The sequence below is a fragment of the Metopolophium dirhodum genome, chromosome 8 (assembly GCF_019925205.1).
Source record: "Metopolophium dirhodum isolate CAU chromosome 8, ASM1992520v1, whole genome shotgun sequence".
NCBI lineage: Eukaryota > Metazoa > Arthropoda > Insecta > Hemiptera > Aphididae > Metopolophium > Metopolophium dirhodum.
Window position 1 is genome coordinate 13051207 of NC_083567.1, and position 72089 is coordinate 13123295.

A 72089-nucleotide genomic window follows, 5' to 3' on the forward strand; every position below is an offset into this window, starting at 1 on the left:
AGACTATAATATCATCATCATCATCATCATCATCATCATCACCACTACTATCATCGCCGTATAGTTATTGCTACATATGAGAATAATATGATATAAAATATGTATGCACAGGTATACATGTTTTATCAGCCATCATTAACGATCCGGTTAGGGCCGCAAACGTGCTCGCAATATTATGTATAGGTACTTTACAAATAATAATAATAATATTATTATATAGGTATTATATACTTACGCCACGCGTGTCGGCTCGCGCGTCGCATTACCTTTAGTGCCGACGAGACTATGCGTTTGACGGCCTACATCCTCCCACGTCGACAGGGACTTTGACAATGTACGAGGAACTTGGCTTTTATACCAAGGCGACCGCATTGTACGCACGCGATATCCGACTATAGGTATAAGGTACGTGCTTTATTGTCGGAACAAATTAAACTTACTTGGCTACGCGCCTACGTGCGGTTTTCGAAATAATCATATAATATGTGTATAGGTACTGGGTAGGTATATAATATTATGTATAATAATTTTATTTATATTATATTATATTGTAATAATGTACCTATATAATGCATTATACTATATATAGGTGTATTGATGTGTGAACACATAAAAGCTTCAGTTGGTCGCTTCTGTTAAAATATATTCGGGTATTATTCGTCTATATCGGCTGTTCTTTTTTTTTTTTTGGAACACTTTTCGTTTATTTATATAGTTTTGCAGCAGTGTCATCGTCAGTGGACGGCTTAACACCGTTTCTGTTAAACTTTCTTCTTTCATATAATTTAAGCTTATTGTACAAAATATGTAGGCATGCATTGCTTAGTTTCAAATAAAAGTAAAAAACAAATATTATTTATAGTAAAGCCATGCGCATGTTTGGGTTTCTCATGACTTTAATGATGTTGCGATGACTAAAAATATGATATTGCAGTTCTCTGGTACGTTCGAATCTGGAACATGGAATCTATCTCATATTGGTTATATATAATCCGTTTGAATAATAAACAATCTTAATTCTTAATAGACATACTTATCTTGTAATAGTTTGTGATGAACTGTCCCATAAAGGAACTGGTTCTAATGTTGGGGTTTCACTAGCTTTCCTCCAGAAGTGAGTTTAGAGATGAGTCATTTATTTTTAAAATTTTAAATGGCATTCATCCCGAAATCTTAGGAGAAATAGGTTGGTTTTTTCCAACCAGTTTTTACACCAGAATATATATTACATTTTATTAGTCATTCCACTCACAATCTTACAGATTTAATAAACCCTGAAAAAGTCGTATGCTTTGGGTTTGTAATACTCTTGATGATGTTGACTTCAACATTGAAAGTAAATCTAAACGTCGGCGTTTATGTTTAAATTTTGAATAATAAATTGTTTACACAGATAAAGGTTTTATGATATTTAAAAATATTGTTAATTTCATTATAATATACAATAATAGTTTTTATATTATTTATTACTAAGTTAAATTTATACTATATAATTTATATGCAACTTTTTGTTCACTGTATTGACCTTTTGGGCGTCAATAAACGATATACAATATACATTATACAGTATGTTATTATACGATATAGGTAAAATATAAATAATTTAAATTTTATAATATTATGATAGGACGATATAGGTAAGTACTTCAACAGTTCAACGATGTTTCCAACACCACTTTTCGTACACTTTATTTACGATACAGGAAAAAATTATTGACACTTTTTTAACCGGAATCATTTATTTATCAAATATTATATTATTATGATGATAATACACAAATAAAACGATTACAAAATAAAAATTATCACATTTTAAAAATCAAAAACATGGTTTGTCGTTTAAAAAAAAGTCAGACGGTATTTATTTTTTTTTTTTTTAATGATCTATACACTTTACAATTTATGTTAAATGGTTAGTACTTACATGGTTTAACTTAATGTTTGAACCGCTTATAGTTTTCTATGTCTTGGTACAATTGCTCACGAAGTACATAATATGTAAATATAATAATAATATATGATGTACACACAAAGGTCGTTAATTTTTTTTATGTTATGATAGGTATCATACATTATTATCGCACGACTATTATACTTGAAGTAAATACGATTTTTCTTCGTGAATTCATGTAAACACGCAGAACTTGAAGTTAGCTGTCCGGTTTAATCCATAAAAATATAGCTAGGTAAGTTTATATTAAATCATGACTATTTAGTATTTTACACACACGGACGTGGTTAAATCGATTATCTACGTAGGTACCTGAAGTACAGATTATATCAAATTTGTTTTTTTCACAGGCATGTACTACATTATTTTTAAATAAATTTCAATATTGCGGTTTTTAAAATAATATTCAACACATTAATTATTGCCAATCGTCATAATATCTTGCTTTAAATATTTTATTTCAGGTCACATTTTTTTAGTTGATCGCATATTTGGTAAAACCAAAAATAAATTATTGATCCAAATTAGTTTATACTGAATATAGTTATTACTTACAATATTATGTTAAAATTTGATTGGTTATGTAAATTACACTATAAACTATTTATATTATGTCATAGATAGCCTCCGAGGAGCAGTAATATTAATTAATAATAAAGAATTTTAAATATATATTTTGTACATATATTTATTTTTGTACCCACAATATTCAGTAAGGTCATCGAGGAGATATAAACTAGAAGAGTGTCCGTCACAGGATAATCAGTACGACTTGCCGAATGTACATTTTAATGGCGTACATCTGTATTGTGTATTGGTTAACCATAATAAACCACAACTTACAGACACAACAAATATTACCCTGAATAATGTCTTCTGACTCCTCATCTATTTTTCATATATTTTTTTAATTAAAAATATTATTAAATAAAATATATTTTGTTTAGGAATATCTTCCGCGTTTTTGTATTATATAGGATATAGTGCCATTAGTACCTACCTACCAATTGTATCTACGCCTACAAATACATACCTTTATTAACATTGAAAAATAATTTTTTACACAAAATCGTGTTTTTGTATTGATAGCATAAATCTATTATTTTAAAGTCACGTTTACTCCTTAGTCCTTATAGTCATAAACAAGGAAACAGAGTTATAAATTATAACATAATACTATACTATCAGAGGTCGACGGCCAGCAAACTCGATTTTTACTTAAAAAATAAATAATCACTTTCTGATGGTTTATTCTACACAAAAAAATCTTTACTGTGCAATCAACCAAACAATGATTTGCAAAAAAAAAAAAAATCCATTTTGTAATTACGTAATGAAGCCGCCCGACAACTAATAAGTTAAAACATGTACCTACCTATTTTCAACAATAAAGTATATAAAAAAAATTGATATTTCAACAGTTATACCTTGTATAATATGCACCTATTACTGAACATTGAATTATATTTTAATTACCTATAGTCGTTATAGAGCACTTCGTATATATTTTGAAAATATTTTATAATATTCAACTAATAAGTATTTATAGGTAATAATATAAACTAATTTTATGCAATTAATATTATTTTATTAATTGTAATCTTCAATTCTTGAAATATTAAAAATATTTATAAAGAAAAATCATGTGCGCACTAGTTAATATTTAATAGCGTATAGAGATTTCAAATAGGTAGGTAATGAAAGGCTAAGAAAAACATTGTTTCTTGGACTTATTGTATCCAATAACTAGATGAATTGGGAGTGATTGTAATATTATTAATCGCTTTCAAATTGAATATGAATATGACAATATCTGAATGATTAAAATTTAAAAGGCATTGTATTATTGACCTATTTGCCTAATTCATTTGAAAATATTGTTTGATAAATGATAATACAATGCTGCTCGTACAATAACGGATTTACTTTTTTTTTGCTTCAGGGCTTAAATGTTTTTCCGTTCCTAAAATATGTAGAGTAGAGAATAATAATATTATTATTAAAATTGAAGATTTATTTATATATCTACTGTTTTTATACTTTAAAGTATGATCGGTGGACAGTGATCATCGAAATAATATTGAATCGTATATACATATATTTTATTTTATGATATTTCTGTTCTAATAAAAAGCACTAAGCCACTAAGTATAACTTTTATAAATTGTACGTGTTTTTTATGGACGTACCTAGGACTTATGCTTTATTTCCGTAGAAAACGTTTTTAAACTTCTATATTTTAATGTTAATAGTTATAGACGTTTTGCAATTTTATAGATAATACTATTTTGGGCAAAAATAAGTAAGTATACAGTCATACAGAATTAAACTGAATTTTTAAAACAATTGCATTTATTGCTGTTTTATAAAACGCCCACGATAACATGTTCAAAATTTTTATAGTTTAACTCCTTATGGAACACAACAATACTGATTTTATTACTAATTAATTGCTGCAATTATGAAAAGTAATAGCAACGAATTTAATTATAACCGTTGGTTGTAACGAATCAGTGTAATGACTTATTATATTATGTAACTTATCAGTGCATAATGCAAGTACTATATGCATGTACAGATGGCAGTCGAAAGATGCATTTTTCATATTGCATATTATACACTATACATATAAATATATTATATTACCTAATGTATTTCTAAAATATCTAAGTATAATAATATAATCTATATGAATACTTACATTTATTTATGTCAGATTTTTTTATCGCATTAGACATCATTGATTTTTTGAACGTAATCTTAATTTGAATAGTTTGAATTACCTATACACCAATCTTGGGGTGAGACAGCCCCATATAAAAATAATATGCAATGGGGGTATAAATAGCTGATAAATATATAGCCCCGGGATAAAACACCTTTGTGAATTCGCATATTATATTATGAATTTTAAGAATGTTCTAGAAATGTAAATGTAATCGCGATTTGAATAAAATACAGTGAGCATATAATATTCTCTGCTGTAATACCTATACAAACAATTATTTACATTGCGCATACCTACAAAAGTGCATAGCATAATAGGATTTTTTGCATTTTTGCGATTTTGTATTCAAAAGATAATAATATAATATAACGTACCCAATACCTATATAATACATATTGTATGTTATATATGCGCAGCATCTGTATAAGATAATTGCAGTTGATCGTGTTATTTTAAAACGTTCCGTGCAAAATCTATAGGGGAATATATTAATTTAATTAGACACACACGCGGTGGATGGTCAATGCACTCTCTTTTCCTCTCTTTCTACGCGCCGTCCATCGTTCTTTTCTTGACCGCTGCCGACCGTTTTATTCGTATCGATCGCCGACGCCGTGTGTCTCCGGCCTAAATTTCCATACGGCATAACGATACCACAACGACCAACGTACGTGCCATTAGCAACGGCAATGGTAGTTCTCCGAAGGCACACGGTTAATGTTAGGTGGAAGGAACGCCGCATTAATGTGGAGATCGATAAAATTCCAGTCTAAAAATTGATATAATATTATTACCTACCTTTATGTGATGGCATGTACCTACCTACCTACCTACCTATAAGTATCTACCCATATGTATAATATACAAACGTTCAACATATAGTAGGTACTTACCAGCTCTATTTACCTATATAGTATACCTACGCTATACTGCACAGTGCACAGAGGTGATTAGAGATAAAGTATATATATTATAAATTATATTATACAAGGTGATTGTTAAAGAATGCCATTGCTCACCCTATTTTTATGCTTAAATTATGCACATATTGAAATTTTGATTTTTAGAATTTTTAAATACACTTGAAGACCATATTTTTGAATATTTGAAATTTTTTGTATCATTTAATAAGGACCATCCTGCGACAACACGAACTTCTGTTTTTCAAATAGGAAGCCCCGTTTTCAATTTTATTTATTCAACAGATATTAATTTTTTGAATTTGTATGTATAATATTTGATATTTGTATTTTTTACATAACCTTTTTGGGTAGTTCTTTTATATAAGTGTACTTAATTATTTTTAGAATTATTAAAAACCTATCTAATTGTCATTGTTTGTATAGAACAGTACCTATAACGTTACGTTTACATATTTTAATCAGATTGCAGTTTAATTTAATACACATACTAGAAAATAATATGAAATATGTTAATTTTTAAATTCAATATAAGAAATATATTAATTGTTAAAAAAAATGTTCATATCAAACTGTAAAAATAATAATTGATGCGTAGGCACTTTAATAATTACCCATGTTGGTACTCTAATAATTGGCACTATTATGAATTATGATGGTTTACTGGCTTAGATTATTTTCTCACAAATTTAATTTTTAGTTGTAAACATAAATACATAATGTATAATACAACAAATTGTATGTAATAAGTTCTACACCTGGTGAGAACTACAAAATACAATTATGCTTTCTGTAGGTTAAGTTAAGAATAAATAGTTAATATTATAGTTACTTCATATGGTCTATATAAAATTATGACAATGCCTTCAACCTTGTTAATAGTTGTTACTTACTTATTTCTCAACACTATTATAATATTATTACAAAATATGATAAGCTGGAGACTTGAACGCTAGCACTGAATATATAATATGTCAGACTTATAAATTTGTTCAAAACGAGGAGACCTATATTATAAATATATAATAATCATATGCACACTGTCCTACGGCCAAACTTAATATGTATAGTGTATGCTATAGTGTAGAATAAACATTTAAGTACAATCATACTATTTTAGTATTGTTTAATAGCTTACGAATTTATATAGATTAATTTTATTGTTTTAAATGTCTAAAAAATATTGCATGAATTAATAATTTACAAATTGACATAACTTGATAGTCTGCACATGATGGAATGTTGAAAATGTGTTTCTACAATACTGTAAATTATGGAGTCACGTACGCAAGGCTACAGTGGATATAATACGTTATTATTATTTTTTATTATTTTATACCGGTGAACCGCAATACTCGGATCTGCACATTGAAAATTGCTATGAAATTGTATAGGGTCAAAAATAAAACCATAATATTCTTTTCGGTCATTAGTATTGATATTCACACATCTCACGGGATTTTGGTTGTTTGTTTTATAAGTTTTACTTTTACAACGATATGTTTATTATATTTCTTACTGTCCTCACTTTGGAGCAGTTAAAATGATTCGATCTTTAACTTTGTGAGTAGTTTCTAGCAGTAGCCATTATTGGATGTAGTTGGCACTTTGATAAAGTAAAAAATCCTATTACTTCTTACTTCTCAAAATAATCGGGAAAAACTAAAATTTATGGAAAATCAAGAATATTTACGCAATATCACTTTTCAACAAGATCGATTTTGTTATATTGTTTTAATTAGAAATTGAATAACCGTATCTACTTAGTACTTATTATTTTCATCGCAGCTATTTACAGACAGTTGTAATTTCCTACTTTGTTTGTTTTTTTTATAAGTGTTGATAAAAATGTATTTTCTAGGTAAAAAGATTGAAAATATAATTTAAAGTTCCTCACAAGTCGTTATTAATGCGTTCTAAAAATATCGAAAATACACAAATAATAGCACAATATTTGTCTACAGACGCATTTGAAGTTCTTATTTTGAAAAAATTGGATATTTAATGAAAAATAACAATTTTAGTTCATATTATGTTGTAATTAAAAATAATATTAACCATGAGGACATGTCAGTATGACACTTTTCACCACAATATATATTATTGAATTTCAATTCATAATATTCAACTATTTAAACCACAAATTTATTCACATCGTCGATCGTCCTACTATCTATAGTAGTATAGTATGCCAGATTAACTTATTAGTTGATAACAAAAATGCATGCGATGTTTTGGTTGGACCTGCCGTATTAAAAATAGAAAAATTAGTAAAGGTATAGAAGTATAAATAAATTATAAACTATCCTTAGAAATAGAGGCTGACACGCCACGAACGAATTTATTAGTAGTTTAAGCTTAAAGCGTTTTAGTTCGTTAGGAGTTCCGAGTTTTTGGTATTAAACAACGTTTGATGTGATTCGGCTAAGTATAAGTTTATGAATATTCAAACATATAAAATACTAAGCACTACTTCAATCGTCTAATCTTCTAACAAGTGTATAAAATATAAATAGATAAATAATAGATAATAGATAATAGATGCATTTGGAACGATGCATTTCAATATTTAATTCATTTACATATCTTGAATTCTTCCCAAGGCTTTGACACAGTTATGAAAACTGCAGGTGCTATATATATATATATATATTACTAATAGAAGTTTAGTATTTTTTTTTACATTAAAACCAGTTTTATACGCAGACAAACAACCGACTTATAATAATAACGGTACACAGCTGTGTAGTAAAATCCGACAACTGTTTCCTCACTTGCATCGCCATTCATATTTGTAATTATCATAATAATAATATTTATTATCATTCCAGAATATTTAAATCCGCCAATTCATCATCGTAAGATAAATAATCCTTATTGGAGATAATATAGGTATACGTTATTAGGTGTACCTAATTATTTATATTTCTTATATCATGTACTTTTGTATAATTATTATCTGTATTATTATTACACATGCTATTGCATGTAATCTAATCTTCACAATATTTAAAAATAACGACTTTTAAACTTGGGTAAGTGTAACACCCACTTAGGTTAAATATATATATATATATATATATATTATATTGAATTATATTGGGCTCACTGCCCGTAATTAAATAAATAAATACGTACCATAATGTTTTTTTAAATTTTAAAGTTTTGTGTACATTGAAATCAATCAATTGATATAGGTATCCAACTTTTGTTTGATAAAAAGAAGGCACCTACGTCATACCTCATAAGTTGTGTACCGTAGGTTCGATGTCTCAATACTGCTGTTGCAGCTATTTGTTGTGCCGTCTTTTTTAATATTGGTGTTGGAGTTTGCAGGAAGATCACGAAACTATTTTTTTCTATTATAAGTTCTGGGATACTAAAAAATTCGTATCTTGAGATTGACAAGAAAATTAAATGATAATAATTTATTATATGTAACGACTTGGTAAAAAAACTTAACTTAATTTAAGTTACTTAAGTTTTATGATTTTATGTAATAAAAATATTAGAATTGAAAATGTAGAATAACTCGTAAAATAATTTTTCACAATAGTATTCACTTAACGTATTTATTTATTTTGTGCAATATAAAAATTATTGATTTTTACAATGGTGCATTTAATATTTTTTATTAGATTAAATTATTGACAGTACGTACACTATGATTTGATTTCACTTCAGTCACTAATATAATTATTGAATATTAATTGAACACTTTTATTTTTTCATACGTGTTTTGTATAGTAAATATTAGGATGTTATAGAAATGTATACATTGACAGTTGAAACACGTGTATTACCTATCTCTATATAAATATTAAAAAGTGAAGATCTTATTGGTTTTAATGTATTATCAAACAAACGTATTTTCTATTTATTTTGAAATTTACAAAATCAGTTCGATTCAATAATTAATATCATTATAACATATAAGTAAATTAGTGATAAAGTTATAATATAATATATTCAAAAACGGCCGTTGCATCGAACTACAATAGCGCTTAAAAATTGAAAAAGATTAACTGAACGTTTTTTCTTTACCTACTTATGGCTCATGAATTGGATTTTATTTTGATTAATTCGAGTAGGTACACGACGGCATGTGAATGACAAACACGCACATTTCGCATGTGTTTTGGAGTTCAAGATTATTATGCGTATGTTTTCTTATTTTATAGATTTTCCACCAAGATTAAAATTGTCTGTCCACACAGCACAGAATATAATATTATACTATCTGTAATAGGTATGTGTATTCATAAAAAGGGTTTAATTTGAATTTATGTACTTGCTCGAAATACATATCATTATAATGATAGTATGATAGTATATATAGTATATTATATATATATACTTCACGGAGATGGTTGCAGCTTATAAAAATGTTAACATACTTTATTCAGTTTATTGAAAATTCGAAAGTCTGCAATGCGAATTGTTCAAATTGAACGAATCGACAATATTCGTAAAATGTAATCGAACCATCTGATATCGATGAAATATGTAAGTAACAGTCAGTAGATAGGTAGGTAATCGAATTCAATAAATTATTTTTATTTTTATTAAAATTATGATGTTTTCTATGTAGTACCTATATAATATATTATGCTAATAAAAATATAAAATGCATATAGAAATACGGGACGCAAATATATTATACCTATATAGTTCACTTTACTTTGATAATTTTAAATAATTGTGTTTTTTAATATAGGTACAACGCGTATACATAAAAAAAAAAATGATTATTGGACAAAATAAAAACTATTTTTTTTTTCGTACCTAGTAAGTATTTACAATAATATATTATGTGATTCTACTGTTATTCTATATAGACATAATAAATAATTTAGACAACTACTTATTTATAATATATAATTAGATTCACACGTGAGGATACAGACGCATTCCTACACTGGTACAACACAAAGTGTGTGTATGCGTGTGTGTGTGTTTTTTTTATAATACACAAACAAATTTGACAATTGTTAAAATGACTTTGCCACCAGTTTTTTTTTCCGCCGCGAACGAAATTATTCATTATCGGTTTGGCCGGCCTGCCGCATACCGTTATGGCGTTGCCGGTATGACGGTATGTGCGCACACAACACTTAACATACCTATGTATGCAGCACTAAACTTATTCAACGTAGTTATTAGTAGGGAGGTACTATTAAACATAAGGCTTATAATAAGTCGGACAGCATATTCAATTTTTTAATCCACGCGCGTCGCGTCGCTCTATTAATAATTTAGGTTTTACGTTTTTTGTGCATGCGCGCGTAACGCGTGTTGGTGCCTTAATAATAATTTTGCGATTAAACAGCTATAATACCGTCGTCTTCGTGATTACAGTGACGTTTGGGTCGACGAATTGTATCACTGCAGCAGTCATGGTCCGGTCGCCGTTTGTGTATTTATCAACCGGAAAATAATAATAATAATGGCGATCGTGGTCTTCTCGGCACTCCGACATCGTAAAAAATATATACCTATACATACATGCGCGAAACGTAAATAATAAACAAATAACAAACAATATGAATGTGATATATTTAAATTTAATGTGTGTGTGTGTGTGTGTGTGCATCGGTACGCGTAGGTGTACGGATATGGCCATTGGCCGCGTGCGCAACTGCCCTTGACCCAATGCCCAAGAAATCCGTTTAACCCGTTGCGAACGCGTATAATAATATAAAGCGGTCCGTAACCCCTCGTCTTAAATCTCCGCACTAATTTCTTGGAATATTTACGTACCGGATATGCACGCACCTACAATATTGCACAGTGCACACACGGTGTGTTCTCTACCATTCGTATGTAATATACTCAATAGAGCCGAGTGGCCGGCACGAGAATAACAACTGTACAACACCATATTTTATTGTAATATCAATTATAATATATTATATCAGCCGTCAGGACCTATATAATATGTATAGTGTGCAAATGCGACGTGTAGCATGCTGTATGGATAATAATCGATATGTACAGAGTGGATCAGTAATCGTGCCCACTTCCATTTTTCTTCTTCTTCGATAGAGCAGTTATTCAAAATCTCATTTTTGGAGTTTTTAAATATATACACCGATTTAAATACGATATAGGTAATATTATTTTCATGTTCTCGAAAATTCTTGTACCGCTCAAGGAGTGCTCTGTGGCAATACATACTCTTTACGGGGGGGTTCAAGGGGATCAATCCTCCCTCCCATAGGCTGTATATAATAGGCAAATGTTTTCGGAGTCCTAACTTAAGACGTCTAGCTTTAAAAGCGAGACTACTGAATAAAATCTTATCTCCCCCCCCCTCCCATGACAAAAATCTAAATACTCCACTGCAGCAGAAGGATATTATGGCCAAGATAATGCTGGTTTGAAAGATATGGGAGCAATGGTAATTTGAACATTTTAGTGGCTTATATCAGTCTAGCAATATTTATAATTTATAAAAATGTCCAAGTGTAATGAATATTAGAATTAGATACAAAAGACAATATCACATCAATTTTTTATTTATGTAAAACCATTTTTAAGGACCATTATCCTGAATATTAACATTTTAATAATTGATAAACTACTCGTTGGAATTTAGAATGAAGTATTTACATAAACATTTTCAAAAAAATTATAATTTATCGTAAAAAGACGGAAAAGGAGATTCTTATTTGAAAAACGGAAGTTTATATCACGACAAAATATATTCTTTAAATAGTTTTTAAATAAATCTCAAGAATTTTAACATATTATGGTCTTTAAGTTGAATTTAAAAATATATAAAAAAAAGTCCAAGAAACAGAATTTGAATAAATTCATTATTATAGGTACAAAAAAAAATGGGAAAGAGACAGTGTTAAATACTGAAATACACGGGTCTCGATACACACTAGTGCATGGGTCACCAATTAATACTTTCCGCGGGCCACATTAATAATTTGGAAAATTATCGCGGGCCATACAAATTCAAAGTATATATATGTACTATATATAAATATTATAATATTTATTATCATATGCCGATTGGCCAAAACTATTTTATTCCTTAATTAAAAAAAATATACACATATTATATAACTATAACTAATGAAAATATAATTAAATTTAATAAATAAGTGAAACAAATTATGAATTAATATTTTTAATGTGATAAATGGCAGATCTTACTCTCAACTAGCTGCTTTAAGTTGAGGTTATGGTTTGTGGTCGCTATCTTCATCATTATTTTAACATGTTCGTTGGTGAGTCGGGATATGAATTTGTTTTTAATATAATTCATATTTACGCATTAAATTGCTTCTTTTCTCCTTATCTGCGGGCCGGTTAAAATTCATCCGTGGGCCGGATGCGGCCCGCGGGCCGTCATTTGGTGACCCCTGCACTAGTGTATATATGGGTCATCCATACGAACTTCCCGAGTTATCTATAAAAACCCTTTTTATTCGGGACTTAAGTCAAAATCTGCCGAATAACAAATACTATATATAGGTAGCTACACTGCAACGATCAGGGCCGTCCTTAGGATTTGCGAGGCCCAGGGCGAAAACCAATTTTTAAACCAATTTTACCACTTTTTTCAAACGCGAGGCCTCCAAATGTAAGCAAAAAGCGTGAGGGCCAGGGTCTGGGCCCTGCTCGCCTCCCCCTCCTAAGGATGGCCCTGAATATGATATTCATATCGGGCTCGTCTATACAATCCTAGTTACGCCTTCGATTAATGATTATAGTTCTCATTCAATTGACCTAAATATAAGAATCATCTAAACCGCTTCACAATATATTATAACACGCTTGACTTGAGTACATTCATATATAGTTTATGATTGACGTGATTACACACGATATTCGTATATCTTCGGAATTGCTAATGTCAACGAGTAGATTTAAATTTTAAAATAATTCTCAATTTTTAAACACAATCGTGTATATTATATTACTTGTTTTTATATTAAATACGTGTATTGTGTACTCCCGATTTTAAACATTTGATATAAATATATAATATGTGGCTACATAATTTAAATTATAATATATTCATCACGATAATCGCGTATGATGGTCTATGGTACATGGCAACTGTTGAAATATTTTGTATGTACATATTTTGTATTACGTTTATTAACATAATATCATGACAATTTGAAAAGAATTCAAAATAAAATGTACTATACATATACATATATATATATGTTAGTTGTGTTATAGAGGTAAAACTCTGTGTAGTAGCAGTCTGTTTCAATTTTATTGAAAATTACGATGGATTAATGGACAATAAATATTAAATAAAGATTTACATTTAAATATTATGTACCTAATTACAATAATGTGGGATTATGATAATGTACACTTATGTAACGTTAATGCGGGCAAGTCTTCAAAGCGAAAACAAAGATAAATTTTAAAAAAGACAGATGTGCCTACGTTTAAAACGCAGTAGTCTAGTTTTACAAAACCGAATATTTTTTTAATAACATAAACATTTATATTGCATTCATAAAGAGTGACATATTTACATTACACAAGTATAATACAAGTTATTATTACTGATATGTAATTACAGTAATTACAAATATTTTGGAATTTACGAGATTTGTTTAATTCCATGATGTGGTCCACGTAGCAGATGTCACACGCGACATGCCCATAATAATATATATACTGTAAGACATTAAGGTAGGTAGTAAGGTCTAATAAGTAGGTACCTACTATCATGTTATACACTAAAAACATAACACATATCTGACACCTATTATTAATTATACATTTATATCAGTATTAAATTTCACATCATTGAAATATTTTGGCTGAGCATCTGCAGTGGAATTGTAATTTGAATTGCAAAGCTAAAATATAACAATTGTGTTAACTGGAGTGGTTATAGGTGACAGCTCTCATATTATTGTATCGCCACCGGGTTCGCTCGATCCTTATTACACGGCATATCACAAATCTAAGTATTTAAAAATGTTATATGGTCTCTAAGTGTACCTATACATACTTATTACTTAAAAATTCCAAAGAACGAAATTTGAATAAATGCATTATTAAAGGGAAAAATTGCTTAGTAAATCTGCACCCTGAAGAAAATCTATCTATAATACGTACAATACAGCAAGACACCGAAGACTTGTCATCATTGCTCACGTGGCGTGTCTACTTTACTATAATTTTACACAACAATGATTGAAACCTATACAAAAGGGCAACGTTTTTTATTATTATTATTATTATTATTGATATAATTTTCACTATTATACATTGTTGCCATACAGTTTGTACCAACACGTATTCTTCCAATTATCAAATTTAATAAGTACACACGAACCGCGTCTATCGGTCCCGTTTTCCCGTTTCTTCCGTACAAAGATTACTTGACGAATTTTGCGTTGTCGCACGTTGACGTAATAGGCGTAAAATTGGATTTTCAATAATTACCTATTATACAATAATATAATATTTAAGTACCTATATACATTATAATAATACATACGCCATCGTATTATGTTGACATTATACTAAGCCCGCGTGAATTGTGAAATATTATTTAACATAATAATATAATATTGTGTTCGTCTATTAAAATCATCGTTAATTGTTATTAAATAAATTACTGGTTTTATTTAAGATTATTGTCGTCACAGCTTCAACGCAGTGATCACCACACACTGTTTTAATAGCCTGGAATTGAAATAATTCTATTTTTATTATTATTTTCTTGTCAGATGAATGCTAATTTGTCGGGTTTTTATTTCTTTCGACAATATTTTTCTATTGAATTTTGGTACTTGGAGGTACAATGAACTCTTGAGAACTGTATTAAAGATATATATATATATATTTATATGTGTATAATAATCGCATCATCACGTGCAATAAACAACATTAGTTAATGGTGGTTTGGAACATAATGATAATACAGAACTAAATAATAAGACATTTTACACGATGAAAACTTATAAAAATTACTTTTGAAATTACCAACACATTTAACAACCTCCCTTATACACATTACATATTTTGTTGTTTACACGCAGTTAGTATATTATATGTAAATACAATATGCATAGTATATATAGAATAAATAGATACACGAACGACATTATTAAATAAGAGAAAATATTATAATATTAACATGAATATATTTTTGGGCTGGATACAAGATTTCATTGTTACTGACCGATTTTTCGTAAGGTTTACATTGTCATAGTTACTTATTAACAAAAACATATTAGTTATGATTCAAAGATTTTCCTTGTAGAGGAAAAATATCGAGTAACATGCTATGGTTATTTAACATCAATAATATTAAATATGTTTTGGGTACAGATATTTTTATTTTCTAACTGATTTTGAGTAATTTATCACCATCGTAACGAATAAAATGTAAAAATTACCTAATTCTCACTAGTTATATAAGTACATTGTAGGTACCTATATTGCAATATATTATTGTATATCATTGCATATTACGTTTGTCATTTGGGTTTTTTTTTAATATTTCAGACTTGCGTCAACATTTTATTCATTTATTGGCTATTACCAGCTATATTATGCTTTGTTACAATAAACAAATGTCTATGAAATTTCAATGAAGAATTTAATTAAATAAAATTTGAAGTTGAGTTCGCACTGAGTGCTGATGAGGTCGTTGCCCATTCAGCAAAAATAATGATAATAAACATGTTTAATGTCTTAGAACGGTCGATGGGCTCGATTAGATTGTAATTATCTGTAACGATCAATGTTTATATAATAATAGATTTTTTAGTTCCAAAACATTAGACTGAATGTTTTATTCCATTTACTAAAAAACCATACTATTTTGTTTTGATTTTTTCAAATAAAATCGCATTTTTTTTACAATCAGCATGACAGATACCTTAAGTACTCTGCTATATAGTCTACCAGAATTCCAGCGTAGTGTATACCTGCATTTCGTTCAAAATACAAGAACTTAAATAAATTATATAATACATTACTACACGTTATTAAGTATTTTAAAATTGCATTATTTAGAACTATAGACTTTGCGTAATTTGTATTTTGCATTCACGCTATTGATGATAACCAAATATAATTTAAATTCGTTCAATATAGTTCTTATATTTATTTATGAGGTTTTGTTATAAAATTAAAATATATTTTAAATTCACACCTCTGACCTCTGTCACATAACTTGTGGAAGTATAAGAAGTCTATAGCTGTTAATATGTATTTACACCTACTCTTCACCCTTATATTAGAGTGTATTGGCTTTGCTTGAATGGTTTTAGTGGGCATATAAACAATACATTTGAAAGAGATTTGTTCAGTAGTTATATATTATAATATGTATTTAGAACCGTGTTAAACTTTTGTTGGGAATAATATGTGTACAATTATATAATGCATGTACGTATAAAATATACAAACAAATGTTATTAATTTCAAGTAAGTTACGTGCAATTCGGCTTACATATTATTATTATATTCGATATTCTACCAAACTGGTTTTGTTTCACACACACAATAATGGGTAGGTGGGTACCATAAATACCTATTGAGGCCCGTTGAATGGGAACACGCTATTCCGATATTGCATATCGATATTTTTTTCAATAACTTGGCTCATCGTCGATTACATGTTCTAGTTCCGGATTAAAAACACAACTATTATGTGGTATCAGTTTTTGGTTTTTTTTCAGCACTATTTTATCCTTACGGATTTTTGTGGTAGGTGCGTGTATACTATGGTCAACGTTCAACGAGGGTCTTACCAAAGTATTTTTTTTCTCATAAAGTTTCCTATTCACTAAACTTGTAACAGTTTTCTAACGGGAGAGAAAAGCCACAGTGCATTACCGGAAATATAAGGTCATATCTTATTCATAATTCCTATTATTAAATATATATTAGTAGCTGTATTGTTACATGTCATAACCTATATGTTATGAATTCGATGAAAAATAATGATAATAATTGTAAAATGATTAAAATATCGATAATTTTTATTGGTGGCGTTAAATATTGCACACTAAAATTTTAATCGAAGTCTCAAGTTAGTAAATAATTTCAGCTGAAAAGTAATTAAGTATAAGGTTTGAAACAACACATTTTAATATGGACAAAGTTATGCGTTTGCTAACACTAGGCACTTGACACTTACCATTTAGGGTAGTCTTCACGTTTTGAAGTACATAAATACGAATATTATTTAATCCTATTTCAAGTATCAAGTGGTAAATTGTCTTTAAATGTACCCTGTGTGGAAATAATCTTTCCATATTTTAATAAGAGTGGATATGTGTTTATAAAATAGTAGAATAGTTACTCAGTTATTAAAACGTCGAAGCTAAGGATAAGAGTCATTAAAAATTATTTTACAAAAATATAAAATAGATGCAATATTGGATTTAGCATTTATTATACTTAAACCATTTTTACAAATTTTAAATGTTGATAGATTTGATATTGATCATTCAAATGTTAAAATCACAATAGCCAATGGTAGGTGCATCAGACCTACAAATTACACAAAAATGAATAACTCAAAAACTAATTGTTCAAATTATGATTTTGATACTTCAAAATGCTGAGAAAAATGATCCTCTAAATAATTTACAGTAAAGAAGGTAGTTGTCATTTGAAAAACAGAAGTTTGTATCTCCACAGAACACTTCTTAAGTGTTAAGTATATAATCGATGATTCCAAAATTCATATTTTGAATAACTGCATTATTATTATTATTATTTATTAAATAAAAAAGGTGGTGGGCCGTGGGCAGGCTTGGTGAATTACCCTGTATAGTACCTATATATTTTTATTTATAGCTGTTAATTAAAGAATCGAAATTGAACATAACAATATATAGGTACTTATAAATACAAAGATACAGAATGTCTTAAAAAAATTAATGGACTTTTTTTGGTATAAAGATTTGAAATTAAAATTAGTATTTTACACAGTTTTTATAATTGTTAATAATAATTAACGTCCTTTAAAAATATAACTATATTAATATTAGTATATACAGTCAAAAATCATAAATCATTAAATCATAAAGGATATTACTAAGTACCAGGATGTATTAGAATAAATACTTACGTTATCACAAATCACAATATAGTGACCAATTTAATAATATCTACCTATTGGTTTTTATAATTGCTATATTTTTTTAAAATCACTTTAAAGTGCATTGATTATTTTTTTTATGCTTTATTATAGCTTTTGTTTGAATAAAAAAATGTCATTATTTATTTTTAGTACCTACCTATTAGGTACCTATGCATAGTAGGAAAAAAAATCAAATACTCTTTTTAGAACGAACATGTCTGGGGCGAAACAAACGATGTGAAATGTTGTTGTCGTTACCCATACAGGTAGAAAAAAAAACACAAATCCATTTTATGATAATAGTGATGAAGATAATAACAGCGAATGAAGAATGCGAATACAAGAGTACTCAATGCACTATAATGATAGGAAAAAAAAAAGTAGAAGAAATGAAGTATAGACGGAAAACGAACAGCCAACCGCACGCTGAATATAAGTGACCGGCCTAGCGTGCGCCCGGTGGTAGGGAAGAAGTTATAAAAGGAACTGGTGGCAATGATCTTGGACGCAGTGCAGTTTACCAGTCCTTGACCGATGTCGCGCCGTGCACAGGTGTCATCACTACTGTAACGATTATAGTACGATCCGGTCTCCGAGACTTAAACGCTTCCGCGTACACCGACTACGGTTTTAATTTTTTATACATAATATTATTTATTTTTTTGGTTTTATAAATTATTCATTATAATAACGTAATTTCACGTTTACTACATTTATAGTGATTATAATATACGTAAATTGTGTAAATATCATAGTAGTTTAGTGTGGATATTGGTGGAACGGGTATACTACAGCGGCAAGTGCATAGGACGGCACGTGAAGGTAGAAATTGTAAGTACATTATGAATATTCATATTTATTAGGTATATTATTTTATAATATTGTTATTCACAACTTTTCGATTATCGTGTAACTTATAGTAAAAATGGCAATTATTGACCTCAGTAACATTGGTAAAATTAGCAATGGTAGGAGCAATATAGTTATTTATATTTACGAATATTTATTTAGTCATAACTACTCATAAGTAATAATTCGTAACATATAACTCAAAAGTCATATCTTTAAATTTAACTTTTAATATTAAATCATATTAAACTATAATGTTAAATTGTTAAATCTTATACCTAAATCTTTTCATACAAATTTGAATATTTTTATGTATAAAATATATAATAACTTGTTCATAAATATTAGTTACCTAACTCTGAATTATTTGAGATTAATCATTAAAAGGATAAAAAGTTTTAATGTCCTCTCATTTATTCAAAGAAAAAAATTATCGTTGGCACGCCTTCCCCCCCCCCCCCCACCATTTCTTGTGAAATTAATGACTGTCTTTGAAGTTTGAGGAACTGATGAAAGATGATCCATGTAATCATGGGAACCACGGCCGTATAACGGTTAAGGTTCCAAAATTGAAATGATCGCCAAAATAAAATAAATAAGTAGATGGAAATTGTTAACAATACTTTTTTTTTTTGTATACGATATAACAAGTAGGTATAATATTAGCTGTGTACTACCTATTAATTATTATTATTACAATATTAATATTCAACACGATCAGTAGTGAATTTCGCTACGACGATAATAATATAAATATTAAAAAATTGTAACGATAAAACATGCTAATAATACGGTTGACCTACTACACCAATGTGCGTTTTATAACTGTGCTGGTTACTGAGCACTTGGCAGCCAGCCCACATCGTCACCCACATGTACGCTAATGACAAACGCAAATGAGAATTCGATTATACCGTCGTTTTCCGGAACACTTTCCATTGTGGTGGACGTGTCCTCTATGTCCAACGCCTTAACACACGCGCGTGTATTTTTAATAATAATATGATATTATGTTGTTGGCGTAAATTATTTAACCGTATGAATTTTATTATTTTTTTCAACCACTATTAGTGGTCTAAAATTGATCGCGTGTTTTTCCAACTTGACCTAGTGCCGGAGGTAAGAATCGGAATAAAAAAAAAAAATCCCCGGCGAAGATAATCCGATTCGATCGTTAACCATACACCGGCACTCTAAATCACGAGTAATTTAAGTAAAATGCTCTTACGGCACCGGAATCAACCCAACATTATATTATTATGTTTCCAGTGTTAAAAATGTGCCATCGTCATTATTTACTTTCAGCCCGTTAATTCCCACTCGTCTTCGCAGCAACAGTATTCGCTGTTTGGAGAAAAATATAATAATAGTATAATGATCGGACACATACCGTTTGGGTTTGGCGTGTGTGCGTTTTTCTTTGTGTATACAAGACAATCGCTTAGCATTAGTATTTCAGATTTTGAGCGCAGCGATGAATGTACCTATTTAAAAAAACCAAGTAATAAAAATACCGAATTAGGTATACGAAATTTATCATCATTGTTGGTATTTTATTTTATTATTTTAATAACAATGTTTAATAAACATGTTTATTAGTCAATCAACATACAATTTTATTTTATATGATTGGCTAATATTTAAAATTTTGACATGATATAATATTATAATATTTGTGTAAATTCTATCATTAAGAAAAGTTAACCGTTAGGTATAAAAAATAAAAATCGATATGGATAGTTAAGAGACCACACAAGTACAATTGTTTTTTCCGTCTTACACATGACGTGTAATATTATAAAACCCCTCAGTATTTCAATAATTGTAATCGGGATTAAGGTATTATAATTATTACTTATTGGACTAAACAACTATAGTAAATACCTAATAACATTAGGCATCCATGTCATGCGAAAAGATTTATATTTTATTATTAAAAAATAATTAATAATTATAAATAACAACAAATTAAAACAATATTAAATACTAACGTTCTTAAAAATTAAAACAAAGCTAATGACAAAAAACAGATATTTAAAATATTTTTGGACACTTTATGACACAATGACACGACTAGTTGCTGAAGAAATTATTGTTGTTAAGTAAATTAGAAATATACTAATATTTCAGCATCCACAAAAAAGCTAAATGCCCAAAACAAGTTTACGTATTTTTTCAAAATTAAGAAGATGGATAATGCTTCAATGTTTGTACATTGTTAAATTTAAATTTAAAGTTATTATAAAATTTAATAAATGTCTATAATTGTTTTATTATATTAATATTTGCAGCACAGGCTACAGCTGCAACTAACATACTATATAGACATTGTAAAGACAAAAAAATAACTTTTCGGTAGTTGAAAACAAACGATTATTTATTTTTTATTAATAACAAATAATAGTAATTACCATTCATCCACTAATATAATATGATATATTATAATTAATTTCGTATGAAAAGTATTGCAGAAGGTTATCTAAACAATATAATTTATATCATATTATATTTAGCGATTAGTCCCATATGGTCTGTTATTCTGTCACATTCGTCCAATAATTTTGAAACTCGCACGTATTCGATTTATTTAAATTACTACCGTTCGCCGTTCTCTAGTAACAAACACGACGAACCAATTAATAAATATCTATTTTTATTACAGTTAAATGAAGGTACCTACCTGCATTTAATGTGTATTAAAATAGGTGACAATCAAAAACGCGAAACCACACGAATTCAAACACTAGATAGGTACGCCATGTGGAACAAACATCAATGAACGATTATTATTAATATTTACCGTTTTGTGGTGTTGTGGAGCAACATCGTACGAACATCTCGGGAAGTAAAATCAAAATTGCAAAGTCATTGACTTTGCGGTTTGCGGTATTTCACTTTTTTCCCATTTCTTATGATATGGTTTTATTTTATATTTTAATTTTTAACACTGTGTAATGTACCTATATAGAAATAGGGTGTGTGCGTACCTAGCTATAATAACGAGGAAATATCGAAACAAGTTTTTACCGGCTCGTATAATAATCGTAATATCATGTACAGTCGTACTGCCCATATTATTATTACAAGTCGACTTGCTGCGAGTACCACAGCCATCGTACTTTGGCGCTCGCGAATGCCTACAACACTTGAGACAATAATACCATTATTATTATAATGTAGGTGAGCATGCATAGCGACCGAGTATATTACAATACTGGAGCTGCTGCAGAATATTCTAGTGTAACGTCGGACTTGTTAACGTATAATAATAATAATAGTAATAAATAATAATCAGAGTTTCCAGAAGCCATGGACTCGGATCCGCGCGGCGACTATTAACGTTGCCGGCCGGCGGTTTTAAAATCAATGTATATAGCAGTTGTAGATGCATGTACATTATAGTGCATCGGTGTACCTATGTATACTCCAGTAATGAGTTGAATCATCACTAATTCATAGCGCATAGGTAGCACGCACACACACACACACACACACACACACACACACGCACTTGAACATAATATGCACGTTGTACAAAGCAATATTGTGAACACACATCGACACGTGTGCGAGTACATCGTAGGCACGTCGCTCGTTCGAAAATGTGTGGACCGAAACGTATGTTTTACCATGGACCACAGTACAGCGTACCTATATAATTACACAGGTAGTTTTTGTGTTAGGCTTGCAGTAGGTATGATATATAATAATAATAATATGATATTATAATTTACGAGGCTTCAGAAAAAAAAGACGAAACATCGTGTTTCGATCGAAATTGGCTGTTTTTAAAACGTGTGTAATCATTACAAGACGTTGTACTGTGTACAATGCACTTAAAAAAAATATAATATATAAACTATATAGGTAATATTATTATAGCTGGTAGGTAAGGCATTGAGTGTGTTCAAAAAATTCTAAACGCGACGACTGCATAATACACACGACATGCCCATAATTATTGTGCCTGACGTCGTTTATTCGGGAACGCGCGATAAACGCCAAAACCGCAATTTTCTCGTAGTCTCCTCCAGCAGCCTACTGCTGCGGAAAACTCTCGAACGGACAAGCTGCACAATAATATAATTATCATTATTATTCGACTTGTCGCTCCGTTCGGATTCAGTGCTCGAGACCGACCACCATTACGTCGGTATATTATAATGATACGATCAGCAGTCCGTTCATCCCTCGTGTGTGTGTGTGTGTGTGTGTTCTATAGGAAATGATCCAATTATTATTACGTGTGTTTGTCTAAAAATAACGTTAGCGCTATTTTAAGATGAACTCTTTCGGGTGATGATGTGCATAAAGTGAGCACATAACATGCGAGCCGACAAAAACAATAAACCGGTTTGCCTCGTTTTCAGTATGTTCCGTCGTATGTGAAACTTTGACTCTCGCGGGGGTAATTGCCCAGTTCACGGTATACGCGTTATAAACCAGTATATAGCGATGATATACGTGGGTCCCGTTACGTTTTGGTTTCGTTCTACCGTTTCCGTATTGTTTTTTTTTTAGATATTACTTTACTGCCTACACCTCGAAATCAAGGGGGTTTTGGCGGAAACGAGATAGTCAAATTGCACTTTTTAACCTAAATTAAATAGTCGAATTGCACTTGGTTTAAAAAAAAAGTAATGGTCGAATTGCACTTAGGTTAAAAAAAAGAGTTTTCAACAAAAATGTTCAAAAATAAAATTAATTTAAACATTTTGAAAACACTAACTTCCCTTCCTGCTTAAAATTTACTTATTTACCCATTGACTATTTTTTACTCTATTTTAGATGAAAATATGTGCTTAACACTTTTGCTTATTTCCTCTTAAAGACCCTTTTTTATATTTTTAATAATATGTGGGTATACATAAAATTTAATATTATCTCAGGCCCATGATTAGAACGCGTTTTCAAATAATATATAATATGTATAATAGTACGTAGTCATTATAGAGGTTTAGTTTGACCTAAAACTAGAACGGAAATTATAACTTTTTAAATTTTAACGTTCGAAATATTTCAACAGTAAATTTTTAGACAATAAATTTGTAGGTTAATTATCATTACAGTTTATATTTTTAAATCATATGTGTTCTTCTTCATAGTGTTCATACATAATATAATATAATATATGTATAATGTAATGAAATTTGTAAAGCAAATAAGCAATATTGAAAATTGTTAGCGCGTGTAGACTCCAGAGTATGCTCGAAAAAGTGACTTATAGTAATAACTAATAAGCATAATAATGAAATAATTACGGTGTGTGGACCTATGTTTACTGCTAAACATTAATTATCTGGTTTAAATAAATACCTAATAGGTACAAAAAATAAATAATGAGAATCCAATATGAGTGACTAGGATTTAAGTATTTTAGTTGGTACTTCACTTTGGTAGGTATTTCAAAAATTACATTAAAATAAATCAATACTAGTTACAAACAGTTTGATCAATTGAAACATTTTGTACGTAGGTGTAATCAAAAATATACGAGAAAATTAGAATTTTTCGTTTTAAATACCAGAGTAAATTAAAAATGTTAATTCATAAGTTACAAGTTGGTTACAAGTTATAGCTTAAAACTATGTTATAATAATAAAATTGTCAATATAATTGTTCATATTAATAATTAATAACTATAAAGATGTATTCAAAAATGTTTCAATAATATATCATCAATATTATTCAAGAGAACAAATATGTTTGAAATGCAAATCATGAAGAAAAAACGCTTGGTTTTATTATTTTTCTGTTTGTTCTACAATCCATCCATGTTGTATTTTTTTCTTTTTGTGTATTGTAATTTGTAACGATAAATTAAGGCCAATGAAATCGATTTCGGCAAACGATCGTCCTGAATAATATTTCTAGTACAAATCCATTTTTTTTATTATTTTTTTCACGTAACTAACATCATCTCATTCACACTGGATGTTTCGATATTACAGGTAGGTAGGTATACCAATTAATCTAAAATCGTCAGTTTTCACTTTTGAACTAAAATTATTATTTGTCAATCAATCTTAAAAATGCGCATGCTATTGCAAAATAATATTTTGTGGCATTTTTTTATAATAATATATCATTAATGACGACTGACGAGTTAATAATATAGGTTTTAAGATAAATGTTTTTTTTTTTTTTTGTAACAAAGCATATTGAGGGAAGTGTCGGCTTCTCATGGCGGCCCTCGTTGACTTCTAATGACTGGTCGTAAATGATAAAAAAAGAAAAATACAATTATGTATTATATTTGCGTGCTTGTGTGTGTATGTTTGTGTTTGACTTCGCAATAATACACCTGCAGTGGGTTCGTGAACAATGAAATGCGTAAGGTCGAGAGGGTGAGCGGGTATACACATTCGTTACCGTAATGGAATTCGCACTGCACATGAGAACCGACGACGTCGTTTACCTGCCTCATTCAAAGGGGGGAGTTGTTTATAAAAATTGTTTTGAACTTAACGTTTTCGATCAATAATATTTTCTTTGTGTGGGGTTTAAAATAAGAAACATGCATTATTATATATGTGTTTCCAAGCAATTAGTAACGGCAACCAGGCGTATCCGTTCATTGTGGAATGTGAAGTTGTACGATAGGTATATATTGCAAAAACTTAACGGGTGTTATTACTTTCCGGGGGAAGTATGTAGAAAAAAACGAAGAACATCGATTTGTACATTATTATAGACCACTTAATTAGTTTTTGTCGGCGCTGTAAAGTCGGTATTTTACGGCTGAAACTTCGCAGAGTCAAATGTGTTTTTCAACCATTTAAAATATTATAGGTAGGTACTAAGGCTATTAATACCTCTGGTCAGTGATGGCGCCGCACCCAAGGGGTGGACTAGTGGTGCTCATGCCTCCCGGGGAGCTTGTCAAGTGTTGAATTAATCAAAAATCAAAATCTTTTGATTTTTTTTTTCAATTTCGTTTCTTTTATATTATAGGTACGTTTTTTTTAATAGAATAGGTAGTTTCAGTAAATTAAGTGTACTAATTTATATTGCAGCAACGGTTGGCAGATAGTAATTTTCTGATTTTGGCCTTTGTATGATTGATATTCACACAATCACACTAAAATACCTATACTTTTTTATATTACGATAATAATACGTAGGTTTTTAGCTATTGGTGGTTGTATATACCGGAGTCTCAACGGACAAAGTTATTTATACGTCGATTTTTTTTTATTACCATACCTAAACGTATGCACTATGCATTATGCACATTTACACTACTAACTGCACGTTCCATAATTCATGTGGGAATATCGTTTTGGACCGCAATTGTACGTTTGTGCGACGTATATGTGGTTTCCAAATGGAAAAAACAACAAACGATTACCGGTATTATCGATGCAAATCCCAAGTGGATTAAGACGTATGAAAAAAAGAAAATGATTTGTTTTGTTTGTATACGAACCAACCAGCAGGATACTTTTGTAGTTATATTAGACCCCCTGGACAGTGAACTCCATATTCTTCGTCCTCCTAATTAGCTACCTATACACCAGCTATAGCATAAAAAAAAATCAGAAGTCTTCTTGTTTTCCCAACATAGTTTTGCTTGTCAATCAATATTTTGTTCTATATAATATAATATATACATGGGTATAGAGTGATTAGTGGTGTACTGCATTTACTGCATAAACTGCATAAATTGCATATATATATATATATATATTTATATATACACGCACATTTACAGATATGTACCATAGTATGCGCACAAATGGATATTATTAGATATATTTTTATTTTTTAGTTTGAAATATATGTGATTCACATACGAGTGAATTAATGAAATAAATTTAAGACAATATGTATCGTATATATTCTCATGTAGGCATAAGGTATAAACGTAACGCCATGATTATAATATTTGGAATCAGTTATTGGTCTAATTAAATTACTTCTCATTTAAAGACTTGAAGTTAACTATAATGTAGCTTTACTAATTAATTTATTATCTCGACTGCGCCGTGAATAAACAATTTTTTTCCCTGCTCGGCTTTTGCATTAAAAATTCCGTAACTCCGTAATTAAGTCTTACCTATTTAATACGAAAATATCTATGCGTTTAATACAAGTTCGGGAATGCGAATAAAATGATAAATCTATTACGATAAACATTTTGCCGTGTCGTCTATATAATGATGGGTTAAAAACTTTTTAATGATTTAAAAAACGAACCATATGTCGTACATGTATTATACTGTAACGTTAACACTAAATAAATAAAGAAGTTGAAAAAAATACAATTTTCGATAAGTAGGTCTCATAACATAATAATATCGAACATTCCACGCGATATTATACCGAAATCAAACACGCACAGATATTATTTTCGATAATAATACGTGTGTCAACTGCCGTACAAAATATTGTATTTAAACCAACACAACGGTATAATATTATATATATAAACTATTTAGTGATATACTTACAGATGCATCTTATTTTAACAGGTGTGCTGAGATTCCTTTTGTGTTCATATTATTTACGTACAATGCGAGTTGAAACTTGATCAAAATATTTGTTCACATCATGAATATTATTTATTATTACAACAATCGCTTAATATTGGGTACTTGCATTACTTAGCGATCTCTTATACAGTTATACTTATAAACGAGCAAAAATTGACGACATTCAAATTTATTTTAATTCAACCATGTACCAAATATAAATACTTTTAAACATATTATATTTTAGGCGTGCGCATGGGGTATGGCAGCGATGCAGCTGCATACCCTGAACGGCATGAATGAATAAGGTTCGTTCCTCCCGAAGATAAAATATTATTATAAGCGGTCTATGGTCCATGGTTTTAACACGTCCATGAACATTGCGTGTTAAATGTTCATAAATTGTTTATTCATAATTATTTAATGATAAAAATAATAATATTATATTACGACATATTATAAAGTGGGTGATTTAAGGTTTCCACTTTGGTTATCCAAGTAAAGTAAAAAGGTTAATTTTTAAATTAACGTACTGTATGATATTTTCATAATTTTAAAAGCTTAAAATAACGTTTACGTTTGGTGGCGGTGTTTTGCATACTGTGAAAAAATAGGTTTGCACATTCCTGTATATGATATTAAACAAAAGGTATACTTACCTTAAATTAACGTATAATATGATTTTACTTACTCTTGTTAAATGTTGTACATATCTTACGTTTCATATTTTCAATTAATTAGATCTGTAGATTAGAAAACATAGTGTATCGTCCTCGTAAAGTTTTTATTTTTATGAAATTTTAAAAGCCAACGTACATTTTTATATCCCGGAGCAGCTAGGACATTATATTATAATATGTATTATTCGTAGGTAGTATTTGAACACTAAATAACAGTTATTCTGTGTTTTGAATACATAAAAATCAAATTTCGGAAGAGTTGGCATTACATATAGCATTGATTTTTCAATATATAGATTTTATAAAATCAATGCTTACAGGTAATTATTTAAAAAGTACTCATAAAAGACCAAATTCTATTTTTATTTATCGAAGTACTCCGAAAATATTCTGCTTTAGAAATTAGAATAAGGAATTAATAATGTATGTTGTCTTTAAATCAAGTATATAATTTAAAAAAGACGTTGATAAAAATAGTGACAATTTTATTTTCAAAAATGCATTTTGTTTTGTAATGAAATTATGTAAAACAAATATTTTAAAAAACGTTTATAGTCTTTGGAATAATGAGTGTTATTCTAAAAGAATCATCCAGCGTATGTTTTTTTGCATAAATCCTACACAAGACTTTTGGGTTTCGAAACCATGTTCCGATTAGCATAATATATAATATAATAAACCTACCTAATAATGTATATTCCAGTTGCGATTTGTATCGATCAATTACCCTGCGCAGGAGGATTCGATCTACACCACGGCATGACGTCCACAATACGTGTATATATACCTATATTATTATTACATGTTACACGCAGGCTATATATTATAATAGAACTAGTGGATATAATATAATATTAAAATCCGAAGATGATTTCTCGAAACCCCGAGAAGACGGTTTCACGATTTAAGTCAAAACCGATTATTTCGAAATCTGGAATGCGTTTTCGCGATTGACCCTGTGCGATATTATATCGAAGACATGTCGTTTACTATATCAGCACACGTCTTGATTAGTGAAAACAATCGGCAATCGATCATTGCAGTTATACTCACCGACATCCCAGTCGGCAATCGCAGGACCGAATGATCAAAGACTCGGGATAACCTAGAGCGGTCGTCGCGGCGGTGTGTGTGTGTTTAGTCAGAATATCGCAATGTCGTTGACATCATCGCTGAAGACGAACCGTGGGGTGTGAAAGAAGGCCGGGGGAGTAATTGGTTTTGCTTTCCGTGGCGTACCTATAGAGTTATATTATATTATATTGTCGGGAATACACGCCGGCTAAGCACAACCGGATTGTCCATATAAAATATACACGCGCACACACATATACATATATATATACAGGGTGATTCACCAAACATGTTCAACCCCATTTCTTCCATTTAATAATGTTTTTTTTACAAATTTTAAATTTTTAAATACTTAAGACCGTATTCATTAGCTATTCGTTAGAATTTTGGATTAGGGAAGTACCAATATTTTCAAAAAAATAATATACTAAATAATTTACCACCGACCGAAACTTCTCACGAGTAATACGAAAAATCTCAAAAATTTAAAAATATAGTCTTTGAGTCCAAAAATAAAATTTTAATAAATTCGTTATTATATAAATGGAATAAAATGGGGGTACACATGTTTGGCGTATCACACGGTATAATATTATATAATATATATGGGTAGTGGGTATTGGGTACGTATAACTTGTTTCCAGAAGTATTTCTATTCTCCCTCTGCCGTGAGATCTCGTTCGCCGTACATAATTATACGTCAAATGACATTTGACAGTGGCAATTATTATCGTTTCAGACGGCGTGGCGTAACGATATAATAATATTATTATACCTACCTAAATAGATGACGATATTGCCATAACATCAACGCATAACATATAATATAATAATACATATCATATATTATATTATAGGTACTTATATTATATACCTACCACCGATACCTATACTTAGGTATATAATAATATTTATAATGTTTTTTGTATCATATTATAGGTAGGTGCTGCACATACATATATATAATTTATTATCGATAATAATGTAACAATGTCGCGAACAAACACACGTCATAATGCACGCGCATATATTATACCTATATGCATTATTATTATAATATGCTTGTGTGATATCCGTCGTTTAGACGTCCCGACGTACGGCGTACCTATATTACATAATATTATTATTATATACAGCTCGGCCCCGGCCAGGTTAATGTCCGTCGGTTTTGTGGTACATTAGTTCTTGTGGGAAACCGGCGGTGACGGAGTGCACACATACACCATACATGAGTATATATTATTATTATAATATAATTTTATTATTATACGAGTATATGACGTACGCTTTTCCTAGGCTACTCCGCGTGTATCGTATCGTCGTCGGAAAAGTCGGAAAAGCGAACGTTATTACTTGCATCGTAGGTACTTATAGTAGAGGATAGTCGTCAGCCGCGGTGACTCGCCGGAAAACCATAATATATAAAACACGATATAATCGTCAGCATTATCCACGGAGAAAAATAAAAGTCTAACAATCATCTTAACATTATCTCAATTGCACAAGACACTGTGTATCTGCAGCCAGCATACAATTTATTATGACGAACAACCAAATTAATTATGGCCTCATCATCTTACGCGTGTATTTACTATTTTCTAAGACTATATACATGAGCACCTATATAGTCACTGATAATTGTTATAAGTTCGCACACGGCTCATTTGGGTGTTATTCGATTGCAATAATCTATAATAATGATGATATGATAATATATGTGTACTTCTCCTAGTCCTACTCCTACCCCGTATCAAATTAATAAATTTATAAACACTTCAAATATTTAAAGAAAATCGTTTTCGAAAAACGCATACAATAAAAAATGAAAATAAATTACAATTCAATATGGTTTCAATATTAGGTAGGAACCTATAAATATATTGGTTCACGTGGTTGTTGGTTGTCGGCGAACTGCGTGGAAATAGTACGAGAAAACGTTCATGGAAAATCGTTTGTCCGTCGTTACTACAAAATATAGGTAATAGGTAAAGGTATCTAATTTATATTTAAACGCAAAATTATTGTTGAGCATAATATAATAAAATTAAATAAAAGATGATTTGCCCGCGATAGTACCGACATTTTTGCTGCACTTTCTACTTATATTGTAAATTTGTAAATAACAATGATTAGGTGCGGGGTACTTATGTAGATTGTAGCTGATGGGTACCTATGTTGTTATATTGTATTGGACTGATTATTGACAGAATAGTCCGATTTGAATTGGAGCGTTTACGGATGCAAAAAAATGCCCAGTCATTAGTTCAATTAAACCGAAAAATATTCATATTATATGCTATAATAACATCATCGATGCATTCGTCCAAATCCAAATGGTCGGATAATGTTCGCAAGACCGCCAGTATAAAAATTGATTTTTGATGGTAACGTATTATTACCTACGACACGATTTAAAAACCATAATTAATGTTATGTTCACATTTGGTACCAACAGTATTGCAGCAGCTGTATAGACTGCACCGCGTAAACCTCCATGTACTCGTGAATCGTGATACGGTTATATTTAGTTTTGATTATTAAACGTATTCATTAACTAGGTCACCACCGTCGTATCATTCAAATATTTTTTTATCCACTGTGTTCTAGTGACAATTTAATGCAAACCAATGAACAAAAGACCATCAAGAATAATTCGGGGCGTTTTACTTTCTTCTTCCTGACAGCCTTTATAATGTTATACAAAAACCAGAAGGCTCGAATAGTCGTATATATATATGTATAAAGTATCTGTATATAGCTATTATAATGATCCGTTATATTTGATATTTCACTTATTTCTTTTCATCCGAAAATACCTACATATTAACCAGGCGATGAGCACATTCTAGGTCATTTGTAGAGTTGTGTTCGAATTTCGATTATTTATTTATTATAGTTTATACACCGGCATGGCAGGTTAAATGTGATTCGTATATGATTCGTGACTACGGCGGGTAGTAAAAATCAGAGAATCAGACAGTATTGACAGACTTCACAAATTATGACAACATTACGAAAAGGGAAAAGATCGTATTTTGATTGCATAGTTGATTATGTAGGTACCGAGTACCGACTATAAAAATGAAATGTCTATTATAATATTAGGTAGATATTTGATATTAATAACTGTTGTAATTTTTATAAAATATATAACGTTATATCGTTTAACGATAATCGTTATTATGATTGTTTAAAAAGTAATTTGATTAAAGAAGATCGCAACAGCTGTTATTCGATGGTTACAGTGCGGTAAATAACACCATTCATTAAATTCTGAAATAAAATATAATCAATTATTTTAAATTATTTATACACTTTGTTCGATAATTTGACTGATTTATGATAAAACATAATCATTCTTGAAAGGTAATCTAAAATAATGTTCTTTCCATTATCACTGCCCCTGTATTTAAATTTGTAAACATTTTTTATTTTTCAAAATATCCAATTATTATATTGAATATTATAATTATTATAATAGTATTTTAACGGTGTATTGATTAGTTATTGATCGCCATTAGTAATTGGCAATTGTTTCGTTTCAGTAGATATAGTAACTAGAAACGGGAGTTGTGTGCGGGCGCTAAACGATGCGAAAAGAAATAGGTAGGTAAATCGTGGGGGACGACTGTGTACGGTATGACCCAGTAAACGAATGCCAAATAGACAATAATAATGATAATAACAAGAATAATAAAAAAAAATAAAGAGATAGAACTGGACCATTATAGTATAGGAACTACCTACGTACGGGCAGATGCCATTTTAATAATGATGACGTTCACAGCCGTATTCATCAGTAACGGATTCATTTATGTTCACCTAAGAGAAGAGAAGATCATGATGACGGTTTCTTTGAATATATTGGATCAGATTAATTTGTCACGCAGTAAATAAAGAATGGTCAACTATACTACGGTCTACAGACCTCGAGACCTTCACCCATATATAATATGTATAGTATATTCTATACCGCTGCAATGTCATTATCTACATATCATTAATCTAGTATAGTTATTAGGTATTTCTATACCGTTCGATATATTTTTTTATATCACAGTTTCCATACAAACTGTCGAAAATCAGATTATCATCGATATATTAGACATAGACATTATTTTAACCAATATAACCAAGTATGTACTAATAAATCATCAATGAATAAATAGGGCAACAGGTTAAACTTTTCTAAGTCTAATTTTAACAATTATTGTTTATAATATAGGTACCTAATATTATAATTATCAATTATATTGATTAATATTTAATACCATAGCATAATGTAGGTATATAGATACTGTATAAGTGTTACATAATCTGTTTTACTTTAATTTAAAGAATAAACATATTATGCAGGTGGACCACGGTAGGTTTGTTTCATAAAATATTTGTATTTGTAGAAAACTATATTTTTGTTTTAGACGTTTATCATCGTCGTTTAGTGTGAAATCTATAAATTCATATATAATTATGACCATAAACTATAGTAGAACTAGATATTATCCATCGTATATACCTATTGCTTTCTCAGGTAGTCGAGTTGAATTAAAACGGTCGTCTGCTGCAACTGCAGTATGATATATTATGTGTGTACTCTTCCTTTGTGTCGTGTATATATAGGTACGCGTTCAGTGTCGAACTCGTATTAAATCAAAAGATAACCGAGATAAAATTGTGTCGATATTGAAAAAGAAAACGTAGAAATTATTATAAACGACCGCGCTAGCGCGGAGTCATCGTAGATCAAAGATAATATAATAATGTATTTACAATATAAGCCGCCGCTCTTGGAATATTGTCTATTGAACTTCAGTGTCTCTGCGGACTATAAATTCGATGTTGGTATTCTTGTAGCGTCCGGAGCCAGAGATATAAGTCGTGGAAAACGTATAGGTGCCTCCTACCTGTAAGATAAATAAAATCGATATAATATCGTAATATAATCGTAATATATAATATTGTGTCGCGAAACGTTAATATTAGCGACAATTGCAGCACCTGCGGTCTGCAGCCGTTCCGTAAATCCAACAACTTGGGTTTTATTTGTCTATATAACCTAACCTGCAGTAGACAGTGTCGTGTTAAATAATTATATTATTTTTTGTTTTACTCGTTATTAAACGACACTATACATGCATAACACAATATAACAACGAGCAACGAATAATTGGCACTTAATTAATGGTTAAAATAATATTAGCGGTATACCAATAACAGCTACTCGTATGATTTTCCGCTCCAGGTGACACGATACATATAGCCAACTGCTGCTGCAGTGACACCATACCGCAGGACGCATAATATAATAATAAATCCACCATTTATATCCACGCATAATCACTGATGCGATGATAATAATAACCAAAAGACATACACCGTATACGCGCGAAACCGTAGAAGAAACCCGTTAATTCCGTTGATTATAATAATAATATTATGATGTATACGTACCTACCTACCTGCCTATATACATTTATTATTTTTTTTTTTTGCACAACTCAAAATCATTGGTTTTTCTTGATAATTCGTACATTGAATGATACCGAGAATAACAATAGTAGGATGGAAAAAAAACTAGGATAAACACAGGGACAAAAGCTTTTTTATGTAGGTAGGTATAATGTTGTGCGCAGTCCGTTTCGCGTGAGTGATATTTGGTACCTAGGTATCAGATACTGCAGTGAAGAATATGATGTATCGGGGTTAATATGAAAATATAACGTCACGTAACAGATTGTCAACAACAGGTCGGTAGATTATAATATTATTAAAGGTAGAAATGTATAATATACTTGGCCACTTGGGTACCTACTTGTTGGTCACGAGGATCAGTTAACCTCTTGTATGGACAAATCAATATTGATTTGCTTAAACATTTTGTTAAATTCAGTTAAGAATTATTTTACCGAGTAAAAACTATACATACCAGTTGGCAGTTACTAAACTTGGCCAATTAAAATTTTTAAACAAAATAGTATAGGTATTACATTTCATACAATCAATTAATAGGTAATCGTATTTTCAATTTACTAGTGTTACACTATTATAAAATGTACCTAATATAAAATAAACTGAAATAAAAACTATGCATAATATAATATGAGAATTATATATTTATATATTAATTTTGTGGTGAACTTTGATTATATATTTTTCATACCTAGATACTTAGTTGTGTAATAAAATATGTGCATATGCACTGTGCAGGTATTTATTCAAACAAACACTTTTTTTATAACATTTATTTTAAGTATATTTCTTTTTTGTGTCAAACCTGAAATGGCATTTTATTTTACGGTAAATATGGGTGTAATCAGTGGCATATATTTTATGTTTATGGACGTATTATTAAATATCTTATGATAGGTATATTATAATAGTTGTAAAGAGATGCTTCAAGCGAGCACGACTGGCCATCGGCTATTAAAATATCAAACACACATTGGTTTATGGCTATAACAGTAAGAAAATAAATAAGAGAAGCGAAGGTGGGAAAAAAACGTTGATTTGATCACGAACGAGCAACTCATAAATATATTTACGGAATAAGTACATATTTTGGATACAATAATATACCTACAAACCTCAAGGCGCGCGATGTCTATATGCTATCAACGATTTCGGCGTGGCGGACCTTATGAAGTTATGAAAACCGTGTTCGTGTAAAGATTGCATTTTTTAAGAATGATACATAACGGTGAGAGATTCGAATTTAATTTGTATTGTATTAGCTTAACATAGTCTGAGAACTGCAACATGGGTACTTCCCTAATTCAGCCACTGTGAGAAATCAGGTAGGTAATAAGAAAAAAAAAAGTTTAAATCAGTATCATTATATCAAGGAACGCATTAAATGTTGAAAATATATATAAGTGCATATATTTTTACGTATTGAATACAAACAAAGGATGCGTTGATGCATTCATTTTTTATACAATCTCAGTACGTAAAATTGAAAATAATATTTAAAAAAAAACAACTGTTGCTCCGTAATAGATCACAAATTATAATTATTTTAACAACCATACATGACCGCATACCAAAATCCATAATAGACAAATTATTAATCAAAATATGTTTACATGGTGTAGGTACATAGAGTATAGATTATAGGTACCTATATAATATTAAAGTCATGGATATAACAGTTATTATATTACCCGACGACATAATTTCTAAATTGTATAATATTATGTATTATGTGTATTGTGTCATATTGTATCCGCATTTACCATCACGGCATCGCCTACATAGTGTAATATACTAATATATGTCGTATATAATAATATCTATTTTTAATCGTAATGTTAAACAAATAACACACAATGTGTGTAGTACATATTATAATATATCTTTATAAATCTATAAACCTTAAGTTACAAATATTATCAAAAAAAATCCCATCATGTTTTGAGAATGCTTGAGTGCTTGACTAAATCATGGAAAATCGCATATCCTACATATAGAGATGACCTCGTCAAAATAGAAAAAAACGCGCCAACGGTATTGAACTACGTGCCCAGGTCTCCTCGGTTCTGCCCGTGTTGCAATTACCAGCAATCGAGAAAACCTAATTAAATCAACAGCGAACTTATTTCCAGTTCTCTTCCTCTCGCCGATCTGACCCATTTTTCTCTTGTCTGTCCGTCAGACGACAATAATTGATCGGCGCTTTGCGCAGGGTGCAGGACGTCTGTGCATAATGTCACGGAGCATTGTCTACGTGAACTCGATTTTTCAATTGACAATTTTCGTTGAATTTATAATTCTCGACGCGTCTAGTCATCGTCAAAACTGCAACTTCCAGGTGAAATCGTCATTCAGTCCAATACTCTTCATCGCGCCATTGTATTTGATTTTTATATTTGGAGGCAGAGCTCACCATGGCTGCTCCTCGCCGCCACCTGTGTGTGTATATATATAGGTACACATAATAAAATACGTTATTACAGCAATCCGAGTGTGACAGATGAACAATTATTATGTATCGTTCTATTATTGCGTATATATACGCGCGGAACGGAGATCGTGTAAATTCTGATTGCTACAGCCGAAAAGAATAAAACTGAGCCGGACATCACCACATACCTGTGCCTTTATTATACTATATCGTTATTACTTATTATTATTATCATTATTATATTTTTGTGGACGGCTTAACAACTCTCCGCAGCAGATCCTCGAGATTAACGGTATACCGTCACGTCGGTATATGGTAAAACAATAGCTTTGGTACGCGTCGTCCGAACAATCCAGATATCATTATATACGGTGTGTGGCCTGCCACTACCCGCCCCTCCACCACAATACACTTCCGCCGGGCGCAGTTGCTAATATAATTAAACAGGGAAAAATAGCCGTGTCGAATGGACGAAAACCTATGGTGTGGGGGGTTTTACTATATAAAGAATCTTTAACGCCTTGACTGCGGCCGAATAGTATTCAGGTCGAATTCGGAAAACGACGAAATTTCTTATTGTGGAAATGGCAACAGCTAACACTATCATTTTTATTTGGTCCATTTGATATTATATTGTAATAAAAATCCAAGAAGATCGCACGACTCTAACTATTTATTTCCCGTGGTGTCAACGTCTTTATCGAAATCACCGCGAGTTGACCATCATCGTGATTATATTATTATATTTAGGTAGGTACCTCCTAGCCTAGAAGAAGCCTATACAGTAACTGTCGTCGGAATAAATCAAACAAATTTATTACGGCGAGTGTTCGTCTTTATTCGACATTTATATTACTATAACTATTAACTAGTATAACTCGTGTAAGTTGTACGATTAAGCGATTGGGCTTTATTATTTCGTTACCCGCAAGAGTGTATTGCTACAATAATGAATAAACTATATAATATAGCCAGTGCACTGACCCAGTTCAAAGAGAGTTTAACGCCCCGTCTGCCAATATAAATACCCGCATGTCATACGTCAATTATTATTAAAGCAATTCAAACGTTAATGTGTTCCATGCACGGTTACACCTTTAAAAAAATTGCCGTATAATTTAATTTGTTCGTTTATTTAAAAGAACTTTAAATCCATGGCAAATATTGTAGCACGCTCGCGATTAAAGAACAACGATTTTACATAGACAAGACAGCGTAAACGACTATAACTCGAGTCTTAAATATAACACACAAGTTTTGACTTTCTATACATCGTATCATAGCAGCATAGCACAATGAATCCAGACAAATGTCGGTGTTACACTTAAATGATGTATTTTTATGGGTGAATTTAAATAATTGAGTTCAATAGGTATACCCTTATGTCAACTATAACATGACATTATTATTTATAATATGTATTTGATCATATTATTATTTAGATTTTTGGTCGATTTAACCAATTAAGGGTTATGCTTTGTGTTATGAAAACGTAGCATGGTATAGGTATATATTTTCAAAAACAATTGGTATAAATTTAATCACGTAATAAAATCGTCGATGTTATGTCACATTCCGTTATTTTTTAATGCATTCTTCTACAAAATATTTCTTTAATCTTTCTATAGAAATTACTGTAATTTAAACATATTTTTATTAGGTAATATATAGGTATACCGTATACGCATTACGTTTACACTGCATCCGCTACGATAATAACACCGGAGGTGAATGTAATTTTAGGGATCAGCTACTTTTGGCAGTGTACACAATGAACAAATCAATCTCATTACTATACATTTTTTATGATCCAAAATAATAATAAAATATCTATCAAACATAATGTTTTTACTAATAAATAAACGGTTTGGATATTCTTGCCTTTCCATGTTTATATAATATTAGTAATAAAATATTAACACTGAAATAAAAATCACTATCGAATATTTCAGTGTTAAATGTTGTTTTTCTATAACTCAGTATAGGTGTAATAAATTCGAATTTTCGCTAAAAAATAATTAACGTTTTGAATTTTGGAAGGAATAATAAATAAGAAATTGAAGACTGTACAACACGTGACTTTTTACAGAACTATCGAAATCAAGGATGAATGTTTAGTTATAATATTTCAATTCAATTTACCGGATGAATGTCTAAAAATAATTACTCGGTATCGGAATCGAATCGGACGCCGTAAAAACATTGGATTGGTCAGAAACGTGAATGGACACGCAGAGATATATCATATTTTTTTTCCATTGAGTTATGCATTTTTAAAAATATTTCCTTAAGCGGAAAAATCGATTTTTTCAAAGCTTCTATATTATTATACTCTGTTATTTTTTTTTCATCACAAAAATTGTGTCCAGCAATGGGTACATCGTTCATACGTGGTTCGTGAATATACCTATACTGCAGACAGAAAATGACATACGCAGCTACCGATTTTCCGAGATAGTTCCTTGAACTCGGCACAACGATTCGACTCGATTTGTACGGTCGCTCCGGAGAATTCCGTTTATATACATACACGAAAGGATAGAGAAAACAAAAAATTATTAAAAAAAATTACATAGTTTTTAGTATAAAATATGGTTGGTATTTCATGATTCAAATCATATACGGAGATTTTTTTCACGTCTGACAAATATTCAAGCAATATTTCAGTAGTCTATTCAACCCGTGATTAAATTCTAAAATTAAAAAACAACCATAACTTGAAATTTTATATATTATTATTTATTATATTATATAGATGACATTACGTCAATGACAATTTTGATCTACGGGGTACGGACATTTTGAATAAATTACAAAGTCAAACAAAATAATAGGTATATAATACGTGCATTATAATATTATGTGAAAAAACAACATACTTACATACCTAACATAATATTATAGTAATTTCTTAATCTGCGAGTGTAGTCATGTAGGTATACACATACCTACCTACTTATAAAATTATATTGTTGTCTGACACTGGAAACGATTATAATTTATATTGATGAAGGGGTTAGGGGTATATGCCGACTATAATTATTGGAACATTAACGGGAATTATTGAACTTATATAAAACTTATTCCTTATTATTATATTTTAAAGTATATTATATTATACGTATTGTCGATAATATTTGAAATGTATATAATTATGTAAGCGGTTGATGGTTTACTGTTTTAAAAGGTATAGTATACCTAAGTATTTTAAAGTGTGTTTATTTCTATTTCAGGAGTCGTTTAAAATATGAAAGCTGCCGGCGTAGTGTTACATTCCGGTAGTTGGTCGAGATGGTCACTGTTCTTACTGGTGTGGACAAACTTTGCCAGCGTGCTTGGTACGTATTATAATAATATTTTACTTTTTACTAAATAAATCGATAAATCAACGTAAGTAGTTGACAATGGTAAGATCCTTATTATGAAAAAAAAAATGAAATTTTTTTTCTCTCCATTTGAAAATCGAAATAGATTTTTTCTCCAATTTTGTACTTTAAGAAGATTTTTGAATATTTCTTGAAGTGCTTTTACTTTTTGCGAAGAAAAAATAATAATGAAAATACTAAATAGTACATAATACATGAATTTATCATTTATGAGACCTATTTGAATTTTCTGATTCTAAAAAATGTAGGTACTTTGAAATATTCACACACATTATTATTACCTATTTGTAAGATTCTATTATAATAGGTATTGTGATTTGTGATGGATATTATTTAAATGGGTAAAAATGAATATGTTTGTAATTAATTTAGTATCGGTGTTATGGATTCTCAGCTTTGGTTTGGACATAACAGGTTCTCAAAATATTTTTTTATAATCTTCTGATATATACTAAATATTATCTGAGAATTTAAAATTAAAAATAACGTCATATATTTGCTTACGCCGTTGAAAGTTCTAATAGGTATAACTAATAACTAATAACTATACCCATAATGTATCCTTATCACATATCATCGCAATGGCCTCATACGCCCACTGCAGATTATAAAATAATCTCTATAGGTACATCCATTTTTATTTTCTCATATTATGCGTGATAATTTGTTCAAGGAAATTTCGTGTAGGTATACCTTTATTTATGTACGATTATAATATTCTAATACATTGTAATTTGTAACCTTAACATATCAGAATTGAGAATATCATAATATCATAATTATATGCTGTGAATAATATACTATACCTATTACCTATATAATACTATATACCGTGAATATGGTATAAATATATATGATATGTATAAGTGTATAGTGTATAACTGTATAAGGCAGATGGCAATATTATATTATGCGTAAAGGCAAATAAAATATTATATAGGCATAATATATATACCACCGCATATGCGCGATTTAATGTGAACGGTTTTTGCTTTAAGCTTTTGTAAATCCCGAAAACTGTATTCCACATTATATAGTCGTTATTATTATTACAAGTGTGCGAATGTGACACAATGTAATATAATAATATATTATATTATTATTATTGTTGTTGTCGAATGGGATGACTGCTGCAGCAGTATAGGTACGGCGCGACGGACGGCGGAAACGGCGACACTAGCCGTTATAATATTACATATTATATATAGACGCACCTGTAGTAATATAATAATATACAGACATTAATAATAAAATCGTGTGTATGTGTGTATGTGTGTGTGTGTGTGTGTGTGTGTGTGTGTGTGTGTGTGTGTGTGTGTGTGTGTGTGTGTGTGTGTGTGTGTGTGTGTACGGTAACTTAAAAATGTACAATTGGATTGTGTGAATCGAACTGGGAACAGAAGATGTTATGACGACGCGTATAGAAGAATATAACAACTTGAAGACAGTGAAAAATAAATAAATTCCAATAATACCTTCAGCAGCTAGCCACCTGTACATTATTATTGTATACACACACACACTCGCGGATCCGTGCAGCTTATTAGCGGCGTCCAATTGTGTGTGCTGCAGATGACAGATGGACGCGAAATCGAATGGGAATCGATGAAATAACACACTCGTGTCGGCCGTCTGTATATTATCGAGCGTTATTTTATATGTATACATACATCATCACATACGGGATAGATAGGTATACAATAATATTTGCGATGTGCATTATTATATGAGACGTATATATCGTCGAGGAGACAATTGCGGCGGGACTGTCTCGTCGAGACATCTATGATATGTATTTGGTGCAGTACCTATATAGTATATAATATATATTATATTTGTATTTGTGTGTGTTATAAGACGAGACTGACGTGACGGATTTATTTATTATTATATTGCGTTAGGAAATAAGACTATAAATACGACGACGATATATTATACACATAAAAAAGCCCGTCTATATATCTCGATAATATTACGCAGTCCGTTCACTCATACACACACAAATACACACACACAAAATAGGTATATTATAATTTTTAATATATTAATTTATTAAAAAACATGTTCATCTGGTTTTCTCAGCTTTTGTTCTTCAGCAAGAGGAAGACGAAATTTTTTTGTGCGATGGTACTAAATTTGAACTACCCCCACCTTTGTAAATGTTGTCAAAACTGTTACTGGTGTATTATAGACACATAGTCTTTGGCTATCACGCCACATATATATCGCGAGTCCGCGGAGTCGTGAAAAGTCGTCCACCGGTAAAAGGCAATTCAAACGTTTCTGTCACGCGAACCGATCATGATTTATATGATATTTATATTATATTATATCAGTGGAGGTACCTATATCATATACCTACTTACCGTCCTACACAGTGCCAATATTACCTAGGTATATTATGTTTATAGACCTCCAGCAATTATAGCTCTCTGCAGCCTGCAGGTGTACCTATATAATATGCCACATTGGTGTGCAAGTGCAACGCAAATCGATTCGTAAAAAATATTGATTAAATTTCTTATATTACATTAATTTATTATTATTATTATACCGCGCTGTGTGCTGCAATGTACAGTTTATCAGTTTAATCAGACGTTTACTGCAATAACACATTTCTATATTATAATATAACGACATCGCGTACGGTCTAACAAACGAAACATTACACTGCTGCTCTGTGTTATCAATTCGTGTATATATATATAGAGGTACTTACGCTGACTTCCATACATCCGCCCCCGTACAATAAAAAATAGAAGACGATTTTTTACCGGAAAAAAAATTTTTACGGCGACGTTACCTGACGTTTTGTATTTTTCATTCTCTTTCGTTTTTGCCGTCCATATAGTAATATAGTAATATAATAATATAACAACCACCACTGACACCGGCCGTGTCCGAATGACGTTGATGTGTACAGCTAAAAGTACATTGGCCAAAGAACAAAGCATAATATAACCGCGGTACGCATAATATTCTTTGGTTCCAGCTGCAGCAGATCAATATTGTACTATATTTATATAGTCCTTCAAACTATGCACCGATTATTCGTGTTTCTATCATCGTAGTGTTGTAGTTATATAATACTGTGTAGGGTTTAGTGATAAGCAAAATATTGGATTCGAGTGCGTACCTTTATATATATACATTTTTTTTCATTCTGCACATCGCATACTCTTCATTGAATGTATTTTTCAGTGCAGACGAGTCAACGAAAAAACACGTCGTTTGACGAGGTAATCGAACTCTTCTCCATATAGTAGTTATCCACTGGTGCATGTTAATACAAATCATTCTCTGAAGGGTTGATTAATTGCTTGTTTATTATTCGTTTCCTTTAAACCAGCACTTGTTTTTCAAATATTTTTTCAGTTCTTCCCAATATGGCATTGCCGCGGTTCGATTCGACTCGGTGAATCTCTACAGTATAATATACTCACTTGGTCCCAACATTTTTTAAATAATTATAGTTGCCAAAACAGCAGAACAAAATACGTTAACGGAAAATTTACTTATTAGTCAGCACCTCATTAGTCACGACGAAACTGACAGTTATATTTATAAAAATTATACCAATTTTCTTTTTTTTTTTTTTACATACAATTACTGTGATAATGATAAAGGCAATTATATTATATTGTTCGTACATCACTTGACTATTTTATAAAATAATAATTTACAAATTTATAAAAAAATTGTTAATAGTTTATACAATACTAAAACTATTAAAGATAAGTATTAGGTATAGGTGATGCACGGTGTATTAAAAATGCAAACTATAAACATACGTGATTATCTAAAAATGTCTTTTATAATGTAAAAAAATTAAAAATTAAAATTAAATTGTATTTCCTACTTAAGAATAGGATATAGGACATTAGGACCTAATAAATAATCTGATTATACCTATAACGTCTTATTTCTATGTTATGGTAAATTAAAATATACTTTAATCTTTAAAGTTTTAATTTTAATTTTTATTGACACAATTTAAATTACTGTACTTACCTATATTAAAAATACAATTTTACAATTTAAGAGTTATAGCATTTTTATACTTTTAATCGACGTAATATGATTAATTTAATTTTGTTAATTTAAAGTTAAATATTAATATTTCAAACTACTTCAAGCCATCCATAGTAACCGCATTAAAATCCCAATAATAATATTATCATAATCGTCGACTAATAGATAAAACTAAAATCACCTGCACGATATAGTTCCTTTGTCACACATGGAACCGAAGTTCCTATACACGTTGTATGCAGATTGCATGACGTGTACAAAGATTGAATATATCTACTGCGAAATTAATAATAATACAATATAAAATATTACAAATAAATATGTATATATTATGGAAAATTGAAAACATTGTACTAATATTTCTTTTATCGAATGTCCGTTTTTTTTTCAGTACGCCTGGGTATAATTTATAGTCTCCGTAGATGACGAGAATGTCCAATTTTCTTTGATGTATATGGTGTATCCACCTACAAACTACAGTTATACTATATTTGCCACATGTAGTGAAATTCAAAAAACCCATTAATTTTATTGTTATTATACATGGTTCAGAAATAAACGCTTATTATTTTTATTCACTATACATACATACATTACTATTACTATTATTTACTTTTTACGGAAACATCATAATATTCCTTTAGGAATTTATAATGTCAACGGCTCGAATATAGTTTTTCCTAATCTTTTATCAGTAGACAATTTGATGTTACACACAATAATATTATGTATACCGCTATGGGACAATTAATATACAGACGAAAAGTTATTGAAATAATAAAACACGAGTCTTAAATAACATTTAAATAAATAAATAATATTATTATGATGTTAAAATCTAGAATAATTACTAAATGTGTGTGTATAATGTATACATATATGACATATGTATAGAAACGGTATATAGTCATGGGATTGATTTCTCTTATAATAATTGGATATTTGTTTATTTTATTTAGATACCTATCCATCTATTTTATTATTCTTGTCTTTCATACAAAAAAAAATAGACTGTCCAATTCACTGTTTTGCAGAGTCGTTATTGTTTTACGTTTGTTTTCTCTTCCCAAGAAATATCATGAAATATCTACAGTGGAATTTTAAAATAAAATCAAAATACTTTTAATTTAAATTAGTAAATAATTTAATGTAGTATTCATTTTTACTATAATATTTGTGTAACAAAAGTTGACACAATTAACAATATTATCTTAATATAAATTCAAAAATATATTTAAATAGTTTTATTTCAAAATAAATGTTTTTAAATGATACACTACATATACTACATTTACAGAATAGCCTTTTATTATACAGAAAGGTAATGACTAATGAGACACACAAGACACAACCCACTTTTTATATTAAATAAAATAATAAAATACATATTATTTTATCATTTAAAATACTTACCTACAGTATCTGTAATATGAATAGGTTATAAAATACAAAAGGTTTTAAAGCAATCGCAGCACTACATTAGGTACTTTATAGTTGATTTATCTAGTTATCGATGGGTATGCAACAAAATCAATCATATTCGTCTTTTTCCCTATTTTCCTTCTTTTAATAGAAAGATAAGTCTAATATTAAAACGGTATACGTATTTACTGTTTATTTTAATTATTATAATGTAGTTTGTATATTATTTTGTTAATACTAAAATTGAATATACTACAATCATTTGGTAAATTTGAACATTCCAATAGGTATGTATAATAAAAATGTAATATACGTAAAATGTATATAGTTTATTGATTCAATAGTCTATAAGTCATATTTTAGAATATTAAGTTTTATTGTCTATTATTTAACTTTAAGTACTACATCAAAATAATGTTAATTTTACGTAAAGTTGATTAATAAAGATAAAGATAAAGATAGTTATTCAAATGGTGTTCAAAAACAAAAAAACACTCAAGTGATCTTTCAATGTTATTTTGTTTAATCCAAACAAATCGGGAATATGGTGAACGTAATGCAGAGATATAGCAGAATTCTGAAAAGGAGGGTGACGAACTCAAAACATGTCGTTTGTAGTATTATTATCTATCGACTATCACATATACTACTATATATAGGTATATATATTATTGTTTAAATCGATCGCGCTTTAAAGTCAGCATAGTGTATTCACACCGAGAAGTGTAACCGATTTTTTAATGTGGAAAAAAAACGATTTGTTCATCCGAATCTATTCAGGATGCACACGTCGGAGGATCACACTTGCGGAAAGCAAATCTAATTTTTGGTGTTTACATTTTTTTATTTATTTTTTATGACGCAATTCGTCGATCGTCTTCCTATACTTACACGCCGCCGTCAATGTGTATGCAATGACTTTAGTGATTTACCATTATTATCCGTGTCCAATTACTATGGTAGTATGGTACAATTAAAACTACCAGTCCGCGGTCATGGACCGACGTATACGTATCTACGATTCGCCTTCGGTCGTGGTGTAAGAAAATAGCGATACAACGCAGTACCTACTATTACATAGTAGTATCCAGTTAATTCGACGTTCATTCATATGTTCATTTCAATATACAATATACATATTGCAGGCAACTAATGATGGAATATCAAACGTAGGTTTAAATTGTTGGAATTAAGTTTACACGTCTATAGATACATAAAAAATAGACATACCTATAGGTAAACAAGTAAAACCAAAATATACTTACAATTTACCATATAGATTTTATAACTCAGAATATAAAAGGTATGGTGGAATCTATGGAACTCCCTACCATGTACCACCATGTAGGTTTGTAGATACCTATATGAATTTGTAAAGTCAAATTGCACTTATTTTTGTCGAATTACATTCGTTCCGGTCATTACTTACAACTAATTTACAAACGAATAATAATTTATATTTTTATTATTTGAAGTTTATTGTTTTTATTATATAATAATTACATTTATATACGCTGATTAAGTTAAGAAGATGACCAACTTGTAGACTTGTTTACATTCGTTTCTGTTAAATCCCAGCGCCCATTTATAACAAAACAAGTAATTTGACCAACTGACTAGTTTTTTGGCCTTTTTTGAACCCAAGTGCAACTTGAATATTTTTATATAGATTTAAAAAAGAATGCAGTTCGATAATGCTCACATGAATGTTATGATGAATAGGTATTATATATGTGTACCTACCTACACTAGTCGATCATCCGACTAGCATTGCAATATACGTAGTATCTAATATACACCTATAACAACCATCGAATACCGATCTCGATCTTGTTGAATTTCGGGTCAAAAGTGTCGAGGTTAACAATCGAAATTGCCAACCCAATTCTCGTTAAGAATAGGAAATGGATAATTTTCACATCGCGGGGTGTCATTTGGCTGCCCAAGATGCATAAACCAATTTGTCTCCGTACGCCAATTGATATCTGACAGCACTCTGGTAATACCTAGGTACCTACCAATATTATAATGGGGGACATCTTCTCTTTTCGCTCAAGCCGTGATGGCATTACAAAAATAATTAGGTTGTAGATTATTAACGTCGTTTCATCGACACACCATATTCGGTCTATACATTTTCTGGACATAAATTAATACATATTTATTACTTTCTCCGTTTTCAATATAAGAGAGAGCATGATCTGTATGAGAATTAAGAATATAATTATAATTTTACCTTGCTTGACTGTTAGAAATTGATAATATTCATATCGTATTAATATTTTTCATTCCCATTACACAATGGGAAAGATTAATATAATAATTAAAATCCAGATTCTGGGTAATGAAGTACATAATAAGAAAAAAAAAACTATTTAAATTTTTTTCTTCGAGTCATCTGTGACTGGTATTTTTCAATAAAAAATATTTTTGTTTGACATTATATTTAATTTAATAATTTTTATTTCATTTCTAGGTCGAACCGCTTTTGAAAAACTCACTGAATTAGATTACAAAGGTACGACATACTATACAGTAAAAAACTTGACGCTGTATGAGTGCCAGGGATGGTGTCGAGAAGAGCCAGAGTGTCAAGCAGCTTCATTTAGGTAAAATAATTGAGTACAAGAAAAAATATTTGAGGAATTGAAAGTTGAACGAGTTTAAAATAAATAAATTTTAGTGTATATTTATGGTAATATTATATAATACGAATTACAATTCATTTATTCAACATTTTATATTGTTAGTTAGTTGATTTAATATTTTAGTTGTAAAATGTTTCTACCAGAGGTTTTTTCTACTGTAGTATAATGGATCGACTTTAAATGGTTTTTAGGCTTAGAATTTTTGAATAAAATATCGATTTGATTTAATTTCAGTTTCGTCTTAAACCCGTTGACGCCCATACAAGAAACCATTTGCCAATTACAGAATGAGACAACTGCTAATAATCCAGCAGCAACCCCTCAGCGTTCCGTCAACTTGTATTACATGGTGAAAATGCAAATACGATCTGGTTAGTATATTATATTATTAAAAATCTTCCGTTATTTTAATGTCTAGATGAATTTTTATAACCTATACATTATTATAAGTTAGATCACGGTTTAAATCATATATATAGTAGTACCTGTATACCTATACCACGCACTTCATATCATCGTTATAATATATTACAACGTTCCTGCCGCATGAAACTATAGGTACGTATCGGTATAATACCGTTATCTCTGGAATTTCATAGCACGCGGCGAATTTCTATGGGTTCCGTGTCCATTTTATCCACCTCCGCGGTGTATCACCGGTGTTGGGATTTTCGATCACGGCCGTTCGTTATTAACAGTGATTTATCCGTAGATCTTTTATTGTATATACATACGTGTATTAGTACCTAAATTATAATAATAATGTGTACCTATAATATCTAGGTCTGCGAATGTATAAGTATATATTATCACCATTGAATGCGATAAAGTGTTATATTACTGTGTAGGTTAACCATACAGGCACTGCTAACTATACTAAAAATAAAACTACTAAAGTATCTACTGACTATAGCATATTATTATAAAAGGTCTAACCAGGACCGTGTAATATATTATATTATATCTAATATCTGCCATCTTAACGCCGAGCGCTTATATAGTCGTTTAGCGTGAGCAAAAAGCATCCCGTTCTTAAGAAAATAGTGTCCGTTAGTTGTTTTTGTGTTGTGATCAGATTTAGCGTAGCGTGACATTATAATAATGAACATTTAAAGAACTACCTACCTACCTGGTATATACCTACCGCTATATATGGTTGCAGTTGTCTTTGCACGAAGTACATTGTCGTATAACGGCTGTAAATTAGATTATTTAAATAGCACATAGGAGGACGTAGGTACCTACTATTTCAGTATAATAAAAGGAAAAATATTTTTATATCGACATAATAATATAATATAATGTTTAGAAAAACTGCAACATAAAAGTTTACTTATACGTGATTTAACATTCTCAGTTGTAGGTCCTTCACCCATATATCATATTAAAATGTATGTTTACTTTAAATGCTTTATTTTTATATCATGTTCAAAATACCGAATTCGTTTTGTTCAGATAATGTATGTTTGAGGCCATGGTCCTTCGAAAGGGTACCGAACAAAATGATTCGGGGACTAGACAACGCGTTGATCTACACGTCGACGAAAGAAGCGTGTCTAGCCGCCTGCTTGAACGAGGTAATTATTGATAATTATGATTATTAATATAGATTATAAGCCACTTTTGCCAATATGTAAATAAATATAAATTCCGACCAACTTTGGAATAAACCATATTATTATGGCTACAAAAATAATAAATTAAAAACGTGAATACATCTTAAATCGCTCATTCGCTCAGCGTATACTAAGTACTAACGATTTATTTTCGTGCAGCACCGTTTCACTTGCCGTTCCGTGGAGTACAATTACGTAACACTCCAGTGTCATTTGAGCGATTCAGACAGGCGAACCACTGGCCAATACGTGCAGTTTGTCGAAGCGCAGGGTGTTGATTATTTTGAAAATCTCTGCATCAAAGGTAATGTAACGTACGATAAAATATACAGTCCCCAGCTGATTTATTAATAAAATATTTCATTTTTTACCAACAAAAAAAAACAACAATAATTGCAATGTAATAGGTACTATAATCTTCGACCTCAGAATATAATACATAATATTATAGGTACAAATGGTACACTCAATATCTTTTGTAATGTCATATTTTATATTATCGTTATCACTACATAATATCAAACGTATGCGTTTATTACTTTTGTTTCCAGGCAATCAAGCTTGCAAAGGAAATCGCGTATTCCAAGTGCCCAGGATCGGAGTGGCCGACGACAAAGTGGCACAGTACGCCTCGTTGCATTACTACAACGACAAGGAACTACAGGTAATATTTAATGCTATACGGACCGTACCTATAATACACACGCACAGACACAGACTAAACTGCGTATGGAACTTGCGTGTATTGTAACAATTTGCAACTTTCGAAGTAGGTACCTACCTGGCTACCTATGTCCTATACCACATAGTACATACCTGTTATACACGGATATATGTCCGGGACTTGTGCAGTTTTTTTACATAGGGCACATTGTCTGCACGTACGCGTTTACGGTGTACCTATGGGTACTGTTCATGAATAGTTAACCGGTTACCGAGTGTATTAAAAACATCGTGGAGAATAAGTAAAGGTCAACTGAATATATTATATTATTATATCATGGCGTGTAGCATGCCGATCGTTTGGAATACTTAAAACAATAAGCGAATAGATGTAGGCACAATGGTATAAGACGTGTATTATAACCTTCACGTATATGACGTATGTATAACATTTCTTGAATATTATTAGTTATATTTTTAGTGTCGAACTTGAATGTAGAAAAACGTAACTAATCGGAGCTCGTCATAACAATTTAAATTAAAACCAATTGCGCTTAAACACACGAACAACACATTTTGGCACCCTGCACTTGGTGCTATTTTTATTTTATTTCTCCGTCCTAGTTCCTACACATATATTGTTTTCAATTGTTGACAGCATATAATGTTTAACTCATTTTACATAAGTAAGGTGGATCGGAGACAGAAAATTAAACACATGTAATAACGGACACTGTAAATTATATATTTATTTGTCAAAAAAAAATCGATTTGATTCAAAAATGGTTTCTCATAAATATTTGATTTTTTGTTTTTCCTGATTTTCAAAAGTAGGTACTGGAAAATTTCTACTTTTTACCCCATTCCCCTAAATACAAACTAGATTCAATTTGCTACCAATAACCTCATATAAAATTGAATATTGGTACTAACAAGTATTCAGACACACACAAAAAATTAATATTATGAAAAAAAACACAAGTCATTGTAAAACAAATAGGTACATTATCGCTCCGCTCAGAATCTAAAATGAATATAGGTATAAAAAAAGTTTAAAAAAAAGTCAAGAAGTTGATTAATATCTATGTGGAGCATCGATAGACGAGGTGGAGCACATATCAAGAATATAAAAGTATTTTAATACTTTAATCACTCCCCTGACGGCTAACCCCTGGTGGCTGTAAGAGTTTTAGATACGCCAATGCTGGTAGTATATAATATATAATATACTAGATATATAGTCATATAGACGTATAGGTATAGTCATCATTGGAACCGGTGACTGAAAATAATATTACGGAACTGCAAATAACAAAAAAATATTGATAGCAATAATAATATAAAAAATAAGTTCAAGTCATATTTGTCGGAGAAAACGCGCGTAAACCGAATATTATTTCCATTTTCCCAGGTGACCAGCGAGTCTGCGTGTCGGTTGGCTTGTGAGATCGAGAACGAGTTCCTCTGCCGGTCGTTCATCTTCAAAGGACCGCCGGTGGGCACTGCGTACAACTGCGAACTGTTCCACTTGGACCACAAGACGCTGCCAGACGGGCCTAGTACGTACTTGAACGCCGAACGACCACTGATCGACGACGGCCAAAAGATCGGCAATTACTACGAAAACTACTGCGAGAGTGAGTTGGTTTTTGACTTTGTTCGTCCGTGCCTGTGCGCGCAGGTGATGGACACGGACCCCCGCGTCGCTCTTACCGTGCAATGTATTTATAAATATTAAACCCTTATATTTGCACCACAACTGTATATATATATATATATATATATATATAGGGTGATCCTCCAACCATGCCCACCCACGTTTATTCTTTAACAATGCAGTTATTCAAAATCTGATTTTTGGTATTTTCAAGTATACATAAATATAATATTTTCGCACAGATACTTGAGATAAGGACACTCCTTAAATGGTACAGAAAATATCAAGTATTCAAAAATATGATCTTTATGCATAGGTGTATAAAAAAATTCCAAAAACCAGATTTTGAATAACTATACTTTATAATTTAACGAAAAAAGTGCGGTGAGTATGTTTAGTGAATACTGTATAATATAATACCTATATAGTTTATATAATAAACCTACACCGTATATTATTACATAGTACATACCTATATTAATATATTAATTATGTATACATATTGAGCGAACAAAGTGAGTGACGTGAGCTTAACACACGTGAGGTTGTCATCATCATAATAATATATTATTATACGCACCTATTTCATAATGGTAATAATAAAACAATCTTACCCGGACGCTTTTTGTTTGCAGAATCCACGACGCCGCCTCACGAACAGCTGCCAGTCGTGTTCGAGAGTACCGACGATCCGTCGTTGAACTTGACTAGAACCGATCTGAACTGTGACAAGACCGGAACGTGTTACGATGGTCAGTGCCTATATATTTTATTATATTTAAACGATTTATATTGTACGCATATTGCAATCCGCACTTATTAAAATATAGTTACCAATAAATAGGCTATTGGGATGTATAGCTAAATCAATCATTTCTCCTCTCCCCAAACAAAAAATATGCAATAAAAACATATAAAACTAATTCCAGGAAGACTAGTTACATGCATATGCGCACTAATAATTATTATTCGCATATGTTTGCACGTCTAAAAAATGAAAATTAAAATTGTGTATGCAAAATAGTAATCTTAAATTTAGTCAATTTTGATTTTTTTTTTTGTTTATATATTTATCTATCTATTTTTACTATGTAAAATTGATCATCAACCGACGACGAATATATGCGATTAAAATCACTAAATTAAATTCTTATTATCTCATTAGGCATTACATAATTTCGATTTAAGTATCAGTTCTTATATTTTTTATTTTTTGTGAGATTTATATATTAAAGTACAAATTAGGAATTTTATAAATTTAAATGACCTTTTTAAATATTTAGCACACTTATACATATATAATATATTATGTGACTTAAAAGTTTAAAATACTCAATACTTACTTTCGTTGCAATAACGGATTTTCAAAGTATTAATATCGTTACACAACAAGTAGTTATTGGATGTGTCTATAATAATATAATAAAATGAAGTTGAGTCCAATTTATAATTTCATCATATCGCATCGCAGTTACTGCTGTAATCAAAAAACGAAATAAAAAAAAGCATAAATACTTTTATAAAATAGAATAAAATTCGTGATCTTATAATTTAATGTTTCTTATATATTCAGTGTCCGTGCATTGCAAGGATACCAAGATAGCTGTTCAAGTACGCACGAACAAACCATTCAACGGTAGAATATACGCGCTCGGCAGATCGGAGACATGCAACATAGACGTGCTCAACAGCGACCAATTCCGATTGGATCTAACAATGGCTGGTCAAGACTGTAATACCCAGTCGGTGGTAAGTAATTTAAACCTAATACTGGAACATGAAACAGTTTTAATAGGAAATTAGTCGCGTAATAAGTTGAAGATTTTCTAAGCCTAGATATGATTTATTAGTTACACCGAAAAAACGGCAAATGTTCGGAAATCCGGTTTATTGAACTCTCTTCATTAAAACAGCATGGTTTATACCGGGATAAAAATTACGTTGTTTTTTCAGACTGGAGTGTTTTCCAATACAGTGGTTCTCCAACACCACAGCGTTGTTATGACGAAAGCGGACAAAATCTACAAAGTCAAGTGCACTTACGACATGTCTTCGAAGAACATCACATTCGGGATGATGCCAATCAGGTGAGAATTTGAATAGCTACACAACAATGTTTATTACCTATATTTATATTTTGTTCTGCTCGCCAATGCCACGTTCTTATAGTTATTTACTTGGGACTGTATTATTATACAATAATTGTTCTGAATACTTATACGTCACATAAATGGGTGCAATCTCAGAGGTGCTAAGGGCACTTACTGCTTAGCACACCACAAGTACAAAATTAACAATTACAATTTTTTTTCCTATTATTTATCTAGATATACTTAGTTTTATTTTTAATGTATGAAAATCTTAATTTTTCCATGCATACTATTGAAATATACCTTTATTTATCATTACCTACTTGTAAAACAATAATAACCGTAATGTTATTCCTACTATAATATATGTTATACACCGAAACTTGTGTGGGTATCATTGCAAGATTTGCACTGTTAAATGGCCAACAATAATTACGAGTGTAATCACTGTAATTTTATTAAAACTAAACATGTTAAACGCCTAACAGGGACCCGGAGATGATAAGCATTACTTCGGCACCAGAAGCACCACCACCAAGGATCAGGATCCTGGACTCCCGGGCAAGAGAAGTGGAAACGGTCCGAATCGGTGACAAGCTGACGTTCAGGATCGAAATCCCTGAAGACAGTGAGTATACACATTATATCTGTTGAGCCCAACTGCCGGTTTTTATCATCTAAGTTTGTGGCAAAAAAATCGTTTTTAACCACAACTGTTATATTATTATACATTCACGGTACACGTGGTATATGCGAAGATAGTGGTTGACTGACTGAGGGCTTAAGAGATTTAACCCCTTTAAATTTCACAATTTTTTATTTCAAATGCCCCTGTTAACATATATTATTATTTTATATCGTGTATACTATTGAAATTATTTGTTATTATTTTAAAACGATTAGTAAATTAGATTTTATTATGGTCTATTATTTGTAATCAGTAGTTTTTTTTTTGTCAACCCTTATCGTCCCAAAAATAAAAACATTTTATTTAATTTAAAGTATGTTTTCAGTAAGAATGGAAAAGTTTAACACATTATATTGATTTTTGCTGTTATATATACTAGATGTAGGTAGGTATTAGGTATAATGTATAATAATGTTAGATATGTTTAATGCGTATCACCTATTGTTTATTACGCAATATAATATAGTGATATAGATTTAGGTAACATTATTATTATGATATGATAAAACCAACAAAAACATATTTCAAAACATAGATTTGAAGGTATATTATTTGTATGCAAATTTGTTCACCAATATTGTACCTTTATTTGAAAAATAAAATAATAAGCGTCCCTCCCTAAATTCCACTAACTTTCCGCCTATATGCCACGCGTATATGATAGTATATTATTATAGTAATATGTTGTATACCAACTATACCTATCTGCCGTTTTTATGACCTTTCCGTGTGTTTTTCCGACAATGTAGCACCGTACGGTATATTCGCAAGGAGTTGCGTGGCCATGGCCAAGGATTCGAAGAGCACGTTCCAGATCATCGACGACGAAGGGTGTCCGGTGGACCCGACCATATTCCCCGGTTTCTCGCCCGAAGGAAACGCACTGCAATCCGTCTACGAAGCGTTCCGGTTCACGGAGTCGTACGGCGTGATATTCCAGTGCAACGTTAAATACTGTCTGGGCCCGTGCGAACCGGTAATGATTGCGCTTTCCGCCGCGACAGCAATTTTATAATACATAATGATAAAATATAATGATAAATAATAATAATAATAATAACAACAACAATAATAATAATACCGACAAATCGTTTTTTGTTTGCGGTTTTTCCGTCGGCGGACATCAGGCCGTTTGCGAATGGGGCCGAGACTCCGTCGAGTCCTGGGGACGGCGCAGGAGGTCGGTGTCTGGCGCGCAACCCAGCAACAATGACACTGCTGAAAACAGCGAAGACATGACGCAGATCAGTCAGGAAATACTGGTGTTGGACTTTGGCGATGAAAAACAATCGCAATTCTTGAAGAGCAACGAGCCGCAGTACACAGATTTCAGCAAAGGTAAATAATTATAATAATAATATAGGTTTAGTAGTTTAGTATCAATATGCGTCATCATAATATATAATATCCGTAGTAGGCACCTATTAAGGACGCCGAGTAACAAGAGTTGACAGTTTTTGTTAAATTTTTGTTGTACCTACTCACCTATAGGTACCAATAACCCCATCAATAATTGACGATTTTTTTGTTTAACGTTTTACTTTTTTTACAACGATTGCACCGCGATGCGCATCGATTCATCAGTCATCATAATACCTATTATATTATTATAATGGACATTAATATTCCATGCATCACATGGTTTTCGTCCTCTGAAGACTAAACCTATAATTAATTATAATGAGATCTTCGTTTCGCATCCCGTTATTACCGTGATTTATCATTCCGTTGAATCGTGTTTACATTCTCAAACTCGGTATCATGGACTCTTCGCCTACCCCCTGGGGTCGTGCCAAATGTCAAATAAGTCAATAAAATCTAATTCTTTGTTATTCATTTGTGATAATTGTACATTTTTAGTGTCATCATTTTATACCAACGGTTGGTAGTATATTTCTGATTTTGGATTCTGATGTACCAACCTAATTGGATTTTGCACTATAATATGTAGTTACATCTTTTTTTTTTATAACAATATACATATATGTGGTCACTTAGTATTACCTCTCACCTTTCGCTTGCACAAATTGCTCTACTCACTCATTTGGACATATTTTATTTTTCAGACAAGACTATCACTATTGTGGAACCATGTCCGACCAAAACGTCCGTACTCGCATTGGGCATCACGTGTATGCTGCTCATACTGATTTACGTGAGCACAGTGTTCTGTTACTACATGAAGAAATGGATGACTCCGAGGAAAATGATGGCATAGAAAATGTGTCGACAAAACACATTGCCTACTCTTGTCAATAAGCCATGGTTGATAATATATACTCAAATTAAAACCAACAAACCAAAATAAAATAATAGTAATAAAACGACAATATTATATTGTACGTCCCAAACGTGTAATAAATAAAATATGTAATATTTCGCCAAAATAATTTCCTATATTTAGGAACTACTGCACAATCATCATTATTCATTACCATCGCTCATATCGATAGAAACAGTAAAAATAGTGTACCTATCGCACGAACCTACTACGGAATTATACTCGAATTTATAAAAGCTAATGTAAATGTTTTCGTCTCTGGCGACAAACTTAACATTTTTGTATATAAAACAGGATTAGTCCTATACATAATTTGAATAATTTAAGTTTGATTTTGTGCCTATTGGAATTTCGCGCATTTCCATACAGTAAATATTTTATAATATTATATCATATCCGTAATTTTTTTTTTTGTCCAATAGAATTATTATTATGGTCGTTATAAAATAATTGTGTATTTTGTACGTCATACTTACATGCATAAGGCACGTGCGTGATACTATATATACTATATGTGTGAAAAGTATACTTGTCATGAAGATGAAAAACTTGATTTTATTATATAACAATTTATAATAATATAAAACACGTTTAGGAAAACCTTAGGAAATTTAATTCGAATTAAGTTTTTCCTCTTCTTGATGAGTATCACTTCATTTTAAATGTAAAAATAAATAAGATTATATTTATGTCTCAATCTAGGCGCTCTCTACAAAGCCTAATATTATGCATTTTTAAATTAAATTAACCAATTTTCATAAAAAAAAGAATATGTAGGTAGTATAACTAATTTATATTCAAAAAAAAATAACGTCTAGATAGACAAATATTTTATAGTTAAGTTAACTTAATTTAAACAACTAGTTGTATTAATTTATATAAAAACGTAGAAATTAAATATTTATAGGCACGTTTAAATTGTATCGTGTATTTTTTTAAATATATTTTATAATATAGAAAAATATTATGGAAATATACAAAAACTGTGTTTATTTATTGAAACCAACCATTGGGCATCGAGCCATATCTCCTATAGTCAGCTATAATAGGGCATTGGGTCATAAGGCTATTAAGTTGTTACCCTAATGAATTTGAGTTTAAACAGGAATAAATAATAATAAAAATCTATTTGTTATCTCTCTACGCGGCACGGACAACCTCACGTTCACTCGAAAGTCAAAATTCTTATTTTTAGATTCTGAGCGGATCGATCAATGTATTGATTTTATAATGATGTGTGTTTTTTTTAATATTTATTTTTATTTTTTTATTTTGTATCTGTAATCACCTTTTAGGGCAGTAAAAGTGCTTAGATTTTCTTGAACCAAATGTAAAAATTTCCCATATAAAATGTTCCAACATACTTCCAGCTTGTTGGTCATCACGTGGCATTCATTATATATAGGTTACCTATATGTACATCAATAATTAAGGTTAGATTTCTTTGAGCACTTGCAGTGTTTTTATCTAATAATCAACGGAACACTAATTATTTCAGAAAACAGTAAAGCTTTTGAAAAAAAAAAATTAAGAGGACGTCACACCCGCATGACGTGTTGTCTTTGTCTTACTAATGTACAACATAGCAAAAATTGTTTTGCGCTGGACACTTTCACTCCTCTGTATTTATAGTAGAATTACCAAAATTCCACAACGCATAGGGAAGAACTTTATCTGTGTCATAGTGTTTTCATTTTTTTGATGGCACTTACCAATTGTTTTTAATAATTAAATGAAAAAAAAAACATAACGTTCCCAAACTAGTAACTTAAAATGTATTTATGTTATCAATATAATAAAAATACTACGACACAGAAAAAGTTCTTCCCCATCCGAGTACTCGACAATTAATGCTAAGTATTTGAAAAAAGGGTCAAGTACTGGGAATTGCTGGTGTATTTTAAATTGTACTAGAAATAGATTTTCGCAAAAAATTTAATTTTCTTTCATACAAACCTTGCCCTGAAAATTAATAACGTGATCAACATTTTAACTATCACTTTCCTGGTATTTTTATCGGAAATATTTGTGTTTTTTCAGTTATCTATAGTTTTAACATTTATTTTCAATAAAATACTATTTAGGGTATTTTTATTTTTTTATTTTAAAAATACTATAAATAGTCTTGAATCGAGTACTCGGTGCAAGGCAAGTACTCGATGAATGGCGAGAGTACTCGATTCAAGGTGAGTACTCGATTCAAGTCGAGTACTCGTAATAACAAGTCTAAAAAAAATTATTGTAAAGTCGTGTCGAGTAGTCGAACTCGACTCGAAAATTTTTCCAGAGTCCAGTACTCGACCTACACTAAATTAATTTATGAATTATATATTAATTTTTCAAATATTGTGTTTAAGAAAATAAGAATTAATTGGAATTACAATTAAAGTTATGTGATGTACTTATATGTAAAAAATAAAAAATAATAATAATAACTTGTATTTTAAGGGACGTATCACCTACACTATTTTTATAAGTATATACGAATATATAAGAAGTATATTTTTTAATAAGTGTGCACACTTAGTGGTTAGGGACTAAGGGTAGGCAGTTGATTACTCTGTGAGCATTTTTTTTAGGTGTACAACGTTTACGTACTGAAAAAAATTTGCGTAGGTATTTTAAGTGGCGTAACGGTACCTATGCCTAAATGAATCGTTATAAAGTTGGATATTTGGAAAAAAAATGTACACCAGTCATAAATGTCCATGGCATTGAATATTTATTTTAAGTCAAAAGTAAATTTTAAGTCCCAATCAGTGGCGTATTTAGCATTTTGTTTTTTTTTTTTGAGGGGGGGGGGGACTTTATGGCGCGAACTTTCAGTGAGTTTCCGGTCGACGCCAAAGCTGAGCATCTGTGTACGACAGTGCCGAAATAACCGGGTGTGTTGCGTGTGTTAAACACACGGGCCCAGGGCCCCAACCCATAATGGGGGGCCCAATGATAAAAATTTAAAAATATATAGAAAGAAAAAAATAAAACCATTTTGTTATAATAATAATTATTAATAAAGATTGAACAATAGATTTGTTTTGTAATTAAAAAAGTTTGGTTGCAATTGATTAAAGTGCGTCATACGAAGGAACGCGCATTTTGACCGGTTTAGTGTGAGTGTGTCGCGTTTCAATTATTTGTGCCTATTTTTGAGAAAAACGCATTTTATATTGCACGTTCAAAAGGCGAGTCTTCTACGGTCGGTGTTTTGTAGTCGGTCAATAACCTATCCATTTTGATAACGTATGTGAAAACTTAGTTGCGATATTTATTTGAATTAAAATAATAAATAAATGATAGCCATAATTTTTTAAAGTGAGTACAGTATTTATTTTTGAGTTTCTAATCGACTGTTAATGTATGGTATGTTCAATTAATTTGTTATTTGATAATTATTTATATTTAAAATGAATAAAAAAGGCTACAAATTATTACATTTATTTATTTGTAAATACATAGGTATAGCTACGCGTTTTAATTATGTTAACCTTATTTTATATGAGTAAAAACTCAAAATGCCAAAGTATGTTTTCAAATTTGGAAAAATTAATTTTACAATAGTCGATATATTAATTTTTCAATTTTCAAAAGTAAGGGAGGGGGGCCCATTCATTTTATTTTCACACAGGCCCAAATAGGCGTAGTTGAGGCACTGGTGTACGATGTTGAAAAGATTGCTGGTGCCGCTGCATTCCCAAAACCTCGGTCTGGTGGACGCGTACCTATATGGTAGATCCGTATGGGAGAGGTCAAAAAGATATGTGTGGAAGTGCGTGGTAAATGCTACACATACCTACCTACAGTTTAAGTGTTTACCTTCACAACTAATGTGATTTGAAGAAAGTTCCTATAGAGATTATATTAATGATAAATTATATAGTTGATATTCAACCATCAACATCACGATAATAATTTTATTAATATTGTTATAATGTCTATATTGTCTACTATATATTTTTATCGTAATAATAATAATTACTTACACGGATATACCTAAACGTATATTATAATTCAAATTTAAAATCGTAGACTAATTTTGTTTTCTAAATAAGCACCAATTAAAATGTCAAAATTATTATTCTATTAAATAGTTTCATTATTTAATTCATAACAACTACGCGTTATATTATGCTTAGAATATAGGTAATGGGATATTGCTATGTATCCATCAAATCCTTATTAGATTTTCGTATATATATAGTTCAAATGGGTAACGATATATTCGTCTTCCGGTTTTCCTAAGGAAAAATCCATGTAAAAATAATATAATAATATTAATACAATCATACCGCTAGTTGGTTTTTTCGTGGCTGAAAATTCAAAAAAATACTCAATTGTATTAGTCATATTACGAAGGATACTGGTTGACGATACGGCTAACAGTAATTTATAACAATATTGTCTAACTATATAGGAACCGTGTGTATTTACTATAATATACTATTAACTTAATAATTTAAGTTTTGCTTCTCAGTTCAAGTTTCAAGTTTCCAGTCACATGGACAACAAACGCAAAAGGACTTCGGCCTACGTCGAGGACCACGTCGAAAAGAAGTTTAAACAACCTATCGTTCCCAGTTACAGCTCATACCTCGAAAATCCAAAAGTCTCTGCAATTATAATACATAGTCTGTTAACATATCGAGAATTTGTTCGTTGATTTTACAAACCGCGTCAATTTTAGGAGCTAGAATCACATATTGTTCTTCCAGCCATTGGCTAGTTTTCTTTGAAATTTTCGATATTCCTGGGTAGACTTTTGAAATGAATTCATCTGCTCCTGAAACTGAAGTGGCGAAAGAAGCATGGATTGCTATCATGTAGAACTACTATTCTTCTGTTGTGTCCTGTTTTCAATATTCAACAGAGTCTCTGAAAATGTGCAGGCTGCGTTGCCGCAGTTCCTAAAACTACTCGCATATTCTTTGCTAGTCTTAAAATTTGAACATAATAGATCATAGATATGATTTTTTAATGCAAGCATTTTAATTGCATCGCTTTTTATAACCCTTGTTACAACTGCAGTTACCATGGAAATATTTGGCAGAAGTCTCCCACGAACATACTATGTGATACCTTTAAAATTTGTTAAATTTAAACTTGTAGCCCCATATGGTTTCCAAAATAAATATTGATAAACGATATTATAAACGCACGAGAAGATTAATTTATAATCGTTAAGTTTTCTGAAACTTTCCGTTTTTCTTAATTTTTTCTTTCCGCAAGAACCTTCTACAAAACATTAGAAAACTTATTAATACATCTAAACGCTGGTATCATTAATGTTCTCAAATTCCTTAGGGACACATAACTCTTTAATAAAATTTAGTAATGTATTCATATAATGTTTATTAAAAATGTAGAATACAAACACCTATAATGTATTACTGTTAAGTTTATATGTCTCTCTTTGTTTTCTTTTTAATCTTTCTACATTATTATAGTTATAAGCTTGTACATATTGTAATAATTTACCCCTTAAGGTAACAAGAATGTTAAATGTTAAACATTGTAGCCAATGGCCTAAGTCGCCGAGGCAGTTATTACCGATAAAAAAAAAAACTTACAAAAAAAATATGAATGAAATCGGTCGCATAGTTTTTGAGATTAGCCGTTACAATGTACCTATATAACTATATAAGTAATAAGTTTTCTTATTATAAGTAGTTCGCGTTTATATAGATAACAATATTATTCTGCAGAAGATGCAAAGGTAAGTCATCGTCTGAGATGACTGATTGTGAAATAATATCGTTGATGATGCCGAATGGTTTGCCCGCGAATTGTACGGAAAATCCGGAACGAAACCCGACGGTTCATCGTGCACGCACCGGCCAATCCGTGCAAGGCGAAATATGCGTATGACACGTTTGTACATCATGTTATTAATTTATGATTTGGCGCAGTTTCGAATCGCGTTTTTATCTTATACTATTTGCTTTCTTAGAAAAGTAGAACATCTGTAATTTCGCGTTGCCTATATATTATAATATATTAGCAAAACTAGAAAGTGCTAACGAACTACGGTGACAGGTGATCTGTAAAGTGATGCGATTAAATAACGTCGGCCGATCCATTAATATATTTCATTAGTTTAATCGCAAACATGAAAATGAAAAGACGTTCCATATATAATATGATATGGATTTATAGAAATTTTAAACTGGTTATAAAAAAAAAAAAAAATGTTTTCAACGTGATTTACAGTTCGGCGGTAATCGAACCGAAATCATGGTGTGGGATTGTAATGATCCCGCCATTGTACATCGGTCGGGCAATAAGGCGGCACTAACAACACTGAACAACTGTCAACATTATTTCGTCCGATGATGAAATAAACGACGGAGACACAGTGCGTGTATATCATTCAAATATTATAACTTATTTAATATAAAAATCAACAATTTATAATGGTTTATCCATATTATATATTTAGAACATTTGTTCGATCACTTTTTTTCGGAACATCTTACAAAAATACGTTATTTTTTATTGAAATTTTAAATTCGAACATCAATCTTCCACACCCTACATCTCGTGCACGGCGGCGATACAATAGATTTGACATTAGTTGAAGACAGTTCCGCGTACAACTTGACTGGTGTTGACGAGGAGATACAGTCCGTTCAGAAGGGTTTAATGCAATAATAAATTGCTATTGCACATTAGAATTAGCCATTAGTAGTTATATAGATTATAGACATAAGTAGCTAGTATTTACAATCAACGATATTATAGCTACAAACTCGGCTACATTATATAATATTTGGTATTTTAATAATATCCCTACTAGCTGACCCTGGCGTTGTGCGAGACAAATTAAATAACGCCAGTGGATTTACTATGAATTCTTAAGCTCCGTTAAATGTACGCGTATTTATTTAAACCTTATGTCGTATTTGAGTGGTTTTAAAAAAATATGAAGTACAGGTCTAAAATAATTATATACAATAACAATTATAATAACTATTTTTATATTTTATGCGACCTGCAATGGCAACCATATATACAATCAAAAAATATTCGTTTTTTGGGAGCCAACAAATCCAGGTCCATTTCAATGGCCCCCCCACTTTCGAAATTTGAACTTCTGACCACGCCAAACGTTTGTGCATCGTTTGTGCAGAAATGTGCACCAAGTCCAATCGTCTGTGCACAAAAACTGAAAACTCTATCCCTAAAACAAAATGGGGGGGGCCATTGAAACGGTAGCCCCCCACATTGAATATTTGGATTTTTGAATGTGCCAAACGTTTGTGCATCGTTTGTGCAGAAATGTGCACCAGGTCCCGACGTTTGTGCACAAAAACTCCCAGCGCTATCCAAAAAACAAAGTGAGGGGTATTAACACGAGGGTCCCCCTTTTTTGAAATTTTAAATATTTGTCATATTAATAAATGTTGTTTACGTACCTAATAGATTTAATAGAATTTTACTATTGCCATGTAAACGTATGACAAATAAAATCTTCAAATATTTTTAATTTATCAAGAAAGCATTATCTTGTTCTAATGTTTTTGATTTCAAAATTGTATGAATAAATACAGTTTTTTCTTTATGCATTTCTTTACTTTATATTTTATATTATATTTTGCTGATGAAAATGTGTTTATGGACAGGTACCTCAACTCGACGTTGCTGTATGTCCGGTCCAATAATGTAAGTTATAAGTCATTGTGTATATTTTAATACAATAAAAGCATAGTAAAAAAATTATTAATAGACTATATTAATATAGTACCTACTTAATTAATTTAATATACCTAACCGTAACTATATTCATATAAAAATATTATAATAATATATTATTTATGTTTGAATTCATTAGAACAATGGCGTATCGACGTCGATCCCAAACCGGTCGACATCCATCTGCATAACTGTGAGTTGAAAACGTCTATATTTAAAAATTGTTATAGTATAATATTTATCTAATAAATTATTTTTCTTTAGCATTCCGCAAGAATGAGCGGTATAGTTTGAAAACTTACCCAAAGTTATCTGGTGGATGTCGATACGTTGGTGAGCAGCCGTCGCACATAGGTCTGATGTACCTATGGAAAGTTATTATTGGATCGGTCATAATTTTACGTTGAGAAGTTATCTGTCCATAAACTTATTTTCAGATTTGTAGGCCAATTCCGTTGCCATTTTTTAATCATTCTTTGTTTTTATTAAGGTTGAGGTGTAACAGCATTTTAGGGGCTATTGTAATTCCCACTTCCAGGACTTTATCATAAATACAGCCGACAGCCCGATGACCTACATTTTTGAATGCATGTAATCCTGAATGTACAGTTAATTTATTACTACCCATCTACAAAGTCAACACTGCATTAATAAAAGTATTTATTGTTAAAATAAAATTGAGTTCTATATTATTTGTAGATACTTAAAAATTATTTGGGTATAAAGGAAACATATTTTAATCATACAAAATTAGATAAACTAAAAGACAAAAATAATAAGTAAATACGTCGTGTTAAAAATAGTTTTTAATTAATATAGGTAGGACAGGTACCTATTATGTAGGTAGGTCAGGTACCTATTATGTAGGTACTTATCCAAAACTCGTTTATCAGGAATTAAATAAAAAGGGAGGTCAATTAAAAAAAGGTGGGTAAGTGGATGTCGCTCTGCTGTACAGTAGGTTACAAGTGGGTCACTGTAATGGATGGTGTTAAATTTGAATTCAATGATATAATATCATTGTATGAGAAAAACAATTCTGAGCGAAAACGGTCAGTCAGCCTATGATATTACCAAGTATATTTGATGATATTATAGTGAATAAAGTAATTTATATATAACCTATTTACGTGGAACCTTGTTTTAAATTTTTTTAAATTAACCTCAGCTACAAAAGTTGAACATTTTATAAATTTTTAACTACAAAATAATTATTAAATTATAAATTTGATAAATGTTGGCAAAATTTGAACTTTAAATGCTTATAAATCAAAATTGAGCCTATGTATTTTTTAATATTTTTTTAACTGCTATTAGAACGATATATCAGCAACCTTATATTAAATTTTCACGCTTTTTTGCCCAACAAATAAAATTTTATTGATATTTATAGAAAAAAAAAACTAAAATAATTGAAAACTGACTATGTCCGTAAACAGCTCAAAAAGAGTCAAAATATTTTCAAAATTTTTTGGTGTAAAAAAAATCTAATATAAACATTCAGTGAAATATTCAAGTATCTACAGTCAGACGTTTTTTAAGTACAACAAAATAAGAAAATCGTTACATGAGAAATCGAGTGAATATCAAATGTTGTAAAAATATGAATTTCAAATGTTCATAAAAATTTAATTTGACTTTCTTGTAGACATTTTTTTTTTGATAAAGGTAGACAAACTTATGAGTAATTTTATATTACATTTTGAAATCTTAGATTTAAAAAGAAAAATTTTTATGAATTCTCAACTCAAAATAATTTGCTAATTTTCGTGATTTTTCAGTATTTTGTCAAAATTTGAACTTTAAATGCTTATAAATAAAAATTGTGACTAAGGATTTTTAATTTTTTTCATCTGCCTTTGAAACAATAACTTAAGAGCCTTCTATTAAATTTTCAACTAAAAAAATTGAAAACTGACAATGTCCGTAAACAGCTCAAAATAAGTCAAAATATTTGGAAAATGTTATGGTGTATAGAAAATGATAATATAAGCATTCAGTCAAAATTTAATGTACCTACGGTCATTTGTTTTAGAGTTGCACCAAAAACCAAAATCGATTTTCTCGAAAACGGACTTTGCGTAAAAAATTCCCGTTTTTCCTTTGTTTTTCACGTCGCTTTTGAAAACTACTGGGAAAATTTTACTTTTGACCCCCCCATAGTACCAACTAGGATTCATTTTCCTATCAGAAAAGTTACTGTTAAAGAAAATTCAAGCACTTTTACTGTCCTAAAAGGTGATGACAGGCACAAAAAAAAAATTTAAAAAAAACACACATCATTGTAAAATCAATACATTCATCGTTTCTCTCAGAATCTAAAAAAAAAAATTGGATGTGACTCTGCTGAACAGTAGGTTACAAGTGGGTGACTGTTATGGATAGTGTTAAATTTGAATTCAATAATATAATATCATAATATACGAAAAACGATTTTAAGTGGAGACGATTTGTCAGCCTAGGATATTGTATACTATATTTATATTGATATTATTAAATATTATTAATACCGTAGCCGGTTAAGTTGAATTATTATTATTTGTTTATAACCGTATTTGTATATGATAATATATTTTAGACGTTTCAATTACCCACGAATAATATTTTTAAAATAGGCATATGTATATATTACAAGTAATTATTACGAATTATGAACGATATTGCAAAAAATAATTCCCGGAAATCATTAGTTTTTAACTGAAAACGACAGGGAAGTCTGAACTTGGCGGTCAGTCTTATTTTTAAGTTATATGTATTTTAACTAATTGAAATTTTTGGTATTTTCATATGTACCCGGTATACCACACTGCGCTTGCTCGAACAATTAAAATCAAAAACATCCCTCGACTTGTTATGTAAAACCACCATGGGTGGGTGTCAGAATTATTTTTGCATCATCAATTTTAAAACGTTGATTTACCTAGATTAAAAAAAAATTAATTTGTAATACTTAAGCTCGGTAAACTTTAAGCGTTGTACGGGTGCGTAAAACACCGAAAATCGTGAACTTCATAAGGCTATACCATAAAAACCAATGATTTGCAGGTAGTCGAGTTTTGGACAAGTACCTACATAGGTAACTTATAATAATTCATATTGTAAATTAATTAGGTACCAAAAAAATATAACTTCTCAAACACTTTGTCTATTGGCACTGGCGGGAGAATGTATTAGAATGTCTATAAACTTGCGGACCAGTTTGTATAGTAAAATTTGGCATGCGAACTATAATTGAAATAGAAAACCAGAATAGGTGCATTGCAGATCACAAAGATTTCTGTAAAAGAACATACGATTTATAAATATACCGTATAGGTAAACTGAGTACTTATATAATAATATATAAGTTCTTTGGATTTATCATAGTAAATAATATATTTTATGATATCTATGGCAATCGTCAATTGTCGAAATTCGTCGGCGACGGTTAACAATTCTAATAATTTCAGCAATACTATTGTATTATAAATTATTATAAATTCGCAAATTTCGTTTGATCAGGTTATTTTCATAAAATATTTCGATACTTTCAAGTTTCAGCTCATCGGAGTGAGATGATTAGATAAAGATGGATGAAGATAGCTATTTCTTCGGCGATGGCGGCACTCTAGATACGTTTCACCGGAAGAGTAGATGTTTACGAGTAAGTTTGTTTTCATATTATTACCTACTATTTTACATTTAATTTTTAGACTTCAATTAAATATTTATTGCCACAGACAATCTGTTAACTACGTGACGTAGAAGCATTTATAAGTTTAATCCCAATAGCGCAATATATAAAATACGCGAGACCGTCTTCGTTTCACCACGCTAAGTTTAATACGCACCTTTTTGCATGTTATACTATACGCCGGGTAGCACCTTAGGTTTGCGCGAAGTATTTAAAACAATATAATGTTATTAATCTTTATATTTTATATTTTTATATACATAAATACATTATACACCTCATATATTTTATTAGCATACTTACACATTTTTTAGCGTAGTTTATACCCTAGATGGCTATAGATATAGGTATTAAATGTCTTGCAATTATATATTTTACTATAATTATTAATTTCATTATAATATAATATAACAATACACTCTAAATTAAATTAGTTGTTATCAAGACAGACAGTCTTAAAACAAACTCTTTTCTGGAGGTTTTCAAAACATATTAAGCTTAAAAAAAATTGCACAGTTGTCGTAGCAGTCAGTTGCTAGATCAACCCGTGTGACATCAAATAGGAATTATTCTTGTTTTTTTAAATAGTTTTTTCGAAAAATGTATGTAACATGTATAGCTCATACAATTATGAATTTATAATTAATGGAAATACTTCATAGATAATTTTTGAGTCAATAATCGTGTAAATAATTTGATTAAACAATCAGGTACTTACCTACTCATCACTAGTATAAATTTTATTATATTACGTGTAAAATCACCAACACAAGGTGCAGACTGCGTTTAAAAAATTAAAAACATAAAATAAAATATAAAATAATGTTGTAGTAGAAGCTGGAAACTGTAGTTTATTTTAATTTATAATCCAATTAATGTAACCGAGAATGTAACTATTAAATTCATCATTGAATGATTATTCAGAGATCACTTTGGGATAAATGTAAATTAAATTAAAAATAATTAAAAAACATTTTGTGAAAGGAACAAGATTACTGCTAATATTTAAGTCTTAATTATTATTAACAAATAAATACAAATAATAGATATTTTAATAGCTTTTTACTATTAACATTCAGTGTAAATATAGTTTCTGATCGACTTACCTATATGTAATAAAATAATTATTCATATCAAATAATCCTAACAATTTAATGCAAGGATTCTCATAAATTGATCTTACAGCAGCATTAAAACACCAAAAATACATTTGTACATAATTTACAAAATTATAGTTCCCTATTATGGTGTAGGTATTAATACAAACAATAAATTGCTATTCGAAAACACAATTTCGTATACCTATTATTATTTACTAAATACCTAAAATTAAATTAAACTAAAAATAAACATATGATTACATACCGAGTGCCTATAATATAATATTATATATGAAAATTGAATCTTTATTACGAATACTTATCGTTTACACAGACCACAAGAAAAAATAATTAAAAATATTAAAAAAAAAAACACACATCATTGTAAAAATATTATAGTTGGTATTATAGTATTTGATGAATTTACTGTATACGTTTATGGCTTTATGTAACTCTAAAATCCAGTAATCACATTTTTATTTAATAATTCATAAAATACAATATGCTCTCATAAAAATATTCTTGTGCTTCTGATATCTATTCGCCACCTTAATCAATAATTAAATTGATAAACGAAAATAATAATTTAAATAATACCTATATCATATTATTATAATTCAAATTCAAAATTATAAACTATTTTGGTTTATTGTCATATCAAATTTCAATGAACAAATTGGTCCTTAACACAGAACTCTTTGATATAAAAAGTTGCATTATATTATATCCGTGGATTCATCATATTGACGTACCTAGTATGATATTATCTATCATTTATTTATTTAATCTATGGCAAATCTCAAAGTCGTTGCAGAAGACACAGTCGCTTAAAAATTCTAAAATTTCAATAAGCAAAGAAGATATGAGCAAAAAACTTACTGCGTTTCGTATAATTTTATTTTTTTTTAAATCACAATATTCTAAGTTCTGGCTGTATTCTGGAGCGTTTCCTCATGGGCGTCGCAGTTCACACACGTCACGGATTCCGCCGAAGGAGTCGATAATTAAAGTAAGGTTGTTTTTATATTCTGTTGGGGCTTAAATTTACTTTTAAGACTTAAAACAAATATTTAATGTCACGAAAAATGTGCTATCCAAGTGTTGTAGGCGCATATTTTAGTTCCGGACTAGATATGTATAAAATACGCGAGATATAAACGCTGTCGTCGTTTTTCCAGTCCCTGTTTGTAGAATAATTATAATTAATAGGTGCATACCTATACAGGGTACTTAATATAAATATATAAATATTTTGGTTTAATTTATAGAAATATATGTTATGACTTATAACTGATAATAGTCATAAGATACAATTTTAATTAATAACTGGTAATTTTTTTTCCAAATACATCGTTATAAGTTATAGGTAACTATTAATTTAGTGTCACATACTTAACTTCTATTGTTTACCTAATATCTATATTCTATATCATAGGGATTAGGGATGTATAACCATGTACACATAAAAGTATATT

At 30.3% G+C, this 72089-nt stretch overlaps 1 protein-coding gene across 1 annotated transcript; it reads left to right on the forward strand.

The window, feature by feature from the left end:
* Positions 1–19207: 19207 nt before the first annotated feature.
* On the forward strand, positions 19208–59102 carry LOC132950959 (uncharacterized). The gene is made up of 15 exons (XM_061022601.1): positions 19208–19526; positions 40906–41010; positions 48989–49121; positions 49395–49531; positions 50616–50737; positions 50936–51080; positions 51328–51440; positions 52851–53076; positions 53732–53848; positions 54670–54845; positions 55050–55183; positions 55675–55814; positions 56624–56850; positions 57002–57212; positions 57941–59102. The coding sequence occupies exons 2-15, from the start codon at positions 40920–40922 to the stop codon at positions 58090–58092; spliced, it is 2124 nt and encodes a 707-aa protein (XP_060878584.1). The 5' UTR covers positions 19208–19526; positions 40906–40919; the 3' UTR covers positions 58093–59102.
* Positions 59103–72089: the final 12987 nt, after the last annotated feature.

What these genes read in the sequence shown, in the direction of transcription:
- LOC132950959 (XM_061022601.1), top strand. Translation starts at nt 40,920, where the DNA reads ATGAAAGCTGCCGGCGTAGTGTTACATTCCGGTAGTTGGTCGAGATGG. An exon ending in AAACTTTGCCAGCGTGCTTG is followed by an intron (nt 41,011 to 48,988) that starts GTACGTATTATA and finishes TTTCATTTCTAG; the next exon opens with GTCGAACCGCTTTTGAAAAA. An exon ending in GTACACAGATTTCAGCAAAG is followed by an intron (nt 57,213 to 57,940) that starts GTAAATAATTAT and finishes TTTATTTTTCAG; the next exon opens with ACAAGACTATCACTATTGTG.